Consider the following 72,089-nt stretch of genomic DNA (forward strand, 5'->3'; position numbering starts at 1 on the left):
GCAACTTTGAAAAAATATTTCATGAACTATTTGTTGGGCCATTTGCCCATTTGGAGATGAGCAGAAGAGGGAGAAACTTTAAAGGGTGGGAGTCAGGGGAGCATGAAAAGCTCCTAAAACTCAAGAAACTTAAACTGATTTTAAGTAGTTATTTCTTTTTCAAAAATTTTTGTACTCTCTTGACTCTTTGCAGCTGTAGTCTCTTCCTCTCCCTACTTGTCCCCTCCATCTCTCACGATTAGGCTTCATTGTTGCCAAACATGGCCTGAATCTTATTTGTAAGGGATTTGCTAGAGTCCATCGGAAAAGGAATTTCGCAGAACATCTGTTGCATGAGAGATTCCCCTTAAGGTGACACGAGTCCCACAATCCAAACGAGAATCGAGTTGACAAAACATACGACCAGATCATGCTCGACCTCAACCGATTGAATCTACTAATACCAGACGCTTCAACCACCTCTTGAATAATCAAAATCTGATGGAAAGTGAGCCTATGTGGCTGCTCTCTCATGCAGCAGGCGTTCCGCGAAATGTCTTTTACGATGGACCCTAGCAAATCCCTATTTGCAAATAATAAATAATTTTGATAGCATCTAAAGAGTCCCGAAATCATTGTCAAGTGGCCATTAGAGTTTTTACGGTCTATACTTCATATAATTGGACAACGTGGGATGTCTTGGAATTTATTTAAAACTCAAAGTTCCATAACTATTAAATATTTTATAAATGTAAATTTCTTTACACATACATGTAATGAGAAAACTTTGGGTTATTTGAATCCTTATAAATGTAAAGATTCTTTTTATCCATTATTTACATAACAAAAATTAAACTTCTTCGTAGCTATTAAATCTCGCAGATGTGAATTTGCCTGTTGCTGTATATTAATTTTTAATATTTGGCTTTATTTTTACCTCTCAAAATTTTATCATAAAAGCACATGCTGCAGGCATGAATAACCTCGTTCACAAGTCCTGAGTTCACTTGAAACCATATAAGTCTAAATTACTCCTTGGTTATTAAATATCTTAAATTTTCTCAATAGCTATTAAATACCTTCTGTTGAGAAAATCCGATCGTGCACAAATTAAATGGAAAGTAAAATAAACAAACAAGCCACAAGAAGAACACCAAAATTTTACGTGGTTTGGCAAAGCCTCCTCCACGGGCGAGAAACACGATCTTCCACTATGAGAAAAACAATATACAAGGATTACAATGGATTTAACCCAAAACCCGCAACCCTTTCCTTGCTTCTCAACCCATGACCGTACACAAGAGAAACCCGAGAAAAACCCGAAAGAAGAACCCAAGAGAAACCGCAAGAGGAACCCAAGAGAAAACCCAAGAGGAAAACCCAAGGAAGAAACCCACGTCTCTCTCAACCCCAAGAGGAACCCAAGAGAAAACCCAAGAGGAAAACCCAAGGAAAAAACCCTCTCTCTCTCTCTCTCTCTCTCTCTCTCTCTCGCCACACTAGAGACACTCACATCTTCACTTTTATACTTAGGTTTTCTAAGAAACCTAAAAGTAACACTTACTATTTTGGCATACCAACCAAAAATGAACAAAACAAGGGAAATAAGATACTTTCCCTTTTTGCCTTCTTGCATTCCCACCCAAGCAAATCATGGGGGTGGGAAATGAGGCAACTTTCCCAACAATCTCCACCTTGGCTTATTTCCCAGCCACCTGAAGATTTTCCGTTGATGTCGCCACCGGTTCGCTATCGCCGCAAACCACCATTGGCCTTCTGAGGTACCAGCTACACACCCTCGAATCACCTTGGTTCTAAATCCCCCCGATTCGATCAACACGGCCAATGCACATGTGTAGCTACCAACCTGTTGTCTCACCCAATCAACCTTGGAGAGGGATCTCGATCCTTCCTCCCCAATGCAGGTATTGTCACCTTCTCACCATCATCTGCAACTTGGAAACCTGTCTCTGCACCAACTGTGAAAGAGACCCTACGTGTGCGCACACCATTACCCTGTTTCCAATTAACCATCGAGATCTTAGGAACACTAGTGTCACGCCCCCAAGCCACACACACACATTCATATTCACAACACAAGGCTTAAGAGTGCGACAACGCCGTACACTTGCAAAGCAAGCTTCACAAGCATACAAGGCTAGCACAGCAATAATCAAAACCATCTACAATAATCTAATAACTGAACTTAAAAGTCTTACACCAATCCATTGTTAAAATCTCAACTTCTCTCATCTAACCCATAATCCCATAATAATCAAGGTGCGGAATCAAATGACACAGTCTCAATAATGCTAACAATACTCACTGTCTAAATAATGTACAAGTACTAAAGATAACGAAAATCATAAATCAGAGATCACTTCTGCGCCTCCTTGCCAACTCCACAAGGATCAAACTTTGAAAATATTAATATAACCACAGTTAGCTGAAAAGCTCAGTACATAATAACGCACCACAAAAGTGGGATCATTGCATGCTACAAAAGGAAAGGTTCAAAATTTATAGGAAAGATACAAGCCACAAGTAAAACAGTTAACACAGTTTAATAAGAATGGGACAAAGTTTCATAAGGGCACGAGTCAATATCACATCGGAAGTCTCAATACTCAAAGGATCAAAAGCCAACGATGAATAAAGTAGGTACAAGCTACACAAGGCATGGCCAATCACAAGAGCAATAGCCTAGAACCAAAGTTCATAAAAGATGTCTTATAATGTCACAACGAAGGGAGTCACAGGTTTTAAGGGTCACAGAAGGGAAACTCATATAGGTACAATAACACCCCGAGATCATCGGCTTAGTCCAAAAGCAAGTTATTTTCACCCAGACTGCCAACGGGTCCACAAAGCAAGTTATTTTTACCCCAACTGCCCACGGATCCACAAAGCGAGTTATTGCTTACACCGACTGCCCACGGTGTCGGAACTAGTTCCTGGGTTCACATACCTATCGACAGGGCCAATGTTTATCCCCCATTGGCGGGATCACAGTTCTTATGTTCACATATAGGCCAAAGCTTGTGCCCCACTGGCGGGGGTCTTTTTCTAAGTTCACATAACCTAAGCCTCTCCATAGGTGTTCAAGGTTCACACGGTTCGAAAGAAGGGCAAAGTTCAAAGTGGGTGTTTTACATTGGTTCCAAAGTGGATTCATATAGTAGAGTATGTCTGATAGTTCAAAGATTCATATAGTTAGAAAAGCTGAAAGGGGTTTCACAAATCCAAATTATTCCTTCTCAAATATGTACTAGGTACTAGGGTTCAATAGAGTTCATACGACATTCAAAGATAGTAATTCACATGGATTTTTCATAAGGTTTTCAATGTAGATGGTCACACAGTAGTCAAAGTTCATAAGTGCGAAAGAATCACAAATGGGTTCACAAAGGTTTCATATATTGGGAAAGCATTCAATAAGAGTCTCTTTGCCATAAGATTCAATAGATTTCAAACAATAACGGAATTAGCATGCAAGACCCAACTTAAGTCTAATGTTTATCACTAGCTCATAAGATTCAGAGAGTTTGGGATTCACAATCAACAATAGCGTAGTGTTCGAAATGTAAATAGCAACACTAAAGTAGTACGAAATTACGTACCTCCATTGACAGATATATTATATTTTTAGAATGACCTTGATCACCTACAATCAATAGTATAAACATTTTCATGAGTTTCATCATTAGTTTCAGTTCTATGAGGCACTTATGTGCTTCCACTAACACAAGACACCTTTTGGTGTCCAAGTGGAAAAGGTACGGTAACCTGTCTTATGGTTCTTTTTAGTATTTTAGAATCATCATGATCATGGAGTCTTCAAACATTTCTTAATTTATTTTTATCATAAAGTACGTCTTTTTCCGAGTTCATAAAGTACAAAAGCGTCGAAAACGGATAAGAGATGAAGAAGTTATGATTTTTCAAAGTTTCACAACATTTCAGGGTAATTCTGCTGGCACCCCTTCGGAAGTCTGAAGGTTTCTTCGGAAGTCCGAAGGTCTCGAATCTGTTCTACTGGTACCCCTTCGGATGTCCGAAGGTCCCAAACTGCGTTTTTTACGAAAATTCCATATTCGTCCCAGAAACTTCAAGAGGGCATAACTTTCTCGTTTTAACTCCGATTCGCGTGTGGTTGGATCCGTTGGACTCGTATCGACGAGATGAATCCATTAAACCTAATTTCACGCTCCAAATCAATACACATAATTATCAAAAAAGTATCTAAACTTGTACTTTAAACCCTCGAAGGCCAAAACTTCTAAAAAGCCAAGACGATCCGATCCTAGATTCGTTAGGGATTCTGGAACAAAGCGAAACCTAAGGAATCGAAGGTCAATCCTCGAACATATCTTAAACAAAAAAATCAAAACCTTCACTTTTATCTTTTCAAGATCACCTAATCCTTGTTTTAGAGTTTCTAAAAAAACATAACCCAAAGATGAACATAGTTCTTACCTTGTTCTTCGCTTTCTTTCTCACAGATCTTCTTTTAGGGCTGGAAAGATGATTTAGGGTTTCTTAATCTCTCTTAAAGTTATATTTATAGGCTTTTCTACCGAAGCTCTAATTCTAATATAACTTCTAATGATAAAATTACCCTTGATTCACAAGGGGGACAAATTTTAAAGGGAGGGCAAATTCGGGTATTTACATTCTACCCTCACAAAAATTTCGTCCTCGAAATTTACTCACTAAATTAGCTTCTTATTCTAAATAATTCTTAAGCTGAGTTGTAACACACAAGGCGGTATAATTCAATACTTATTTTTCATATTCGCTTCACACACTGGATAATTTCTAAGAAGGGGCCTCTATCATCAGGCCGACACAAGGTTTCCTAGGGAGGATATGTAATTCTAGGCTAGGATTCACACGATACTTACTGAGTTTGCTCAACACACTAATTTAGCTAATTCTGACTCTCAAACGTACAATTTAACCACACACTTATAGGTTTCAAACAAAAATTTTATTTTCCTTTCTATATTCATTACATTACTGAAGGTAGAATTCAAAATGTGAATGGTTCAATGGTACATAACAATGACAAAGATCTCTTACGGTTTATCAAATAAAATTTTAAGCTTGATTTAATACATACGAGATAGATCTTTCTCTAAACATATAACTAGGGATAAAACTTAAATGGTCGCAATACAATAGAATTCAGAGGGTTCTAGCCGAAGCAATAGATCAAATATCAAAGTCCCAATATTCAAAATCTAATAAGATATATGGGATTCGAACATGCATCATAAGTCGGTTATGAGAGTTCACTTAATCACATTATGTTTGGATTCAAAAGGATTTAGGTTATGAACACACACCACTTAGTCAAATTGTAACATATTCATTACATTTAGAGGGATCAAATTTCACTGCTAAGTTCAAATATATTAGACGGTTTCTTTTGATTACAAATATACAAATTGTTCTCTTCTCTTTATATATATATATATATATATATATATATATATATATATATATATATATATATATATATATATATATGAGAAAACGGTTCCTACACATATGTGTAGATAAGTTATCTACACACTAGCTTAAATTACAGTTGGGGCTACATCATTCATTTTTAAGGCCCTCACATAGATAGGGTGTCCACAAAAAATCAGATCCATCAGATCATCCTAACAATTCGAACTGTGGAGGCAAAAAATGGACTAATTTGTGAAGGTTTAAAGACATCCATTTTACCTCCACAAATCGTAGGGATGGGATGATCGTATGGATCTGATTTTTTGTAGACACCCTATCTATGTGAGGGTCTTTAAAATGGATGGCTTGGATCACCCAAACAATGTGGGCCCCCACTGTATTTTAAGCTAGTGTGTAGAGAACTCTGTACACATATGTGTAGGAACCGTTTTCTCTACACACTAGCTTAAAATACAGTGGAGGCCCACATTGTTTGGGTGATCCAAGCCATCCATTTTAAAGGCCCTCACATAGATAGGGTGTCTACAAAAAATCAGATCCATAGGATCATCCTAACCCTACGATTTGTGGAGGTAAAATGGATGTCTTTAAACCTTCACAAATTAGTCAATTTTTTGCCTCCACAGTTCGAATGGTTAGGATGATCCTATGGATCTGATTTTTTGTGGACACCCTATCTATGTGAGGGCCTTAAAAATGAATGGTTTGGATCACCCAAATAATGTGGCCCCCACTGTAGAGAACTCTCTACACAAAGGTTTGGATCACCCAAATAATGTGGCCCCCACTGTAGAGAACTCTCTACACATATGTGTAGGAACCGTTTTTAAAATCTTGGGTCAAAAGACTTTGCTAAACGGGTTCAATACTAAATTCTTTTATATTAAAGTTTTTCCTATCTCAAAATCTTCTACTTACAAACTAAGACGAGACAGTTATCTAAGGGCGACACAAAGGTCTTATTACAATAACTTATACTTTGAAAACACATACAAAAGTACAAATTCTTAGCTCTTCTAATAGTAGATAAAGGTTAAGGTGAAACATAGAGTCAAATTCAAATCACAACAACACACACAATCTATAAAGTTGCTCAATTTTATTTTATTTTCAAAATTTTCGTTTGACAAACAAAGACGAGATAGTCACCTAAGAGGTATAATGATGGGCACACTACGATAACTTACACTAGAGTTCAAATCCAAAACATCTTTTTAGATTTACCAGAGTACTAATTTATCTCCTCAATTACCAATTTGAGGTCAAAACAAAATTTAGGGTAAAATTCAGATTACAATAACACACATAATATCAGATAACATTAATACTAACTGAATTCGGTTTCCCTAATTTCAAGGACAAATTTTCCACAGAATTTATTGGGCTGCGACACTAATAATCTTTGATCTTATTCGATTAAAGAGGTTTCTCGGAAAGGAATCGAAACTTTACCACGTATGGTAGGAAAACGTAAGAAAAGATATATAATTCTTATCGGATCCGTGATGAACAATCAACCATATCTTAGCGAGGATGCACTCAAGATAGGGCATATCGATCAGATTCCCAATCAAAGAGGATTACAAGATGAATGTGATTTGAAGTAATCACAGAGCAAAATCAGACGGTGCATGTCTTAGAACACTTGAACCAATCATATCTTCTCACACTAATACGCTGAATCACAATTCAACTAAGGGCTTCTAGTGCATACAACTCACCACACCGTCTCATACCAGCGTAGTTAACTTATATGCTAAACCAAAATGCCCCTAGTTCAAATGAGTTGACTATATTGTCCTATCCCATAACTAACAAATTCTCATGTCAAACTAAGCACTCCAGATTCATACAAACTCACCATGGCAAAATATTACGTCGCACAAAACCTTTCTCTAAAAGTTCTTCTAACTGTTCTTTCAACTCCATCATTTCCACAGGAGCCACCGGGTACGGGCCTTAGAAATAGGTGCCGTACCTGGTGCCAAATCCACAGTAAACTCCACCTCTCTGTCTAGGGGTAGACCCGGAAGGTCTTCAGGAAAAACATCTACAAATTCATTGACCACAGGGATGTCTTCAACTCTTACATCACTACTCTCAACTCTCACTACTGATGCTAGAAAGGCTTCACAGCCTTGTCTAAGCAAACGACATGCATGGCAGATAGAATCACAGAGGTAGAGCGAGTTCCACTACCTTCAAAACAGAATCTTTCCTCTCCAGAAATTTCAAGGTTCACTATTTTCTTATTGCAGTCCACAAGGGCATGATGGGCTGACAGCCAATCCATGCTCGGAATCACATCAAAATCATAAAGGTCTAAAAGTATTAAGTCTGCCACTAACTCCCTATCACAAATCCTGATAGGACACATCTTGCTGACACTATTAGCTATAAGGTCACATCCTACAGCTCCTCGTCTAGTCATTCTACAATTCCATAAAACACTCAATTAGTCATTTGTCACATGTTTCACAATTCATAAATATCCATACTATATATCAAAATACCCCATGGAGCTATTATCTATCACTTGAGTTTCTTACAATTCTTACCCAATTACAAACTAGCATGCTTCCCAAGCATCCTCAGGTGCATTTGAATTTACAATTGGGGCCTGGTCGCGCGACCGACTTATGTGTTGTCAGGCGTCCCTGGAACACACAAATCTAGCAAGCGCTTCCTAAATTGCTCCTTACCTAATTCCCAAATCTGACAATCAAAATCATTTGTTCAAATATTCTACCTAAAACCTAAAGCCTAGGCTTTGATACCACTTTTTTGTCATGCCCCCAAGCCACACACAGACATTCATATTCACAACACAAGGCTTAAGGGTGTGACAGCGTCGTACACCTACAAAGCAAGCTTCACAAGCATACAAGGCTAGCACAACAATAATCAAAACCATCTGCAATAATCTAATAACTGAACTTAAAAGTCTTACACCAATCCATTGTTAAAATCTCAACTTCTCTCATCTAACCCATAATCCCATAATAATCAAGGTACGGAATCAAATGACACAGTCTCAATAATCCTAACAATACTCACTGTCTAAAGAATGTCAAAGTACTCAAGATAACGAAAATCATAAATCAGAGATCACTTCTGCGCCTCCTCGCCAACTCCACAAGGATCAAACTCTGAAAATATTAATATAACCACAGTCAGCTGAAAAGCTCAGTACATAATAACACACTACAAAAGTGGGATCATTGCATGCTACAAAAGGAAAGGTTCACAATTTATAGGAAAGATACAAGCCACAAGTAAAACGGTTAACACAGTTTAATAAGAATGGGACAAAGTTTCATAAGGGCACGAGTCAATATCACATCGGAAGTCTCAATATTCAAAGGATCAAAAGCCAACGATGAATAAAGTAGGTACGAGCTACACAAGGCATGGCCAATCACAAGAACAATAGCCTAGAACCAAAGTTCATAAAAGATGTCTTATAATGTCACAACGAAGAGAGTTAGAGGTTTTGAGGGTTACAGAAGGGAAATTAATATAGGTACGATAACACCCCGAGATCATCGGCTTAGTCCAAAAAGCAAGTTATTTTCACCCCGACTACCAACGGGTCCACAAAGCAAGTTATTTTTACCCCGACTGCCCACGGGTCCACAAAGCGAGTTATTACTTACACCGACCGCCCACGGTGTCAGAACTAGTTCATGGGTTCATATACCTGTCGATAGGGCCAACGTTTATCCCCCATTGGCGGGATCACAGTTCTTATGTTCATATATAGGCCAAAGCCTGTGCTCCACTGGCGGGGGTCTTTTTCTGAGTTCACATAACCTAAGCCTCTCCATAGGTGTTCAAAGTTCAAAGTGGGTGTTTCAGATTGATTCCAAAGTGGATTCATATAGTAGAGTATGTCTGATAGTTCAAAGATTCATATGGTTAGAAAAGCTGAAAGGGGTTTCACAAATCCAAATTATTCCATCTGAAATATGTACTAGGTAACAGGGTTCAATAGAGTTCATACGACATTCAAAGATAGTAATTCACATGGATTTTTCATAAGGTTTTCAATGTAGATGGTCACACAGTGATCAAAGTTCATAAGTGCGAAGGAATCACAAATGGGTTCACAAAGGTTTCATATATTGGGAAATCATTCAATAAGAGTCTCTTTGCCATAAGATTCAATAGATTTCAAACAATAACGGAATTAGCGTGCAAGACCCAAGTTAAGTCTAATGTTTATCGCTGGCTCAAAAGATTCAGAGAGTTTGGGATTCACAATCAACAATGGCATAGTGTTCGAAAGGTAAATAGCAACACTAAAGTAGTACGAAATTACGTACCTCCAATGACAGATATATTCCCTTTTTAGAATCACCTACAATCAATAGTATAAACATTTTTCATGAGTTTCATCATTAGTTTCAGTCCTATTAGGCACTTATGTCATTCCACTAACACAATACACCTTTTGGTGTCCAAGTGGAAAAGGTACGGTAACCTGTCTTATGGTTCTTTTTAGTATTTTAGAATCATCATGATCATGGAGTCTTCAAACATTTCTGAATTTATTTTTATCATAAAGTACGTCTTTTTCCAAGTCCATGGAGTACAAAAGCGTCGAAAACGGATAAGAGATGAAAAAGTTATGATTTTTCAAAGTTTTACAACATTTCAGGGTAATTCTGCTGTCACCCCTTCGGAAGTCCGAAGATCTCGAATCTGTTCTACTGGTAACCCTTCGGAAGTCCGAAGGTCCCAAATTTCAAATTTGAAATCTCCAGGTTATCATACTAATCAGGAAGAGAAGTAAGAAGCAAAAGGGTCTTGTCTTCTTCCTTCTACTTTTCGTCAACCTTGTGGACTTGATCCACAAGCCCGTTGAACACCGTGATGTGTTCCAGAAGATCTCCACCTTCTTGCATCTTCAACCCGTACAATTACCGCTTCAGATACAATAGCTTGGCCAAGCCTTTTGAAATATAAAGCTTTTTCAATTTCTCCCATAATTTAGGCGCATCTTCTTCTTCCATAACGTTAAACATAACGCTATCTGCCAGACATAGTCGAATCGTGCTGACCGCCTTCGACTCTGTCTTCCCACTCGGCATCCGCTATCTTCTCTGACTTCCCATCCTTTCCGTTCAACACCTTAGCGAAGCCCTGTTGAACTAGGATGTCCTTCACCCTCATCTGCCATAGGGTGAAACTGTCATTTCCGTCAAATCTGTCGATGTTGAACTGAGTAGAACTTGATTTTACCGTCATCTCAGATTACTTCGCACTTCTCGGTGTAGCGCTCCACATCAAACAAGAATCTTCTTAGACAATCTTTCCACTCCCAAAGATCGCTCTAACCGCGATCCAACCACAACACCCATGATCACTCACCCGGCCTTGACGATCACTCCAACCACAGCTTTGATACCACTTGTTGAGAAAATCCGACAGGCAAAACCAATCCGATTGTGCACAAATTAAATGAAAAGTAAAATAAACAACAAGCCACAAGATGAACACCAAGATTTTACGTGGTTTGGCAAAGCCTACTCAACGGGCGAGAAACACGATCTTCTACAATGAGAAAAACAATATACAAAGATTACAATGGATTTAACCCAAAACCCGCAACCCTTTCCTGCTTCTCAACCTAAGACGTTACACAAGAGAAACCCGAGAAAAACCCGAAAGAAGAACCCAAGAGAAACCCTAAGAGGAAAACCCAAGGAAGAAACCCACATCTCTCTCTCTCTCTCTCTCTCTCTCTCTCTCTAGCCACACTAGAGACACTCACATCTTCACTTTTATGCTTAGGTTTTCTAAGAAACCTAAAATCAACACTTGATATTTTGGCATATCAACCAAAAAGGAACAAAACAAGGGAAATAAGATACTTTCCTTTTTTGCCTTGTTGCCTCCCCAGCCAAGCAAATCATGTGGGTGGGAAATAAGGCAACTTTCCCAACACCTTCTAAATGTGGGTTCTAAATCCCTATGCATGTTATTTTTCTTAATAAAATTGACGGTCGTTTCAAAATGTTTGTCATTGCGTTTTTTGTAATTAATCATGAATGAAAATGAGGGAAGTAAAAATCTAGAAAATCAGCATACTCTAAACATAATATTATATTAAAATCAATTCCTAGCACATTGTATGATTATGTCCCTAAGTCTTGCTTATAGTAGTCAAATTGATTAAAAAATAATAATCACGAAAAAAATTTGAAAGTACAGAAAGGTGATGCGTCGAATGTGCAAACAGTCTCTAAGTTGTTCAACAAGCTACTTGGTTCAAACCCTGACATGAGCTTCTAGATAACCACTCTCATGATCAGCCTGCATCATGAGTACATCGAACATCAGGCCTTGGAGCCCAATGCAAAGTCCACCGGGTACGAGGCATGATGATGCCACGCACCAATCCGCCAAGCACTGGGGCTTAGTCATCCAAGAGGCAAGATGCCCCATTGACTGATCTGCAAGGTGTACACCTCGCGAGGGCAACCGAAGTCGCCCCGGCACGAACTCATGGAAGACCTAGAGATTGGCCTGCCCACAAGACGTACCACGGTGCAGAAGGCAAACAGTATAGTTAGCCCCTTGCACCGGTCCATACGCGCAATGCATGTGGGAACCCAACCCAACATGCACAGTTTTTGGCCCCCATCATCGACCAAAGAAACTGGAGAATCCCTATGGATAGCTCACAGTCCACACCCAAAGCTCCCTTAGGAAACGCCCATTAGTTATAGTATAATTTTCTGCTGTGTGCGTCACATGCACAAGCAAGTTCTCTTGCAACCCATATGCAAACCGCCAAGGTTCCGACCCACACCTGCTGAGCCTAACGGGGGAGGAGTCAGCAAGTCACGGGGTCAACTCCTCCTATAGAGTTTGGCCAACCAACCCTCTCAACCAGGAGTGGCAACCAGGTGCTATACATGACGACTTCTCAAGACGCAACGAGACGAGGTACGTTTGGATTTTAATACCGGTTGTGTCCTGAACTGTTTCCCCATGACACTCCCCCACCTAATAATGTCGAGGCCCTCGTCAACACTGAACGCTCTGTGAAGCTCAGTTCCACAATAGCAATGACTTCTCAATCTTGAAAAAAGATGCCACTGGTACTTCGACAATCAGTCCATTCTGACTTCTGCTACATACCATACTGCATCAAGTTCTGCCAACCAGTGCTTTATAGCTCTGAGTTATCTTCAACAACGATGGTTTTCTCAGACTCCATCAAACTAGGCGAAGGTTTTTTTACTGTGCCTACAAACGCTGCGAAGGTTTTGCGTCGATACCTACAAACATTGAGAGAGTGCCATCATTGCTGGCACGACGCTTGCCACTGGTTGGCCAAGCACGAACGAGCTCCAGAAAGTAGCTTATGTTCCTGGGTGAGGGACCGTCATAGGCCCCGCCTCCTGGTGAGGCAAAACATCCCCTGGTAGGATCGATCAGCACAATGCACCCGCTACTTCTCTAGGTGCAAGATCATACAGGGAACCAACTACATCCCCAACTGCGACGCTTTGTCTTGCTTACTTTAGTCCAACGCCATAGCACTTGATTTGAGCAATCAACCCTTATGCCACCAATGGTCTCCTTGTGTACCCGTGGCTAGCACTCACACTGCTAACCACCCAAATCTTCAATCATTCAGATTGAGCTGTCCTTTTAGTTTCAACAAACACATAAATTTCAAAACAGCAAGAAACACATAAACATACCATGTCGTCCCATACCAACACAGTCTACTCATATGCCATCTAAGCTCACAACACTGTCTCATATCAGCACAGCAAACCCATTGTCGATCTAAGCAGCCTTGGTGTCCGTTCCAAGGTCTTTCGGAGAGGAGCATCTCGCATGCTCCATAATGATTGTGAACTGCCATCCAAGTACTTCAGTCATTGACCAGCTCTTCACCCTGAGCATGTCTGCTAGTTCGTCAAGGTCATGAACACACCTTCACCCTGCTGGCCCCAATATGGACACCCTTCTCATGGGTGCTACCTTGACCTTGGTTCGTCGGTGCTTCCTCTTCACCCTGAGAGCATACTGTTAGTTCGTCAACCTGGTTATGCCATCACACTGAGCAAGCAAATTCACTTCGGTAAGCGCTTTGGTGCCGACACGTTCAGCACCTCATCTGATAGGGGAAGGCTTATGCCAGCGAGCCAACCCCTTGTCATAGAGAGCCCTTAAGGCCAAATGCAAACACATCGATGTTTAGCCAACACTGCAACGGAGCATTCACAACTCTCCAACTGGCACTTTCGATCTCACACATCGGTGGGTCACTGAAAGATGCCAACCCATTTACTGACGGTTGCTGCTCTCAAACTGTATCAAGCTTCGAGCAAATCCATTTAGCAATGCTTGAACAAACACTGATGGTACGAATCTTTCCAGGCCATCGCGCCTCTGTTGCGCGACTCAAGTAGAATAGGGGAGAGTTCAAACTTCCAAGCTGCCATACTTTGCCACTTTGTTCACTAAGTTTACAAAGTAACCCATGCCACCAACACGGCTCAATGACGTCCCACACGGAACACTGAGAAAGCTTTGCATCACTTTTCAGAAAGGAGCATACCCATGAAATTTCAGCTCTTCTTCAGCTGATTGATGGACTTTCAAAGTGTTAGATTCAAAGACATCCACGACTTAGCATACCAAGATGCAACCACTTAGTTAACATTCAAGCTCTTTCCAACTCTGCCACAACTGAAAGTGTTTCCCGTTCTTTTGTGCATAGCAACATGCACCAAAGATGCACTAACCATAGCCACAAACACTGCAACTTGCTGCAATTATGCCAGCACAGACACCAACTGTATCATAGCTCTTTGACAAGCTCTTGCACTCACAACATGCTCTGATCTGTCACTTGATACCATCTGATACCAGCTCTCAAAGCACACTCTGAATTCATAGCTTGAACATTTTGCTCTGATACCAACTGCCACGGGCCTAATATTTGAGCAGCGGAATAACCCGTGCGGCGCCCCAACATGAATGAATGCTAGGGCAAGCCTTCAATCGTGCAAGGCTCTGAAGGCCCTACACGCCAACACCCATTGATGCTTAGAATGTGCACACAGTCTCTAAGTTGTTCAACAAGCTATTTGGCTCAGATCTTGACATGTGCTTCTAGATAACCACTCTCATGATCAGCCTGCATCATGAGTAGATCGAACATCAGGCCTTGGAGCCCAATGTAAAGTCCACCGGGTACAAGGCATGACGACGCCACCCACCAATCCGCCAAGCGCTAGGGCTTGGTCATCCAAGACTCAAGATGCCCCATGGACTGATCCGCAAGGTGTACACCTCGCGAGGGCAACCGAAGTCGCCCCGGCACAAACTCATGGAAGACCTAGCGATTAGCCTGCCCACAAGACGTCCCGCGGTGCAGGAGGCAAACAGTATAGTTAGCCCCTTGCACCGGTCCGTACGTGCAATGCATGTGGGAACCCAACCCAACATACACTGTCTTTGGCCCCCATCCTCGACCAAAGAAACAGGAGAATCCCCGTGGATAGTTCACAGTCCGCACCCAAAGCTCCCTTAGGGCACGCCCATGAGTTGTAGTATGATTTCCTGCTGTGTGCGTCAAATGCACAAGTAAGTCCTCTTGCAACCCATATGCAAACCGCCAAGGTTCCGGCCCACACCTGCTAGTCCTAACGGGGGAGGAGTCAGCAAGTCACGGGGTCAACTCCTCTTATAGAGTTTGGCCAACCAACTCTCTCAACCAGGAGTGGCAACCAAAGGTGCTATAAATGACGACTTCTCAAGATGCAACGAGATGAGGTACGTTTGGATTTTAATACCGGTTGTACCCTGAACTGTTTCCCCGTGACACTAGCCTTGAATCTTTAACCGACCCATCAGCCCTTTGCTCGATTATGAACACCTACTTGCATCACTAGCACTTTTATCATAGGTAAGTCAACCATCTCCCCAAAAGTTAGTTTTAAACAATGCCTTCATCTCTACCAGCATTGCATTCTTCCATTTGGGTTGAGATACGATACGGCCTTTGCAACAGTACAAGGAACAGATAGCAGAACGAAAAGTGCAACATGGAGATAACGAATGATAGAAAATGAATTTGGCAATAGAATGGGAGGTTGAGGATGCTTTCCTTTGTGAAAGAAAATAGGAAGATAAAAGACCAATTAACTATTCAATACGAGCAAAGAATGAAATAGGATCCATAGCGATCATCAGCAGAAACAAAAGGAGAATCAAGGGAAACAATTGGTATACATGAATATGATTTCAGAGGTTCTGACAGATGTATCAACTACGACCACTCCCTCCTTATGTCTCCTCGAGTACAGCCATAATTCCTTAGGCCCGGCATATACAATAGCATCAACTACAATTGGAACTAGAACTAGAATACGAATAGGAATTGGAACTTGAACATAAGAATGAGATTGAAAGGAGAGCCTCTCTTTCCCATTGATATTCTCCCTTGAAGATAGGTGTGTGAGTACTAGATATAGAGAGACCCAAAAAAATTGACACACATAGACACAAAAAACATCCTCAATACCAGATCAAGACACTTGACCCTTTTGGGAGGAAGAATATCTCGGAAAGGCGCCTTTAACAAATTTTCAATCCAATTTATCACTGTTACTTAAGAAACAAAATATGGGTAAAGCACAAACTCTCACAGACACTAGGTCGGAGGAGGGGTCACAAAAAGGGGATGAACTGGACCAAAAACTGATTGGATGATTTAAATATTCTCCGGATGGCATGGGTCACAAAAAGGGGTGATCTGGACAAAAGAAAAACGGATAGGAAGATTTAAACATTCTCTGGTTGGCAAACGATAGACGTGATATGCGGTTGTCTAGACCGCATCTCCCCAATACTTATTCGAGACATGCATTATCAGCATGAGGCCATGAGCAAAATCCAGTAGGTAATGATTCTTCCTCTCACAGACACCACTATGCTGGGAATATACGGACACATACTCTAAGGTAATCTCATTATTTTAAGGTACCGACAAAGGTATTTGTCAAAGTATTCTAGAACATTATCAAATATAAAAATCTTTATGCTCCACTCACACTGATTTGAAACCATCTTTTTGGAACATTTAAACAACATGTGGAACTTCATATCTTGTACCATGTATGTGTGGGTATTCATCGACAAAGGAAATGAAATATCGATATCCACCCATTATCATAATTAGGGATGGCATCCACACAACAGTATGAAACAATATTAAAAGGAAATATACTCATTCTATTACTTGGATAAAAATAAGTTTTGTAGTGTTTTGAAAGTTGGCACACTTCACATTTCAAACTCAAAGGATAAATAGACTCAAAAAACTCTAGAAACAATATTTTCAAAGGCATAAATGAAAGATGACCAAGTCGGACATGCTATAATTATTAAGATACCATGCATCATATGTCATTGATAGGACAATCACTTATGGGTGGCATTTTTATAATTATGCACATGTGTATTTTATAGACAATTGGGTTTTCACTTCGAAATCTCATGAACACCTTTTGTCTTCTCCCTTCTCCTTCCTCTCTTCTCTCCACACTTCTTACTTTGTTTTATAAGATTGAATCACAATTTGGTATCAAAGCAACAAGATCAAGAGGACTTACAATTGTTTTTTTTTAAAGTGTGAGCGATGAGGTAGTCATACGGTCGTACGGCTGATGTTGGTAGTTGTACAACCACACCTTTGGGCTGATAAAACCTACACTCTGTATCACATATATTTAATTTGATTTGAGAATTTTTTGGTGATTGGTTCGAGTTATATTGCCGAGAACATATCGAAGTTTCTCCAAAATTTTGAGAAAAATCATTTTCAAGCCAAGGGTTTAGCAAGTTTCTTCAAGAAGATAATCGGGGAAGAGAATTAAAGTTTTCAGCAAAGAATCCTCCTCTGATATTGTCGCTTTCATCTCATGTGATTATGAGATATATTGAGGTAAATTCATAGATTTCTCTCAAAAATTGCCACCTCATTTTCTTCGGGAAAAAAAAAAGGATTTTGTTATGTTTTTGCCCAGGGACGAAGTGATGGTCTAGAAATAATATTTCACTATAGGGGTCATTAGAAAGTAATCTGGGTCTTAAAGATAGAAGATTTCAACTATTGATGATTCTGAAGCCACTTTCAAGGTGTCTGAGACTAGTTAATGTTCCCATGTGGGGAAAGTATGGTGGTCCTATTCATGTTCAGATTACTATGGTGAAGCTTGATGTTTGAAACTGACTTGAATGGCCCTAATCTACTAAGATGTAGATTGGTGGCGAAGCCCATGTACTTGATTGGTCAGGTGTAACAATTGAAGGAAGATGATGGATGACCCACTTTATGAAAATTGGGAATGTTAGAACTTGATGGTGATGTCGTGACTAACTAGTTCTATGCAGGCCATATATCAGTATAAGACATGTTCTTAGAGAGTACAAAGAAAATTGCCTGCATAGCTGTCTTTCGACATTTCTCACTCATGACCATGGTATAATTATACACATCAAGATACGGAAGTGTCCCTCCCCAAAATCTTCATCTAGGTAATCTCATAATTGGTATACAGCCATGCCAAAAAATCAATTCTCTTCCACCTGTTTCTAATAATTCTCTACATATTTCTTCGTATCCCATTCCAACATCTGATAGTGATCTAACTCCACTCATAGATTCTCAAGCACGGAATGATACGTGGATAGACTTTTGTCCCCCTGTCGAAGAATGTCAACCTTCTATCTCAACTAAAACATGGGGAATAGTCTTCCTCTGGTAGTAAGATCGTGTTGCTTGCAGATTTTTAGTCTGTGTTGGGAGGGGGGTTATATTTTAGCCCTACCATTATATGGATTTTTGGTGAGATTAATTTTAGCCCCTCAATATATTGACTTTTAGCATATGTGGGGCAAAATTTTACCAACATAGAGATTTTTAATGTATCTAGAGCTAAATTTTAGACCCACCAACGTATGGGTTTGCGTGTCTGTTGGGTTAAATTTTAGCCCCAAAGGCATATGAATGATGAATCTTGGTATCTATGGGGCTAAATTTTAACCCCCACTAAAATATGATTTCGAGGTGTCTGTCGGACTAAATTTACCATCATCAAATTTTAAATGTGTCAACCCATTCCTATCATCTGCTTCGATGAGAAATTTAAGGCAGATAAGCCAAAATCTTTCAGAGATGACAATAGTTCTTTAAGGGCTTGGCACTATATGCCTACTATGTAGCTTCTCCTCAATTCTTTAAATAATAAACACATTCAATTGAAAAAGGTAAACAAGCCTCTCAAGTAATGTGTGACACAAATCAATGTATGGTGGAATTTACAAAATATTGATTCAAGTGTTGTAATTGACATAATAAAGATTTGAATAGCAATAGAGATATATATATATATATATATATATAGAGAGAGAGAGAGAGAGAGAGAGATGACATTCAAAAAATGGAGACCTCCAGCTTACTGAAAAATATTGATCTTAGCGGCAGTTATCTTGGCATCCAGATATTTGTCTTAGTCTTCTACGAATCTCACGCCCATAACGTTCATATTCCTGCCCATAAATGCAACCTCGAAATATCATTGAAAGCAAATTCAACATAACAAAAGAAAGATAACATGGATCCTGGAGTAAGCCAAGACTATACAATAAATTACGTATGAGATATCCATTCAAGGAAGTTAAGACAGCACTTATGTCAAGGCAAAGAATAAAGAATAAAAAATATCCAAATCAAGTATGTACACTGACTATCAATTAGAAGGGAAATATAAAAGCATATAGTTCTGTAGGTATTTCTATAACAATAAAATATACTGCCAAATGTTAAAAAATAACAATGAAATTAGAAACTACTAATAATCCAGCAAATGCGGAATGGTGGAACTCTAATATAATATAACATGCCAAAATTACCTCATTGGAAGAGAACTCATGGTTTATTTCAGCTAATTGCTTGTATTTCCCGAGTATCTCTGTCTCAACTTTTAGTGCAGATTCTTCAGCTTTAACATTGAAGCCATTTGAATTGAACCCATGGTTGATTTCGGGTAATTGCTTGTATTTCTCGAGTATCAAACTCTCAACTCTAAGTGTAGATTCTTCAGCTTTAACATTGAAACCATTTGAAGAGAACCCATGATTAATTTCAGGTAATTGCCCAAGTCTCTCTCTCTCTCTCTGTCTCAACTCTTAATGCAGATTCTTCAGCTGTTGATTAAACTAAACAGGGTGCATGGGATCCTGACTCTTTGGTTTGGCCTTCCTCATCCCTCCCTTTGCTTAGAATTTTTACATTAGTGTCGTCCTTGCATTGGATAGCTTCTATAATTTTAGTAAAACTGACTTCTGCAGCTTCTGTGATTGCCTTTCTTTCAGCTTCAAATGCTTCGGCACTACATTGATTCCAACGAAATGTCAACAAAAGTGTTTCCAAATATAGAATAATTAAACCTAATCAAAGCAAACAAAGCTCGCAGGATGGTACGCAAAGAAACATTATGTCCTATACTAATAAACTACTCAAAACTAAAACCAGACAAATTAAATAGAAAGATGGGTCCCTTATCAACCTGGAACACAAGATGACATTACTTTTTCTTTTTTTTAAATGGAAGATTACTTATTAGAGACTAGAAAATAACAATTGATTCACATGGAATATATTACATTTATAAAACCTAAAAATTGAGAATAAACAACAACAGAATGCCTCTAAATAATGAACTGTAGAGCTAATATACATATTTGAAATAACTTATCTTCCTTCTTAGTAAACCAGAACCAAATAATGGATCCAAGCACCATGTCCAAAACTAAGATTGTGAGTACTTTCCTTCAAGCATGTGACTATCCTATTCCTTATTCTCTCTTTTCGTGATTAGGGTCTATTTACTGATGCCCATGTGAATTATTTATTGCTTAATCTCATAGTTTCTACCGAGATATGTCCTTTGTTTTGGGATTATTTCATGCTTTATTAGTCTTGAGGTTAGAATTTTAAATTGTTTGGATTTCTTCTTGTTAAATGTATTGACGTCCTAGTAAGGGTATCTTTGTCTTTTCTATATATATATATATATATGAGGAAATGGTTTTTGTGTAGCTGCACATATAAGCTATCTGTGTATGGCTGCACAAACCATGTGTGTGTGTGGGTGGGTGGGGGGGGGGGGGGGGGCACATTTTTGGGGGGAAAGTGAATGCGTTAAAACATCTCTCCCCAATATGCATAATATATATAGAGAGAGAGGAAATGGTTTGTGTGCAGTTGCACAGATAAGCTATCTGTGTGATCCAAAGCATTCATTTGGAAGGCCATTCCATGGATAGGGTGTGTACCAAAAATCAGCCCTTTAGGATCATCCTAACCCTGCCATTTGTTGAGGGGAAAAATGGGCAGATACAGTGTCTGTCCATTTTCCCCTCCAACTTTGATTGGGTTAGGATAATCCTATAGGGCTGATTTTTTGTACACACCCTATCCATGGAAGGGCCTTCCAAATGAATGCTTTGGGTCCCCCCCAATAATGTGAGCTTCACTATGGTTTGTGCAGCCATGCACAGATAGCTTATCTGTGCAGCTGCGCACAAACCATTTCCTCTCTCTCTCTCTCTCTCTCTCTCTCTCTCTCTCTCTATATATATATATATATATATATATATATATATATATATAGCAGAAGAGAAAATGAGAGAATTTTTTAAATTTTTTGAAAAATCTGTGAGAATTACACATCACCTTTTTTTGCTTTTGTTAACAAAGGCACCCATTAAAGGTCCATAATTTCAATCCTACCGCCATCACAATACCTATCTTATCCTTCTTTATGTTTTTTTTATTATACATTTAGTCAACATATGTGACGTTTTTACTATGCAAAATTACGGATTGGGTGCATATGTTACATAATACTACGGATTCAGGACACCTTTCAAAATATTGACGAACCCAATTATTTTTTAATACAGAACGTGTGCATTTAGTACATAATACTACGGATTTCGGCCACCTTTCAAAATATTCCGGGTCCCATTCGCATGCATGGGTTTGGCTATAGATGGTGCATGAGACCCACCTGTCAAAGCATGAGTGTGAAATACTCCACCTTTCAAAATATTACGAATTCCGGACACCTTTCAAAAATATTGACGAACAACAATTATGGACACCTCTATAGATTGGAGGGCTAGGATCAGCCTATGGAAATGATTTTACAGGCACAACTTGTTTATGTTGTGTTCCATCACAGGGACGGTTTGGATATATATATATATATATGGACAACGGTTGTTTGGATGATCCAAAGCATTCATTTGATGGGCCCTTGCATAGATAGGGTGTGCCCAAAAAATCAGCTCCATAGGATCATCCTAGCCCTTCAACTTGTGGAGGTTAAAAATGGACAGTGGAGGCTAAAAACACAGTGAGCCCATGTTGTTTTGATGATCCAAAGCATTCATTTGATCGACCCTGACATAGATAGGATGTGCCTAAAAAATCATCTCCATAGGATCATCCTAACCCTTTGATTTATGGAGGTTAAAATGGACGCGTATAAACTCCACAAATCTGTCCATTTTTAACCTCCACAAATCAAAGGGTTAGGATGATCCTACGCAGCTGATTTTTTGGGCACACCCTATCAATGCCAGGGCCTATCGAATGAATGTTTTGGATTATCCAAATAATGTGGGCCCACTGTGTTTTTTGGTCGGCGGACTAGAGAAGGTTCTCTAGCCGACCGCCTAGAAATACTTCCTCATACATATGAGGAAATGGTTTGTGTGGAGCTGCACAGATAAGCTATATGTGCATGGCTGCACAAACCATAGTGGGGGCGGCCACATTTTTTGGGGGATCCAAAGCATTCATTTGGAAGGCCCTTCCATGGATTGGGTGTGTACCAAAAATTAGCCCTATAGGATCATCCTAACCCAATCAAAGTTGGAGGGGAAAATGGACAGACACTGTTTCTGCCCATTTTTTCCCTCCACAAATGGCAAGGTTAGGATGATCCTAAAGGGCTGATTTTTGGTACACACCCTATCCATGGAAGGGCCTTCCAAATGAATGCTTTGGATCCCCCCAAAAATGTGGCCCCCCAATGGTTTGTGCAGCCATGCACAGATGGCTTATCTGTGCAAGTGCAAACAAACCATCTCGTCTCTCTCTCTCTCTCTCTCTCTCTCTCTCTCTCTCTCTCTCTCTCTCTCTCTCTCTCTCTCTCTCTCTCTCTATATATATATATATATATATATATATATATATATATATATATATATATATATATATATATATATATATATTATGCATATTGGGGAGAGATGTTTTAACGCATTCACTCTCCCCACAGACGCAACTCTCTCTCTCCCTCTCCCTCTCTCTCTCTCATACTTCTTCTCCCTTCTATCTATTAACCATCATGTAGATCTAACATGGTATCAGAGCGAAAGGTGTGAGAGATACACATCAACAATAAAGATTCGTTATTCTCCTTCGTGCCTTCTTTTTTTTCAACTTTTTATTGGGTTTTTTATTTCAGCCCTAACCGTTTGGGGTTTCCAACCCAAACTTTAACAAAATCTTCCATACCCCATCCTCTCCATTTTCGCCCAATCATTTCCCAAAAATTTTTATTTTTTAGTCTTATTCACAAAACCCTAGTTTTTGCCCTATTAAAAAAAAATCGACATCTCCGGCCTCCCTTCTCCAAGCCCTAAATCCTTTTTGTTCTTGTGTTGTCCCCTCGTTTGTGATTCCAATCCTTATGTCTCTTTTACCCATGATCTAAATCATATCTTATCTCTTATTATGAAACTTGTGGTTCGTCGTATTCGTGGTTCAGTCTGTTATTTATGATCTAAATCAGCATCCATAGCACCCTACTGTTATTGTTGGTGATTTGATGACGTTGGATGGTACATCTATTGCATGTGTTGGTGATGGTTGTGTTGGCGCAGATGTGGTGATTTATTTGTAGATGGTTTGCTATGTGTGTTATTGCCTCTTGTTTTGGTTGTTTCTTCTTGGGAGTGCTGTGGTGGTTATTGTTGGTGATTGTCTTCTTGTGGTTGTTGGATGAGGTGTTGTGGACTTGTGGTGTTTGTTGTTAGTGTTACTGTGACATTGCAGTAGGTTGTTGAGTGCCTCATGGAGTTTCTTTATTATTTTTCAGTGGTGATTGGGATATTCGTGTTGGTTGTTCTGTTTGTCGGCTATTGTTATGGAACCTGTGGAGCCCTCCACTCAGCAAGTTACTACTCTCAAGGTTGATGAAAGCCATTCTTCATCGTATACTGCTCAGTCTAGCTATTCCCATGTTGAGCCTCCTCTTCAGATGACTTCAATAAGACTGGATGGTACAAATTACCCCCCGTGGAACATGGCAGTCTACACTTATCTTTTTGGCCGTAGAAAAATCTTGAGCGCTCTCCTCCGATTCGCACTGACTCGACATATGATCAGTGGCGTGAAGATGATGTTGTGGTTTGCTCATTTCTTTGGGGCTGTATGGCACCTCATATCGCTACGTCCATGATGTATCTGCAGTCCTCGAAGGAAATATGGGAGCATGTGGCTATAATGTATTCAGGAGTGGATAATCTGACTTATATCTGTGATCGTTTTTCAGATTGGTTTAGTCTTGAGCAAGGAGATAAACCTATAGGATCCCACTACATTGATTACCTTGCACTCATTCAGGAACTTGACTTATTGTTGCCCTTTATTGTTGATCCTGACGTTCTCAAAAAGCGTCAGAAAGAAATGCGGGTGGTTCGGTTTCCTGATTCTTTGGGCCCTAACTATCTCCAGATCTGTCAGCAGCTAGTAAGTTCTGGTTCGCTTCCCACGCTCGCAGAAGGCCCACCCTTGCAGAGGCCTTCTCCGGTGTCCAGCGTATGCCGGTACCTCAGTCTGGTGAACCTCTAGTAGATGGATCTGCTCATGTTTCATATGGTGGGGGTGATCGTGGCCGTGGTGGTGGTAGCTTTGTGCGTGGCCATGGTGGTGGTTGGCGTAATCGTGGTCGTGGCCATGGTGGTGGTCGTGAGTCGGGGGGGGGGGGAGGCAGAGATGGTGGCGGTCGTGGTCGTGGGGGCCATCATTGCATACACTGTCGATTGGATGGCCATACTGTTGATTATTGCTACGATTTACATCATGAGCTTCGTCCACACAGGCCTGCGAATGCCTCTGCTGCTGCTTCTGATGGTATTTCTTCTTCTGTGGCTCCATCTACATCTGAGTCCCTTGTTATCCCTCGTGCAGAATATGAGGAGCTTCTCCGTCTTCGGGACAAGGGAAAAGAGCCAGCTGCCACGTTTGCCCATAAAGGTAGTCCCTCGTGTTTTCTCTCTGGTACTTCTTCTGAGACATGGCTCATTGATTCAGAAGCATCCCATCATATGACTGGTAATCCTACAATTCTTTCTTCTCTCCAACCTCTCCCTTCTATGGGACCTCATACTGTTACATTGGCAGATGGGACTACATCCCCTGTTTCTAGGATGGGTGCAGTCTCCATCTCGACAGGACTTCAATCGTCTTCCGTTCTTTATGTTCCATCATTTCCTGTTAATTTGTTATCTGTTCGTCAATTAACGAAATCACTGAATTGTACTGTTTCCTTTTTTTCTTCTTATTGTGTTATTCAGGACATGAAGACTGGGACGAGGATTGGGGTGGGCCATGAGATTGGCGGTCTTTACTACCTTGACCAGGCCGGTGCTGGTGTATCTCTTCGTTCCTCTGTGGATGCCTATCAATGACATTGTCGTTTGGGACATCCACCTGCGGATACGCTTAAGAAGTCTTCTTTCGTTTCGGAGTCTGTTCCATCTTTTCATTGCGAGTCATGTGAGTTAGGGAAACACCATCGTGTGTCCTTCCCTTCTCTTCTTAGTAGTAGAGTGTCTCGTCCATTTGAACTTATTCATTCTGATGTTGGGGGTCCAGCTAGAACTACGTCATTAAATGGGCATAAATATTTCATTATCTTTGTTGAGATTATTCGAGAGCCACGTGGTTGTTTTGACTTAAAGATAGATCTCAAGTGTTTAATGCATTTCGTCACTTTTATTTTGAAGTAGTCAACCAGTTTAAATGTTCTATTAATTGTTTACGTACTGATAATGCTAAGGAATATTTCTTTGTATCTAATGGCTTTCATGATTTTCTTTCCTCCCGTGGTATTATTCATCAGTCATCCTGAGCTCACACATCACAACAAAATGGTGTGGCTGAAAGAAAACTTTGTTATTTACTAGATATGACTCGTACACTTGTATTTCAGATGAAGGTTCCTAAAATTCATTGGGGTGATGTAGTCCTCATGGCATGCTTCCTAGGTAACCGTCTTTCTTCTTCAACTTTATCAGGGAAAACGCCTTTTTCAGTCTTGTATCCTCTCGGTGACCCATTTCCATTAGTGCCCCGTGTCTTTGGATGTGCATGTTTTGTTCATAATCTGTCTCCAGGACATGAAAAGTTGGAACCAAGGGCAGAAAAGTGCCTCTTCTTAGGTTACTCTCATACCCAAAAAGGCTATAAATGTTATAGTCCGCGTCTTAGGAAGACATATGTCTCTGCGGATGTCACATTCTTTGAGGACCAGCCTTATATGCCTTCCACAGGCTCTCCATTACCTGCTGACATCACTAGCCTGCTTGTTCCTATTCTGATGCATCCTCTGCCAGCCCCTGTGGCTGTTCCTGATATTCCAACAGGTTCTCCTGTGGCTTCTAAGGGTTCTGAACTGCAAACTTATACTCGGGGACCTCGCCAGGTTGTTCATTCTACGATTGAAGAAGTGCCATCTCCGCCCACTGATCCTCGTCCGCAGTCGGATTGTTAGCCTTCAGGTACTTGTTCTCCTATTCATGATTCACCAATTGCTTCCCGTACTCGATCTCGTAGTGTTGCTCATCCTATATCTAATTTTGTTTCTTATTCCTATCTCTCACATCCTTTCAGTCCTTTGTTTCTAGCATGTCTTCGATTAGTTTGCCTAAGTCTGTTACAGATGCCTTAAATCATCCGGGATGGAGGGCTGCTATGGATGCTGAGATGGGTGCCCTTCACTCAAATAAAACATGGTGGCTGGTTCCCCTTCCCTCTGGTGCACAGACTGTTGGGTGTCGTTGGGTATTTGCCATTAAGTACCTTCCAGATTGGTCTATTGAGCGTCTCAAAGCCCGCCTTGTCGCTAAAGGGTACACTCAAACATTCGGTATCGATTATCAGGAGACGTTTTCGCCAGTTGCTAAGATTCCATCGGTTCGTGTATTGATCTCTCTGGTAGTAAATCGTGATTGGCCTCTGTATCAGTTTGATGTCAAAAATGCCTTTCTTCACAGTGATCTATCTGAAGTTTATATGGAGCAACCTCCTGGGTGTGTTGCTCAGGGAGAGATGTTCTCATCAGTATGCCGTCTTCAGAAGGCGATTTATGGACTCAAGCAATCACCCAAGGCTTGATTTGGACAATTTAGTGTTGTGGTGTTGCGTTTTGGGTTGAAGCAGTGTGTTGTTGATCATTCTGTGTTCAGTCACAAATCTAGTTCTGGATATATTCTCCTAATAGTGTATGTTGATAACATTGTAATTACAGGAGATGACAAGTTTGGCATACCAATCTGAAGTCCTTCCTCCAAGGTGAATTTTCTACTAAAGATCTGGGTCAGCTCAGATACTTTCTTGGTATTGAGGTTGCTCGCTCTCATCATGGCCTCTCATTGTCACAAAGGAAATATGTATTGGACATTTTAGAGGAAACAGACTCAATAGGGGTGAAACCTGGGGCTATCCCTATGAATCCAAATGTTAAACTTCTTCCTGATCAAGGAGCGTTGTTGAATGATCCCGGTCGATATAAAAGATTGGTTGGGAAACTAATCTATTTGACTGTCACCCATCCAGACATATCATTTGCAGTTGGTATGGTTAGTCGCTTTATGAGTGCTCCACGTACCTCCCACTGGGCCGCTGTCATCCAGATCATCAAATATTTAAAGGGTACGCCGGGCAAAGGTCTGTGCTTCAAAAAATAACGACATGAAAAGGTAGAAGGATTCAGTGATGCAGATTGGGCAGAATCTCTTGCTAACAGGAGATAAACGACTGCTGACAGGAGATAAACGACAGGATATTGCACATTTGTCGGAGGTAATCTGGTGTCGTGGAGAAGTAAAAAGCAGGATGTTGTGTCCAAGTCAAGTGCAGAAGCCGAGTATAGAGCTATGTCATATACAACTATACAAGTGGGGAGCTAATATGGCTTCGCTCATTCTAATCAGAGATTGGGTTCGCATCGACATCTCCAGCGCAGTTGTATTGTGACAATAGAGCAGCAATTCATATTGCAATAAATCCAGTGTTTCATGAACGAACCAAGCATATTGAACTTGATTGTCACTTCATTCGTAATCGAATTCAGAGTGGTGAGATTTGCACGGTGTTTACCCAATCCGCAGATCAACTTGTAGATATGTTTACCAAACCATTAGGGTGTGCCAAATTGAAAGACTTTTGTAACAAGCTAGGAATGTATGATATATACATTCCAGCTTGAGGGGGAGTGTTAAATGTACTGACGCCCTAGTAAGGGTATCTTTGTCTTTTCCACACACACACACACACACACACACACACACACATATATATATATATACATTATGCGCATTGGGGAGAGATGTTTTAACGCATTCACTCTCCCCACAGACGCAACTCTCTCTCCCTCCATCGTCTCTCTCTCTCTCTCTCTCTCTCTCTCTCTCTCTCTCTCTCTCTCTCTCTCTCTCTCATACTTCTTCTCCCTTCTATCTATCAACCATCATGTAGATCTAACACTTCTGTTCTCAATTTGGACTGATTTAAGTGCATATAACCTTTCCCGAGACTCATCAATGGGTATTAGAGCCTAGGTTAGCATGAGATTTAGTTACAATTAATCTCATATGGCTGCAAGAAGAGCAAAAGTTAGAGGCGAGAGACTTTTACAAGGCAAATTCAGAACCTAATGCAGTTATTGGGTCGCAAAGAAGCCCGAGAGCATGATAATAGCAGTCACCATAGTTATGAATACCATTTCATTCAGCCTTTCCATTTCGCCAGTGGGATGGAACATTATGGTTTGTAAGGCCTTACAGCGAGGGGGTTCAAGGCCATGAATTGTAGGATTTTTTTACTTTTTTGTGTTTATGAACAAGAGAGAAATTTCTCTTCTTTGCATCTTCCAATTTGGAGATTCATATTGGCTTTGGAACTCAAGTATTTTCCTTTAAGCGACTCTTTGCTTGGTTAGGGTTTATTTATTGTTGTTCAAGTGAATTATTTCTTGCTTAATATCATAGTTTATGCACTAGATATGTCTTTTCAGTTGTTTCGAGATTGTTTCATACAATACAAGTACTGACATTAGATTTTCTAAACATGCGATTGTTTGGATTTGTTTTGACAGTTGACTTATATTGATTTTAATATGTAAAACCTTCCCATGAGTCATGCTAGCATCAAGAATCTAAGTTGAAGCAAACTGAATAGAGAAATGAAGGCAATTCAACATAACAAGCCGCACACTAAACCAAAATCGAAGCAATAGATGAGAAGGAATCAAGCAAATTGGTCAATTCATTTTTTCAGTTGCCATAGAATATTTCCTCAATTCCTACTCAAGTTTAGTTCAATGTTAGTTATTCAAGGAAAGCTTATTAAGGACAAATATAATTTAAGAAGGGTTGAAAAAACTAGATTTTTAACAAACGAAATGCTTAAAAAAAGTCAGTTCACAGAGTGAAATCACCCAAGCAATTGGGAAAAAATTTTTCATACAAGAACCATTTATGGAAAAATTGTGAAATCTCTCATAGGGTGAGAAAAAAACAGATTGTAAAGGAGTCCAAAATTAATGTATGGCCCTCATCATTCTTGTATAAGTAAACTAAAATAATGTATGCCAAATACAGCACCCTTTTAGGTATGAGATGAAGATAATAGAGGCCTCTTACAACTCCAAAAGTAGGTTTTGATACTATGCTTTGTCGTACGGTGAAATAGTGGAATATTTCGAAGGGATGCTACTATCACGAAAGTAGATAGTGTTTAAAACTTTTATCTCATATTTAGATATAACAACTGAATAGAAACCTTAGTGAGCATACACCAGAGGAAATCTCATAAAAACAATTTCATTAGTTTCTCAAAAGACTTGTTTGGCCCTATTTGACGTAGTACTGTCTGGGTGGTTTTGGGACCTCAAAAGCATGTAATCCATAAGCAATCAATTTACTTATTTGCTGAAGATCTTTTCAAATAATGAAAATTTCATCACTATGTACTCTCTTTACACCACACATTAAGCGGAAGTAACAACCGATTTCTTTATAACTTTTTTTTTTTTTGATAAAAATCTAAGTAGAAGCAATCCAAGTCCAATAATTTTGGTAGAAATTTTAATTTTCATTCTAAACTAAAATATTTTAGAAGCTAGAAGGATCATTGTGCCAATATTTCAGTTTAAATTTACAAATCTTGAGGGCATACAACTCATGTATTGATACAATAATCATGGAAAAATCGACAAAAAAAAAAGGATTCTCACAACTAGAATTTTCAGACCAACATCCTTGCATCCAAGAAAGAATATAATTGCAAAAAGAGCAAAGAAGGAGACCCCACATTGTGTGTTGGTACTCTTCATCTATCCTTCTATACATCTCGCTCTTTGTATCTATATACTTCTCAACCCGTATAAGTGATAAAGCTGTACGCTCATTTTCTTTCGCCAGATCTGCCTTAAATGCGAAAGGTTTATTCCCAATGTGCTCCTATTGATCAAAGAAAATAGTTATAAGATGAAAAGTACATTGAAGTGCCTTCTATTCATGCAAGCAAAACTAATCCTTTAGCCTCAACCAAAAAACAAATCTGCATTATCTTGCATATCAATACAGAACAGGACATAAAATATACACAAGACCATCAAAACTCAATTACAGCTTAAACAATAACTGCTTAACAGAAGAAACACGAAGGCAACTGGAAAATAAAGTTCAAAAGCGGAAAGATAGTTTAAGCTTAAAGAGGCGGTAAGGAAGAAAGAATAATCATCATCAGATTGAGTCTTTATGTGCAAACAATGGCTAATTCATCAAGCTATGATACTAAAGATGATATAGCATTCTTAGTTATTATGTATAATTTGCAAAACAATCCAATGATAAATATTGAAAATTTTCCCTGACTTGAAACTTACATGCGTCAACTCTGTTTTGGCACGGGTCTAGTACCACAAGTTTTTCACTAACTCAACCAATTCATACTTTGTGTGGAAAAACGATTTTCAAGTGCGAGTTACTGGACAATGGGATAAATATAGTCATAAATGCAGAATGTTGTTCGCAACTCTTGAAAAAATAAAAGACGACGTCAAGAAGCATGTACTAGAAAGGAAGGACATGAGATAAAACCAAAAAGTGGCAGGAGGCATTTTGTAACTTATGCCTGACCTCATTTTCTACTGTAGTAAATAGAATACCTTAATGATTAATTTAAGCATGATGGGGACCACATGCATGAAGATACAATGACTCGAGACGCCTGACCTCATTTTCTACTGTAGTAAATAGAATACCTTAATGATTAATTTAAGCATGATGGGGACCACATGCATGAAGATACAATGACTCGAGACTTTGTTTGTCAACAGATGCTCAAGTGGGGCCCACGCAGACCATCCAACAATTATTGAAGGCCTGAAACGAAGACGCAAGACAGGGGAGGGGTAAATTTGTCATTTATGCCAACTTTGACTTGGGATTTTCAAGGGAGACAAAATACCCTTTCTTTGGATTTTCATAACCTCTAGAGAGCACTTATGCGCGATTGAGTGTTTTGGTTTCATTCCTATTCTTGTTAAGTGTTATTAGACTTATTTTAGGAAAAGCTGGTGTTAGTGCGATAGAGTGTTTTGGTTTTATTTCTATTCTAGATAATAGTTTCTAGAGGAATGATAGATGCAAGGGCCCTCTTTACGCAAGGGCCGGAGAAGGGCCCTTGAATAGATCCACGTCATTTTTAAAATCGGTTGAGAAACTGAATTCGGTTGCCTTTAATGACGTGGATCTATTCAATGGCCCTTCTTTAGCCCTTGCGTAAAGAGGGCCCTTGCATCTATCATTCCTCTAGTTTCTATATTAATTTTTGGAAAATTTATGGTTAGAGTTTGTATGGTAAAGGATAACATGGAAAGAAGGAATGAAAGAGTGGTTTGGAAGCCTCAATTTAGGAGGAATTTCTTTGACCGGCAGCTTGCATACATTGCTAGGCTTTTGGAGATGGTTGAAGGTGGCTATATAAAGCAGGATGGGGAAAATAAAAGGGTTTAGATTAGGGATTTATCAAGTAACTTCTCTACCAAGTCCTTCTATCATCACCTAGTGGCTTGCCCTGTGTCTTCCAAGGTTGCTAGTGTTGAAATTCCATGCTCCGCTAAGAGTGTGCACCTTTGGTTGGGCGGCTTTACTCAAAAGGATTTAGGAGGATTTTCTACGGAAGAGAGAGATACTCATCATTGATCACTTCGTTTTATGTATAGAGGTGGGGGAATCAGTGGATCATTTACTCATGCATTGCAAACTTGCTAGAGAGATTTGGAGTAAACTTTTGAGTAGATTTGGCATTGAGTGGATTTTCCCCGCAAAACTTATTGATCTCTAGGGATGGGTGGCGGTCCCATGGAAGAATAAAAGGAAATTCCTATGGAATATGTCTTTTGTGGCTACCATTTGGATGCTTTGGAAAGAAAGAAATGCAAGAGTTTTCAAAGGGATCTCAAAAAGCTCAGCTTACCTTTTCATCAAAGTGGTCGCTTTGACGAGATCTCATGGTCAAATCTGTATCGACGAGATCTCATGGGCTAGGTCTCTCCCTAGCTTCAAATCTGTATCCGCCTACGACTTATGGGAAGGGTGGAGAGACGTGTGTTGTAGTATGGAGATTAAACAAAAAGTAGTGCAAGGGTCAAAGTGGGTGCCCCTGCGCCAGGTTTCATGAAACTCAATTTTGACGGTTCTAGCTTGGAGAATCCCAACCCCGCCGGGGTTGGAGGGGTCCTAAGAAATGAGCTTGGAGAGGTGATTTGGGCCTTTACGGGTCTCATTGAGGTGGCGGATGCCATGGAAGTAGAGGTGCGTGCAACGTACCAAGGGATAAAGTTGTTGGTTAGAGATTGCCTAGATAACATGGTGATTGAAGGGAACTCCCTGAATGTCATCCGTTGGCTCAATGGCTCGCAATAACCACCTTGGAGTTTTGTTAGCCTCTTTGATGAGATATTCGACAAGATTGGCTCTTGTTCTATGGTGGCTCAGCATGTGCGTAGCTCTGCCAATAAGGTGGATAATCTAGCTAGAGGAGTCTCAAATGAAGCTTTGGCGTTGTGTGACTCTCTTCCGCCTTGAGAGATTGCTGATTTGTTGTTGTTATTAGCCTTGCTTTCTTTCTTTTTTCGCTTTTTCCGTGTGTTGACCATCTTGGTCTTTTCTTTTGCAATAAAATTTGTCAACCATTCAAAGAAAAAAGATTTATGGTTAGAGTTAGAGTTAGTTTCTTTTTTGGGTTGTTTCTTATTTTGGATGATTGAAATTAACCTGATAGTTAACTATTTTATTTTGTCACTTTTTTTAATGGCTATTTAATATTGTCACTTATTGGAAAGTCTTTGGTAACTCAATATTGCGGGGGAATTTCAAGGTTCCAACTTAATCTGGAAATTACTTACGCAAGTCGAGATGTTGAGTCTATATATTATAGGCTTTTAGCCAAGTCGAAATGAAGTATTGAATAAAAACGGTATGCTTGCCTTTGCAACCAATGGATGTGATATCCTCTCATCTTTGTGAGATGCCTTGACATCTGATGCCCTAGGGAGACCATTGAAGTGATACCTTTATCCCTCTTCTACTCCTAGCAAGAGCGATTTGATAATCTCCCTAAGTTTCAGTTCACCATGTTTCAGTTTTTATTCGGAAGTGATTATGGACTGTTTCCAAAGGTATTTCCCAACCCATGAATTGTCTAAGCCAGATTTCAACCCCACCCTCAGATCTAGCATTGGATTTTCTATTTCCTAAGCCTATTACTCCTAACGTGAATTAGAAACTGTTTCAGGGATGTCTTAACAGATCTAGGCCTTATATCATTGATAAATCCAAGGTGCATCCAATCTTCCCAAAAGGTTACTAATCAACCTATATCAGTCCAGATTAAAACTGATTTCAACTCCTCTACGAACTGAATTAGGATTCCGTCTAGTTCACTATCTATGAATAGTTTTTTTGTTTTTTCAAGATCAGTTTCTGCAATTTTCTGAAATCCCTCCCATGGATCATCCTACATCATTTTTGGTATCAGGACTGCAGATGGAACACCTTTGTATGGAAGGGGCTAACAAAAGTTCAATGAGAAACACCTTTGATGAAGATGGCCAAGCAACTGGATAATTTGGAGGAACAAATTGGTTAGCTAAAAGAGGAACGCACTGATCATGATCGCAAGCATGGGTATTTGAATAGACAGATTTACTCTATGAGGGCTGGAATAGATCAAGATCTTATTGTAAGTGGTGGACTGTGCCTTGTCTATCGGTCCAACAAATGGTCAACACCATTTAGAGGGGCTATTTCAACATAGGGCAAGAAACTTACAGATTATTCAAGGCATTCATATCCAATCGTGCATGCTCCAAGGTATGCAAAGGCTTTAGAATATTATCTAAGTGTACTCATTCAGATGGCAAGGGACAAATGTGGTCGAGATTGTTCTAATCATTCGCCCCTTCTGAGAATAACATAGGAATGTCCTTCCTTGGCGGTAATGATCCTTTTTCTAAATGATTCCTAGGCGGGAATGATCAAGACACGAGGGCATATTCTCTTCTGGTGATCAAGATCAACAAACACTATATTGTACTGAAACCAATCTTTGGGCAACTCAAACTCTTAATCACTCACCCCAGGTGTTACCCATTCCACATCAGCAAATCAAACAAAAGTACTATTTAAAGAACCAAAGTCGCGATGAAGAAGGCTTCTGACATGGGGAACCCATTTGCAGATCGTCTCACATGCAAGAAAGAGATAGAGAAGCCTTCAGATCTGTCTTTGATCTCATCAAAGAAATTGGTGAATCTCCAAAGGGGAACTAGAGAACCTTTGAGCCATCTAATAACATTCAACGAGTCTCCCTCCACTATTATTTGAGCCAAACTATGCCTTTCCAAATACATTATAGTTAGTTTCCCATTTTAGTTGTTTCTTATTTTGGTTGATTGAAATTAATTGTATTGTCACCTAACGGAAAGTTGTTTCCTATTAAGTATTGTAACTAATTGGAAAGTCAAGGAGTTAGGAGGGGACTTTAGTAACACTAGAATGCTAGGGAATTTTTGATTTTCCAATTGATGTGGAGACTACCTACGAAGTTGAGAATTTGAGTCTATATATTGTAGGCCTTTTGGCCAAGTTGACATGATGTCTTGTATAAAAATTTTAGGCTTTCCTTTGCAACCACTGGATGCGGTTTCCTCTCATCTTGGTGTGAAGCCTTGACATCCCTACGGCTTAGTTGCCGATTCCGTTTCATTCAACATTTTGTTTTGGTAAGTGAGGCAGAATGTTTCGGTGTTTGAGACGTTTTGGTGTTTCATTTAGGAAAAGATGCTACGATCGGAGACATTTTTTTTAATAGTTAAAAATTGAAAAAAATGTAAAAATAAAAAATTGCAAGAAAAATATAAGAAACCATTATATGAACCAAATTTTACAAAAAAAAAACACATTTAATTACTTAAACATTAAATTTATTACAGTACATCATTAAAAGAAAGAAATATAGCCGTAACTTGGTAGAAGTTGGGAAAAAAAAAGGCTTATATAGGTTCATATAGGGCTTCTCCATTTTGGGGAGGAAAAAGGACAAAAAATACCCTTCAAAGGCTATAAAATGATCAAAATGACTAAAAGTAAGGGTAAAACAGTAAAAAAATCAACAAAAAGAGCTGGTAAGGGGTAAAACTATAATTTCTTCAAAAAAATCGGTGTTTCGACTGAAAAGGGATGAAACAAAACGAAATTCTGGCCAAAACAGGACGTAAGGTGTTTCTATTCCTTTTTTCGGACCGAAACGGGGCAAAATTGACACCTTAGCACTACCATATGCTTCCCAAGGAAGACCATCGGTTGAGATACCCTTGGTGATCTAGCGCCCTTCTACTCCTATCTACGGGTATTTGATAATTTCTCTAAATTTTTCTTGATCTCAATCTTTAACTTCAATTGAAATTCAATTTTTATTCATAAATGATCGTGGATTGTTTTCAAAGGTTTTTCCCAACCCACAAATTGTCTAAAGCCTGATTTCAACCCCACAATCAGATCTAGTTTTGAGTTTTCTGTGATTGCTACTCCATACTTGAATTAGAAATATTGTTTATTTTAAAAGATTTAGACAATATATCTTGTTGATAATTCCCGGGTGCTTCCAATCTTCCAAAAAGGTTATTAATCACCCTATATTAGTCCAGACCAAACCTGATTTCAAATTTTCCACAAAATGAATTTGGATTCCCTCAAATTCACTACCAAAATAGGAATTTTCTTTTCAAGATCAGCTTTTATGGTTATCTGAAATCTCTCCCATAAATCATCCTACATCAATGCAAGTAGGGCAGGTTAGTCATTCTCAATTTTAATGAGCCATCGGTGTAATTTGTTGAGCATATATACCTAACAGAGATTGCTCTACAATATGTATTCAGAAATTGTATACCAGTGCTCTTGAAACTCTACAGACTTGACAGGCCATGGGATCAGCCCAAAACCCACAAGAAAGGTGGTTTGCTTTTAAGGCGAAAATAGATAGTACAATTAGTTCAAACTTGGATACCATCTAGTCATTCATTAAGATGACAAAGAACATCATTTTGTGAGCAGGGAAGACTAAGTCTCCTTAATTCACTATTTAAAAACTATCCTAGTCAATCATGTGTCCAAACCTAAGTTAAAAATTCCATTTCGTTCGCCGTTTCGTTTTGGCTACCGGAACGGAACGTTTCGGTGATTCGTCCGTTTCGTTCGGCGTTTCGTTCGAAACTTTTCGTTCTGCTACAACAAGGGAATTTTTTTTAATAGTTATAAATATGAAAAAAAATCCAAAAAAATAAGAAATTATGAGAAAAATAGAAGAAACAATTAATTGAACAAAATATGTAGAAGATCCAACATTTACTTAAAGGAAAATCACTATCAGCTAAAATGCCTGTGTTGACCAGCATGTTGACCAGTGTGTTGACCAGTGCGTTGACCAGTGCCTGACAAGATGAAAATTTATTAGAGACCAAATTATGAGACATTTTTTACCGGACTTTTGGGATTTAATAATCTTTGGACATGATAGATTTTATGAATTTTTAAAATTAGAAAAATACCCCATCGTTTGGAAGTTAGGATTTTGACTCGACCCATTTTTTCACATTTTGTACTAGAACTGGAAAGTTGACTTTTTATCCTTTTAGATTTGGGTTTTGAAATTATTTTTAATAGATCCAAATGGGGGGTATTCCCTTATTTACATGTAAATCTTACGTAAATGTCTCTACTATTTTATTGTCCATTCTTTACTATTTTATTGACTTTTTTTTTTTTTTTTTGAATGGTAACTGAATATATTAAAAGGGAAAGACCGAAAAAGGCCCCCCTCACCCCCCACTAGGCCAGAATTACACACAGAAAGAAAGGAAAAAATACAATAAGAAATTAAGGGGGAAGAAAGTCGTAAAGCTCCAGCGACTGCTTAACAACACCCGCTTTAGCCAAACTATCGGCGATTTCATTAGCTGATCGCCTAACATGAAGGAATTCTACCGAGCAACCGACCGATATATCCTTAATTCAACGAATAAACGAAGAAATCTCCAAGGAGGATTCACCGAACCCTTAAGCCACCTAATGACATTTACAGAGTCTCCCTCCACGATAGTGTTCGCTACCCTCTCGCTTCCTAACATCAGGAATCCTTGATAAGCGGCTCTGACTTCAGCTTCAGTAGAATCTGCGACACCTATAGGCCCGGAAAAAGCCTGCACAACATCCCCCTCTGAATTTCTTAAGACACCCCCGATCCCAGCTGGACCAGGGTTGCCTAAGCTTGATCCGTCAATATTCAGCTTATAAAAACCAACTGGAGGATTGACCCATTGCTGAGAGATTCTAGGAGTGGGTACTTGACTGTTGCATACCACTCGCCATCCCGCCCACAGTTCGAAAGCCGAAACAAATTTGAACATGGGCAGTGCCCTTGCCCATGAAATCGATAAGGCTACTACCTTGATATACATGTAATAGGGAGAGTTTGAACGCCCAGCAAAAATCCTATTGTTTCTCTCCGACCACAAAACCCACAGCGTAGCCATTAATGTAATCGACCATAAAACTTTACCTTTTGGCCTCCATGGATTAAACGCCCACCCCTCAAATAGATCCTTAACTTGGGAAGGGAATACCCACTCGATGCCGAATCTCACCAGAACCCTTCCCCATACCTCTCGCGCGACTTTGCAGTGGATGAATAAATGCTCTACTGATTCTCCAGCTTCGATACACAGCACAGTGATTGACTATGATCATATGCCTTGCCCTCAAAAAATCTACCGTTTGAATACGGCCTTGAATCACCGTCCATCCGAAGAAACAAATTCTAGGAGGAATCTTCATCTTCCACACTTTTGCCACAGACCTATTTGCCGCGCACGAATACAGACCTTTGTAGAAAGATTTTACCGAAAAATAACCCGATGAGTCCCACACCCAGAGCCTTTTATCTGTCCCTGATGAACTGATGTAGTTGTCGTCCAAGAGCTGAAGAAAAGAAACCATCGAGAGCAATTCCCTGTCGAAGAAATTTATGCGGAACTTCGGCTTCCATATCACCTTATTGGCCCGAAACTCAAAGCAATCTTTGACTAACGCCTGTTTGTCCCTGGCCACTACATATAAATCGGGGAACAAATCTTTTAAAGGGATGTCGGAACACCATACCATATTCCAAAAAGAAATTCTATCCCCCGAGTATACTCTATATCTTATGCCGTTGTCAAAACGTGGACTCAATCGCATAATATCCCTCCACAGAGCCACGCCTGGTTTGTTGAATCGGTTTAGGGATCTCTAATTTCCTACGTCTGCGCCATATTTACCACCAATAACTTTCGCCCTTTATTGACTATTTTATTGTCCATTCTTTACTATTTTATTGTCCATTTACTTAAATGACTTTAAATGTAAATAGAACCAGAAACCAGGAAGAAGAGACAGGAAGAAGACGAAACAGGAAGAGATGAAAATAAAACAGGATTTAGGAAATTCCGGACGAAATAGCACATTCCGCCTGTTTCAGGTGGAATTCCGGCCGGAACGCCATATTTGGTCGTTCTGTTCCGGATTCTGGTCCATTCCGGCCGGAACTGAACGGAATTTATAACTATGGTCCAAACTTATTCGGTTTTGGCCCGAATGAGATGACAATAAACTCTTTTTATGACTAAGTCGAAATACACCAGACGCATCAAATACCAAGTCGACCAAGTTGACTAGGTTTTTCCTTGGGAGAGTTATCAGAGTGAGGTTTTAAACATTTACTTTGCATTTGGAGCAAGCAAATGCATTTGGTGAATTTGAAGTTGTTATTCATGTCTTGGGATATCGTTCCTATCTTGAGCAAGTAAAGCCTGTAAACTAAATTCACAGTCACGAACCTTGTATATAAAAGCCCAAGAAAATGCAAACACCCAACTAGAACTTGACAATAAAATTCCAAGACTTTGAATCTTTAGTTGGCACATATTAATTCCAGAAAAACAGTAAATTCAACATCTCCCAAATATTTAGAATAAAGAGTGCACATCTATGAAATTTTAGAAAATCTCAGAATTCTGAGAACTTCAGAAACATCAACCCTGTACAACCCATGATCGCCATTCAAAAAAAAAAACTATGAAAGACATGTTGCTTAATGAAACAAAAATTGGTTTAGCTCATTAAATGCAATTGAGTCCTAAAACCATTCAACAGGAGACTATCAAATTAAACTGATAATAGAACACACACCTCAACCCTTAGCTGATATTCATGTCCCAATTCAAACAAAATGCCTTCCACTAGCATTGTATTGTCCATTAAATGGGTTTCAATTGTTTCATCTAGCTCATCTTCAAAATCTTCTTTATCACTGAAAAAGAACAATAATAACAACTAAGTACACAAATACAATATCTCAAATCAACAGAGATGAAACTATAATAAAAAACTCATCGTATTAGAGTACCAATCAAAGGAGAAAAAAGTTTTTATGGGAAAACCGCCACAGTAGTCAGCAAGGAATATATTAAAACTGCTTTGCAAGAGGAGAGAGCAACTAACGGGAGAGAATATACACATCAAAGAGCCAGCGTTTATTGAAGAAGCAATAGAGTTGATTACAAAAAGTACTAGTTTGAAATGCTCGTTGGAATTGATCGGCTACGGGATTTACATTATACGCTACAGAAGCACCTGAAGTACTAAACAAAATAGGTATTAGTTTTGTAATGGTTGGAGCAGCAAAGTCGAATACGGCAAAAATCTCATTTTTTGGCAGTATGAAGGGGGAATTGGCCCAAAAATGGGATCAGGTCAAGACAGCCAAGCGCCGGCGGCTGACTCAAGTGCCCCCCAAAGCGAGCAGTCCCCCCAAAACGCATCTATTAGTTAAGGGGGTTGGCCATGGCCTAACCAGTTTTACAGAAATACATAAGCCTGCCCATTAGATGATTCAGATTGCCGAGTGGGCATCTATTAAGCGCTTTGACATGTAACATAAATTACATGGTACATGAATTAAAGAAAAACTTAAATGTAATGAAGATAAATGTAAAAATGGATGCATACACTCACTCCATATTTACATTTTGCATTGCACTATGTCCCATTTTAACCCCGGGAATACCGCGTAAGATGGTCTGATGGACACAACACCGCGCAAGGTACCGAGGTTATAGTTTATATAATTAAAACCTCTAGCATGAACCATTTCTGAAATCAAAGAGATTTCAATTCTGAAATCAAATAGTACCCCAGGGTTTGATATGCTTACCAAGCGCGAAATCAGATAGATTCAAATGCAAATTTCAAGAGGAAATCACTGCCAACCATGAAGTATAATACGAATAGTCTAGGCATAGAATCATGCTTGTTGGTTGTCTGAAATGAAGGCTTTGACATGAATAGCCATTTGTGAGTGTACAGTTGATTAAAGCTTAGTTTGTATAGGAAGGCAGTCGAGTGCATCTCATCTAGGGTTTGTTTTGTTTTTAGGGTATTTTAGTAGGCATATATATAGAATATATGTGTATATATATAGAGAGAGAGGGAGAGAATGTATATATATCCAAAAAAGTGTTCCCGGGCTCGAGCGCTCGAGTGCAAAAAAATCGTGTGGCTCACATTTTTAGGGTGATCCAAAGCATTCATTTGAAAGGCCCTTCCATAGATGGGGTGTGTACCAAAAATCAGATCCATAGGATCATCCTAACCCATCCAAAAGTGGCATTTTTCCCCTCCACTTTTGGATGGGTTAGGATGATCCTATGGATCTGATTTTTTGTGGACACCCTATCTAGGTGAGGTCCTTCCAAAGGAATGCTTTGGATCACCATAAAATGTGGGCCCATCCTTTTTTTGCACTCGAGCGCAGATAAGCTTATCTACGCTTGAGCGCAGGAACTGTGTGTGTGTGTATATATATATATATATATATATATATATATATATATATATATATATATAGAGAGAGAGAGAGAGAGAGAGTTTTCTACACACTAGTGTAGATAAGTTATCTACACACTAGCTTAAAATACAGTGGGGGGGCCACATTGTTTGGGTGATCCAAAGCATTCATTTGATGGGCCCTCACATAGATAGGGTGTGCCCAAAAAATCAACTCCATAGGATCATCCCAACGCTACGATCTGTAGAGGTAAAATGGATGTGTATAAACCTTCACAAATTTGTCTTTTTTTTGTCTCCACAGTTTGAATGGTTAGAATGATCCTATGGAGCTGATTTTTTGGGCACACGCTATCTATGTGAGGGCCCATCAAATGAATGCTTTGGATCACCCAAACAATGTGGCCCCCACTATATTTTAAGCTAGTGTGTAGATAACTTATCTACACTAGTGTGTAGATAACTTTCAGTGCAGATTCTTCAATTTGTAGAATTTTTCTTGTTGATCTTTAATGGAAATGGATTCAATTCAGCAAGGGGATGCCGAATCTTCAAAGAGCTTGATAGAAACCTTGATTTAAAAGGCTAAGATAGTAGGAATTAGAAGAAAAGCTGAGATAATCAGCTTGCAAGCTTCTTTTTCCATGAAAGATACACAAGAAAATCCTCTTTGCAAGAGGTTTTCCCCCCAAAACCCACTAGATCCAAGATCTAGTTATTTCAAAATCAAATCAAGGTCTCCTTACAAATGGAGGGAAAATGGCCTATTTATAGGCTTCTCTACAATGGAAATGACACATATGCCCCTACTACGTGTAAATGACTAAAAACTAAGAGTAAATGGTCAAAATAACGAAACTACTTCTAATAACCCAAAATGCCTAAAAAGGATATACAACATGGAAAAATAACTACACTACCATGCTGGTGCAAGTGAGCTAGGAACAAAAGTGGCCCTACACTAATGGAGCAACATCGGATGCCGATGGGATAAGGGATGTGTGTGTGTGTGTGCACGCGCAAAAGCACACGAGTGTTAACATAAGATCAACCAAGCATTGGTGTATATGTGAAATCCACTCAAGACCCTCAAACAAAACACAAAAACATCATCAAGTCGTAAGCATCACGGATTGATACTACTAGTAGCAAAAACACAAAGTTGTTACTGAGATATTCACCGTTTAAGACTTGTAAGTCTGACATTCATAATATGAACATATCAGAAGGGACTGGATCGCATATGCACAAGTGAAAAAGGCAACAATATGAAGTAAAAAGTTGGGGAGGAAAAGGAAAGGAGGATCAAAAACTGAGAAAGAATTTAGGGTTAGGGCAAATAATACCAGTTGAATGGATTCCAGACATCGCCGCAACAGGTGAATGGCTCGGTAGCCCCACTGCGGACGAGCAATTGGGCCATTGTACCCGTAGCAAGGTAGGGAGGGGGCGATAGCGACACAAACTCCGTTATTCTGAATCGGCTAGGCACCACTCTCTCCTTATATGGGGCAGGCGAACTCACTTTGCCGTTCTTGGGCCCCTCCAGAATGTGTCCGAAACTCCCAATATTGAATTCGATCTACATGATGGAAGGACATTCAAGTCATTTTAATGACGCCTAACTTGATCAGGGGAGTTTTCGTTTTATTTTTTCTATTTTAGGATTTTTATAATTTTCTTTTTTTTCTCATCCGTCCATTAGATAAGGGTATTTTAGGCTTTTCCATGGGATAAGGGCTTTTTGGTCTTTTCCTAGGGGTATTTCCTTTTTTATTTTTCTAATTTTCATTTTTTCCATCGCTCCGTTTGGTTGCCGGAATTTTTTTAGTTCCTGGGACTTTTGTGGAATTTCCGCAGGAAACCCACGTTTGGTTGGTGGGCCCAAAATATTCCCAGGTACGAAAATAACCCCGCACAAAACCCTACGGTAGGAAAACAAATACTGCAACCCCGCATGAAACCCTACGCCGGGAAAAAAATAATTCTGCAACAGTCGTCTCTATCCTAACCCTCGAATAACTTGTCCCTTCCTATCTTGAAGAGAAAACCCTACCCTGCAAAAAAAGAATACTGCAAAGAAAGAAGGGAACTTTGCAGAGAACAAAATCCTGCTGAAAATCTTGCAAGAGAGAGGTCATAAATGTCTTTGATGGTAGTAGGTGTAGGTAGGGTTCTATAAGAAGGAAGAAAAGTTCAAAGGAGGGTGGTGTATGGAAGGGAAAGGGAAGAGATCTGTTCTTGCATCTGAGGAGGAGAGCACGGCTTCTAGCCCATTCGTATCGAGGCAACCGACCCACCTAAGGGGAAAGCGAGCTCGACCAAATCTTTAACAGGTAGAACCCTTGCAAATCGATTTGCGCTTTGGTTTTATAAAATTAGGGGTTTGAATAAGCCTGTTTTTTTCTTCAAAAGAAACTGAATTTTGAAGTGGGTTTGTTATGTTCTACAAATGTCTGGTAACATATATTGCATATTGTTCCATGATGTTTCAAATCCTTCAAAAATCACGAGTAACAGATCTACAATTTAATGAGTATGATGAGTTTGGAGGATAATGAAATTGGTAAGGAGCTCATATTTGCTAATATCATCAGCCATATGTTTAAGGATGAGATAGTGCTCTAGGTAGTAGTGTAAAAATAGTGCTCTAGGTAGTTTTATAAAAATGAAATAGTGCAGTTGTCTACTTACTTCAACAAAATGGCCCTTGAATTTCGTCTCCAAGAACTCTTCCACCTGACCATAACTTCGAAGTCTTCTCTTCTTTTCGGTTTTTATTCAAATTTTTTTAACAAATGAATCCATTAATAAAGAGAAAATATGATAGAAAAAGTGCTTCCAAGGCAGATCCCACAAAAGATCAACATGGCAAAATTTCATGCCAGTACGCAATCTTCAATCTTTTCTCAAACAAGCATATATTTTTTTCCTACATCGACAGATTTCTTTACTCCCCTACTCTGTAGAAGCTTTCCAATTCAAGCAATAACCCTCCTTTCTTGCTCTACAGAATACTTCTTTTTCCAAAACCTTAATCCTTCCCTGGACATAGATTTGTGCCTAAGTCACGTAATCAACACTCGTTAAGACTAATTAAGTGAAACATAAGCACTGATTTTCAAAACTAGCACAACTGCAGTTTTTTTTTCCATATTTAACATATTTCCCTTTTAGGTCCTACTCTCGATTTCCCTAGCATTACTCTTCACAGTAATATGTAATGTACATTATTAATCAAAAGCCAGGCTCAACCCTCCAGCAATTTACCATCTCAAATCTGAGATAGATAGTTTAATAAACTACAAATCATCATTAGTTTCAATCGTTGAGTCGAGCAAGATAGCATTCACACTTATCCTTTATCAAGTTCATATATGTGGAAGAAATGGTTACAGAATCTGTTCGTGTGAGGATTTCGAGATTGATTAGCATATCTACTAATCCCAACGCTTGTACCAGTTAAATCTCCTATAGCATACATTTTCAATAAACATAGCAGCTCATTTGATTTACACCTGCTAATGGTTAAAAATAATTTGGCATGGATTTACAGCAATTCATGAAAAAACCCCACACCAAGTCCAGGTCAATCACCTGAACCAATGAAATATTGGAGCTTGAAGACATGAGATTGAACACCGTCAAAAGTTCAAATTTAAAATGCATTCACAGTTTTACCTTGGAATATAAGATAAGACACCCATTTGCAGAACATTGCGCTCATTCCTCTCAATTTGGTGACAAGCTTCATCAACAAACTGCAACACGGGGATGGGTGGCTGATAGAACTTTTTTTATTTTTATGGGTGGCTGATAGAACTTTTTAATTTTTATGAGTAAGATAAGTGACTAATATCCAATTGTGATTGAATTGTTCCTGCAATTTTCATTCTTATGCAGTTGTGTTCACACGTACCTCTGTAATATTACTTGCTTAGAATGTGAACTCAATGTACTAATCCTTGACATATGAATCTTCCAGTCATGATACTTACCCATAGTTGCATCCCTATTTCATGAATAGATACATTAATTTCCCATTTCTTCATTATACTTATTCATTTGCAATGAGCATACCACCAACCGAAGACGATGGTAATGGAGAAGATGATGGAATGAATATGTTTAGACAAGGGTACGCTTTGGTTGCAGCCGGTTCCGCTTTAGCCTTGGCGGCAGTGATGGAAGAAGAACAAGCATTCTTCCAATGTTCTCCTTATGAGAACACCTATCTCACCCCGCGCACATTTCTCCTCTATGTTGTGCGAAGTGACGAGCGCTGTCATGATATCCTTTGAATGAATGTGGATTGTTTCACAAGGTTTGTCCATATATTAAAGGGTACCGGGTGGCTAAATGATACGATCCGTTGCTCAGTGGAAGAGCAGTTGGCGATTTTCTTACACATCATCTCACATGACCAGAGGAACCGCTGTATGAAGGCATATTTTAGAAGATCAGGGGAAACTGTTAGTCAATATTTCAGTAAGGTTCTTAACGCAATTATGAGTATGACAGACTTACTCATAAAACCTCCATCATCGGATACACCGCCGCAGATTAGAGCGAATGAAAGATGGTACCCTTACTTCAAGGTATTGACTTTGTAGCCTTGTAATTATTCCTTTCTTATAAACTACGTCAGCAACATTTTTCCTTCCTATGATAGGATTGCATTGGGGCGGTCGGTGGGACACATATTCAGGCTAAGGTGCCATTTCCTATGAAAGGCCAATTTATATGTCGTAAGGGGTCGACTAGCCAGAATGTACTAGCTGCATGTGATTTTGACTTAAAATTCACATTCGTCCAAGCTGGTTGGGAAGGATCTGCGTTTGACTCAAGAATATTGGGGGAACTGCTTGCTGATGAGAGGGGAATTATCTGCCACCCTGGGAAGTATTATCTTGTGGATGGTGGATTTCCCTTGCTGAGTCATTTCATCACCTCGTTCCGTAAGATGAGGTATCATCTGAATGAATTTCAAACTAACAGGCCACGGACTGATGAGGAACTATTCAATCATAGGCATTCTTCAGCTCAAAATGTAATTGAATGTGCATTTGGTGTGCTTAAGAAGCGTTTCCCCGTCCTCAATGGCGAACCAATGCACCCCTTCCCCAAACAGGTTGATTTAGTCATAGCCTGTTGTTGTATTCACAACTTCATTAGAGGCGTAATGCCTCAGGACCGGGTTGTTGCTGCTGTCGATCGTGAATTAGCCTCCACAAGTACTGGAGGTGGAGACGATGATCAGGAGGAGGAAGTTGATGATGAAGAAATGCAGAGGGAGCCATGGCTAAGTAGAGCTCAGGATGGGATAGAAGGAAATAGAATTAGGACTGAAATATGTTCAGCTATGTGGAGAGATTATAGACTATCTGCTTGATATGGATCTTGTTATTAATTTGTATGCTTCATGTATGGTGCTTTAGTATTTTAAATTATGGCACATCTTTTCGTATGCCACTTATAAGGTATACTAATTTTGGAGTGTATGTCACTGGTGCTTTATATTAAGACCCTTCTATGTAACTTCTTTGAATTATATATCACTTCTATGTAATTCTTTTATTGTAGAATTAGAGGGCTCCTTGATGATTGTCATGTAATTTTCAAAAGTGAAATTCGTATACTGTTGGGTTATGGTAGAAATCATTGCTTTCATTATCTAGTATCATTCCTCTTGACCCCAATCTCTGATAGAATTGTTGTACCACACTTTCTTCTTGCTTTGGTATCCTCCACCCAACCTTCTCTGCAAAACTCAACATTTTCTCCTTTAGCTCTTGAGTGAACTTAGTCCTAAACCTCTTAATTTCTTATATAGGACAGAGGAGAACCAGCTGGGTCACATATTGACGATAAGATTTTTCCTTACTATGTGTATTCAAAGGAAATTATATTCATATATCAATTCAGAGTGTTCTGCTGATAAAATTGCCACGAGTCCTTCATTGGGGTGAAAAATATCTATTTGTTCATCGGATGACATAAAAAACTGCTCCAATACTTACTAATAGGCAATATAGAAGTTGACAAAGACATCTATGATCTACATCATAACACTTAAAATTGTTAATGCTTTTTCTTTTTCAGTGCCACCTTGATCCCTCCTTGTATCATTTTTTCCCATTTTAATAGAGTTGCCTTTCAGAAAAAAAGAATAATACATTTTTTGGTAGAACAAAATCATAATATCTGCAAGAAGGATAGCTGTCTTTGGGTTTTCCCTTTCTGCTACAGTTAACCAATTTGTGATCTGTGTAAATGATGCCGTGTTCATTGTAATTGAGGTGAAATACACTACACAACTTTCATTCATCTGCAGTTCCTTCAGTGTCAAAAATAATTTGTACAGCCACCAAGACCTTGATCACTCATTTCCATGGGTGAATACCAATTGGGATAATGTTTGCTCAGCGTAGTGACTATTACTTATCTGAAGAATCTCAATGCGGCAGATATAAATGTTCTAACCACATATGTGTAGGCATCATTGATGCACTGCCGAAAAATAGACTATCTGAATTGAGTATGAGAAAGTTTAATTGGCCATGGAAGCTAGACATTAGTGAATACTCTCTGACCAGGTTTCAACCTTTCAGAAAACACAGAACCTCTGCATCACTGTCATCTCCCAACATCTCTGCTGCTGTGTCACTGTCATCTCTAGTGTTTTATTTTTTCATCTCTACTGCGGTATATTCTCCATTTTTTGTTATCCTATTGTCATCTTAACGGGGTCTTTCATTCTACACCTAGCTATATTTGTTGTTTCAGAACTTTCGTATAATTAACTAAAGTGCTTCATGATTATTCCTCTGCCATATGAATACAGTTCAATTTGACCATTCAAACTAATAATATTATGATATTAAGCAATTAAGGTTTCAAAGATAATCTGAGCTTATGGTAGTGGTAAGTGTTTATAAACCCATGGATATTTGTTCTTGCATTTTTTCCCAACTGAAATCTTTTCAAGTGATGGATGACGAAGCTGACACCAGGAAAGCTAAGAATGTGAAATGGTCTATGGACATGGATAGGGTATTAGTTGGAGCATTGCGCCATCAATGTGCGAAGGGGCAGACATGCCTCAACGGATTCAAAGAGACTGCTTATGTGTACTGTACGACGCTCGTGAATGATACTTTTAACCTGCAACTGAAACGCACACAAATCGAGAATCGTTTGAAGGGGACGAAGAAGGTATATAAGATCCTGCATGGGTTAGTTAACATAAGTGGGTTCGGCTGGAACTGCGAGTTGAAGAGGCTAACGGTTACAAATGACGTTGGTGAAAATTTTGTTCGGGTAAGAAGTGGCTACCTACACTACTTAAAGAATTATTGTCCGATGTCAATATATTTTTTCAGTGATATAGTCTTCTTTATTGTGTAGGATAACCCCGATACAGCTAAATTCTTTAAGAAACGTTATGATTTCTATGATGACTGGGTTGAAATATTTGGGAAGGACATCGCAGATGGGGGATTTCGGAGAAGTAACAGGGATCCGCCATGGCCAGTTGTAGAGGAAATCTACACTCCCCAAATGCCATCTACCGAAGACGATTGCTTCAGAGAGTTCCTCTCCTATGATGACTATATGGGTCAGGATTCTCCCAATTTCAGTGCTCCCCAGATGCTGACCCCGATGACACACACTTCATCGACTATGCCAGATATTGGTAGGTCGATCCCGCTTCAGTCACCAAGTCCAATGGAAACAAGTATGAGCGGTGAGGGAAGTAGGTCAGGTGGACACAAGAGGCGAGGTTCTAGTGATTTGAAGTCATCTTTAAATACTTTCGCTGCCAGTGTCTCACAGATTGCGTTTGCTATTAAAGAGAATACGGCTGTTGTTAAAGAGAATAATCAGAAGGAGATTACTCTGTGTGACCAGATCATGGCGGCACTAGAATAAATTGATGGTCTTGATCGTGCAGCGCTCGCTGACATATATGAGTATCTAAGCACACACCTGACAAAAGGGCGATCGTTTATTCGCCGTGCGAAGGACCTCCGAGAAATGTATGTCGCTCGATTCATTCAGAGCCGGTCAGTTGGAGGGAGTGATAGACGGACTTGCCTACTTCTAATGTCAGTGGTGTTTTGGTTGATTTGTTGTTGTGGTTGCTTCTATCTTGTTGTTGTATGCTTCTATCTTGTTGTTGTACGCTTCTCTGTGTTTGACTTCTATCTTGCTTCTATCTTGTTGTTGTACCACTGTTGTTGTACTCTTCTTTATGGTATGAGGTACCACCCCTTCCCCCTTGTTACTGATATTAATATAATGCTTGGATGTTTTTTTTTTTTAAATGGTATAATGCCTGAATGATCTTCTTTGTCATAGCAATAATTGCTATAGGTCCACTATTTATTAGCTTGATTAGTCTTGAATCGGAAAAGAGAATATATTGTGACAATTGGGTTTTTTGTTGGCTGAACTTCACTTTCAATAGCTCTTGTCTAGAAAATTTCTTTTTCCAATTCGGTTTTCTGTTTCTCTTTTTAGGGTCTTCTCTATATTGCATTTGCTTCCTTTTTATCCATATACCTATCGTTTGGATTTGCGTTCGTGCAAGTGAATGGCAAAACAAAAGTTCTATGTGGTTTTTAAGGGAAGGCAGGTTGGCATATTTGACAATTGGCAGGACTGCCATCTTCAGGTGAACAAGTTTAGTGGAGCTTGTTACCAATCATATGGGACCAGGCAGGAGGCAGATGTTGCCCTTCATGCCTATTTACATGGCAGTAGTGGGTGCATACAAAATGAGAAAGAGGAGAGCAGCGTTCAAGGGTATTCACTAGCGTCAACAAGTTCTACCGGGTCAACTTCCTCTTCTACTTAGATATGGTTCTTATGTTTGGTGGTGTTCTTTTCATTTTACTGGACATCTGTAGTGGCTGTAAATATGCTTGGGATTGTAAATATGCTGGGGATTGTAAATATGGATCAAAACCATTTTTTTTCCGCTTCACTCTATTTATATATAAACAACGTTCTTATGGCGTGATAAAATATTTACCCTTTACATGTTGCAAATAATGCGTAGGCAAGGCTTTTTATTAGGAAATGAGAATGTTTTGTTCGAAGCAATCACTATCGGAATGTGAACCATATTTGGTATGAGGTTTAGATCGAAGTCACCACAAATAATGCATGGCCTACCAATTTAATTTTTCGTTCTTGCAATTGATCTCATGCTTCCAAAATGGACTATTCAGCCCGCACCATAGGATGATCCACAACCGTCCATTGATGGGCCACAATGTAAAGAGGTTGTGCCCAAACTATAATTTACGTGGGTTGATCCTTGTGGACCCCGATCCGAGAGAGGCAGGGGACGGGCCTCCACGCTAAGTCTCAGGATCATCCACATGAATGGAGAGCTCTACCAAGGAACTCTCAAAAGAAGTGCCCCTCACAGCATGAGTGGCGATACAAAGGGTGAGATACCTCTCGATTCGGGGACTAACCCAGATTCGAGGCGTACCTTAAACAAAGAAGAGTCGCCATCCAGGGAAGTAGGCCCTGGATCCCATACTATGCTCTGTTGCAACGGATAACCAGAGATACAAAAGAAGGTTCGTGCCTGGTTACGAATTTGGAAGGTCCGAAGAGCACCTCGTCCGCCCAAGTGCAAGCACCTGGTCTCTTATGCCATTTATTAGTGATTTTGAAGAGTTTTGAGCGAAAGTCATATGGAATGGGAACGAATATCTCCGAGAAGACGTCTATCTAATCATGCATGTCTCGGAGATGATTAATAAGCATACACAGAATAAATGAAAGTAGTGTCGCCAAAGAATTGTTAGGTTATGAGTGTCATACCTAATTGGTGTCTAGGTTCTGGTGTGCAAACACATGCATGCTACAGCTAAAGGTATATGATCTGTACATGAAAGTAAGAAAACACAGCAAAACATACAACACAAAACAACTCTATATATAACTGGACAAGATGAATCCTAAAACTCTAATGCGACTTGACTCGGACCAAGATGGCCATCCATCCCAGCTGCTCTACGTATCCCGGCCTCGGGAAGAATCGGAGTCAACGTAGTTCGATGACCTATTCTAAACTACGATGCCTAATCATCTAGAGCCGTTATCCTAGACTCGATCCACTAGACTCGACTGATTTTAAAAGCTTTTTGCACGATTGCTTAAGTTCAAGTGAATTGTAATTTTCAAGACTCTCTATATGCCCTAACTAATGCAAGTTGATTAGCCTTAAGCTAATGTAGGTGGGTCCTACATCCTATGTGTAACTAAGCTGTGCATCCTAAGGAAAACCATGGGCTAACTATATGCTTCCTAGTCTAGCTATCGGTTCAACTAAATGTCTAACCGATCAACTTGAGGCCTCCTAACTCTAGGGACACTCACGCTACAGGACACACCATATCAAACAAATCAGGACAGCCTCTTAACTCTAAAACACCCCAAATATCTAGGACAGACTCCTAACTCTAGGGGAAGATCTTTTTGAAAAGGTTTTGAATAATTTTTGTATTTTTTTTGAAGGTTTGAAATGTTTATTTTTAAAGGTTTGGCTGGACTTGGGATATGAATCCCAAGCTACACTACGTACCTCGTGGATGAGGATCAAGCCAACGTAGTTCGAAACAGAATTTCCTAACTACTCTCCTATGACTCAAAAACTTTTGAGATTTTTTATTTTTAGATTTTTTCAAGTTTTTTGGAATTTTTGACACAAGATGACAGAATCCTATCATCATAAGGGGAAGACAGACTCCAGATATCCCGCAAAGGTTGGACAGCATCCTATGCTTTGCGGGGGGAAAAGATAGAATCACGACTCTGCAAGGGTTGGACAGCATCCTATACCTTGCAAGAGTGGATAAAAAAAACACATGATTTGATGAGAGGTTGGAAAGAATCCTAACCCCTATGATGATAAGACTGACTCCGGAAACTGAAGGACTGACTCTCTAGCTAAGGATAGACTCCAATGCTAATGGAAAGACTTTTTAAACTAGTAATTATATGAGAGGAGGGGCTGATAATATGAATCTTCATCATTATCATATTTACAGAGAGGAGGCATATGGCCGTTCTTGCGAGACGTATAGCAATTAACATTTGCAGTTTTCTGCCAAATAAAAGTTTCATCTTGTTGAGCCAACAGACTCCAACAGATTTTCTGTGCAAAATCCTCAATTAGAGTGAACATGTTTTGGTTCTTTACACTCAGCGACGAGCTTTGTGGTTTGCTTGCGGGTGATGTCAAAACAAAGTAGCCTCCCGGTTTGAGCACCCGGTCCACTTCAATAAGGGATGCGCACCATCTTTATTGTCCCAGATGATTCCACACTGAGCACAATGAACCATGTCAAATGACCGAGATGGATAAGGAAGTTGCCTTGAAATAAAGCTGCCAATCATTGCTGGAAGACCCCTCTCAGGGGACAGCTGGACTTGGCTCCCAAATATCTCATAAGCCGCAATACACACAGTCATTAGGTTTAGTGAGAACAAGTGAGCTTCGAAACTGCCGAATCCACACCCAATATCCAATACCGTACGGACACCTGCTTGAAGAAATTCAGAATCACTTCCCAACCCTATCATCTCTGCAATTTGGCGGGAATAATCTTTGACACCATCAATGTTCATTCCATCCTCAGATTGAAAAGCGATTTGATTCTCCTCTAGTAACACTAACCTTTTTGTCATGCTTCCGAAAGAGAGGAACTGATCTTTGGTGATCTTTACATTCTCACTCCATATGACATCTCTACCAGCCGGCCACCTCAGAGGAATCTTGTATTCCTTGGGGGGTCGAACCAAGCAAGGTGGTCCCACCCCCGATAATTCACAATGCCGATCAAATTCCTCTCCATCATGAAAGCCAACTAACAAGTTCGCAGAGACATTGTAGCAAGGAACATGGTTTTCTCTCTCCTTGACACAAAGATGAAGCTCCCTTGGATGAGTCACTCCAAGTGAGAGCGACTTTATCTCCAAAAATCAGTCGTTGCTCGCTCTCCTAGCCTTCTGTAAGTATTATAAATCAGGGGTGCAGAAGAGGAATCAACAAAATCCAATCTGCTCAAAGAAGATGAGCCAAAAACTGCAATCAATGCAACAACACTAATGAAGCACAAGAGCATCCACTTCAATGGCGGGCTTCGGCCAAAATTAAGAAAGGGCTGCTGGGCCCAGTGGCTTCTCATGTCCAAACCAACTGGAAAGCAACTTCCTTTAGTAATTGGCCCAAGGATTGAGACGAAGAACCTCTCTTTCTAATCTAAACCTAAGATATTTGAGAATGGAAAAGGAGGACAATGACATAAGATCCGAGCTATTTCCATCCACATGGTGCCTAATTTGTACAATTCCTAAAAGACTCAAAACACACCCCTAAGATCTTCTCCCAACTGAATTTAAATCAACACAATCACATTGTCAGTCAATAATAAGATGACCTTAGAGGATAAACAATATCTAGAATCCCAACTACTGGAAAATACACAGACACAAGCTTCAACACTACCATCTAGGATTGAAATTCCAAGGGTGGTCCCGAGTACGGCAACTTATGAGGAGTGAGAAAATTAGGTTTCTAACAAGTTTTAATTCTTTTGAAAACTCAAACCCAATTTTGGAAATTAAGAGATCAACAATAAAGTTCAAGCACCCAAGTTAAATCTAAAGTGCAAATGCAAAATAAAGAGCAAGAACAAGAGAGATTGCACCCGAGATTTAAAGTGGTTCGGTCCTCCAAACGCGAGGCCTACTCCACTCCACCAACCAAACACGTTGATGGCTTCACTATGTGATCTTCTTAACTTCGGCGAAGATCGGTGCCGATTACAAATTCCGATTACCTTTAACCTTGGTGGCAATCTTCACCACGGAGAGTGGGCTACGCTTCTCTGAACACTCGCCCGATACAAAGTTCTTGACTAAGAAAGAAAGAACAAAAAAATCCCTCACAAGGGTTTACAAGAATTGTAGAAGATGTATAAATTTCGCCTATGATCCAAATCCTAAGCTTTAGAGGATGAGAGGCATAATCAAGTTTGATTCACTCTTTGGATGTTCAAATGGAGTTTAAGAGTGTTAGGATCGATCATTTGGAAGTTTAGAATGCCCATATATATAGGAAAAACCAAATAGGACTGTTCAATGGCATTGTGGTAATTCCAGCAAAATTCCCAACGGCTATTTTTTCGACCGTTGTAGTGTTCTCGGAGTTCCGAGAAAAAATCTTGGAGTTCCGGGAATTCAAACATAAGATGAAAAAAGTCTACTGGACCGAATCTCGGAGTTCCGAGAATAATTCTCGGAGTTCCGAGAAAAACTCTCGGAGTTCTGAGAAGCCTATGTTGAGCAGATTTTCATTTTTGTTTTTGAGCTTCCAATTCTCAACCAAGATGGGATTGCTATGAGGGTTCCAAGGTGTTGGAACTCCACAAATACAATCACTTATTTATTTAGGGTGTGTGAGATTAACTTAATTATGCCTTTCAAAATCCTAAACTAGGATTGGATCTTAATACAATCTAATATAACTTGATCTTCAATGGATTCTTCAAGTCTTCATTTGTCTTGGACTTCGTTGTCTTTGGCCTTCATGATGTGGTCCAATGAGTGCTTCTTGGCCTCAATCCAAGCAATGTTGTCTTAGCACCAATGTGATCTACGACTTAGACAATCAAACACATTAGTGATCATAAATCACTTGTGTATTGGAATCATCAAAATAAGATGGGAATGCCAAGGTGGAAACCATTGGGCTTACAAGGATCCTGAATGATGAGATGTTATCTCTGAAGCAGTCTAAGTCTCCTATCTAATAAAAAGACAACCAAATCAAGCAAATTGACCTTCGAATGGAAACTCAAAGATTGAATTTTCAGATCAGCACATTACAGCATTCTAAGAATCAATAACCTACAGAAGATTTACACCAAAATTACACCAAAATCTCTTCCAGATCAGATATTCTAAAAAAAAATGTATCCATCTCTTCAAAGAATGAAAAATATCCTACCAACAAGATCAACATACTAGAATACCAGAAACCTAATCCGATCACATTCTTGTTGGAGAATCTCTCCAATAACAAACCTCAGTGCGTAGGGAGATCAAAAGAAAGGACAATGGAATCGAGCTCCCGGAACATCGAATTCTACGAATTTCAGCGATTCGAAATGAAAAAACACTGCGAAATCTACAATTAGACAAAGCAATAAACTAGATCAAATCCGATCTGATCCCTAATCAAATGAATTCCAAGGAAAAACACAAACAAGAGGGACGTGGGGTATCTAATGCTAACAAGAGTAAGAAGAGTAAGCAAACATGATAAATTCAAGCTTGAAATATACTCTGTATATAGACACACTTTTGATTTTAACAAAAATTCATTGAATAATAAACTGATAAAAAAAAAATGTACCTGAGAATGACAAGCCTCAAACCTTCTCTTATTTGATCCTCTTTTCCTCTTGCTTTGAGATCTCAGAGTAGAAAATCTGATCTTCTCCTTCTTCTTTCAGATTACAGTAACAATTTGATGGAGAAAATGAGTTCCGAAACCTTCTCTACGATTCCTCTGGAATTCGGATCTCGTTTTATGTCCGAGAAGCTCTTCTCTATTCTCTTTTAACCAACAAAGAAATTGCAGAGACAAATCAACATTTGCTGAGACCAGATCTTGACCGAAGCTTGGAATTTGACTGTGGATTGGCCAGAGAACAGCCGGAATTTAACCGGAGATGATCGGAGAGGATGACACAGAGGGTTAGGGTTTGGATCGGAAATTTGGAGAGAAACTCTCTCTCTCTCTAAAAATTAGGGAAAACTTTGGATTAATGAAAAATGAGGGGTTAAGCTTAAGAAGAAACAAGAATAGCTGAAATTCCGTAGGAATTCTACCGGAATTTGACCAGAGAAGAAGAAAAAAAGGGTTGATCGAAAAAAATGAAGAAGAATTGACAAGATCTTGCCTGAGCTCCGGTGGATCTGGCCGGTCGAAGCTTGGAGAGATTGAAGGAGATATTCAGCCGGAACGTGGCCGGAATCTAGCTTGGGATGATCGGAGAAGAAGACCGGTTTCCCTCTCTAAAATCCTCTCTCTCTCTCGCTCTTTCTCACTCTAGCGAATTTTTCTTTTTTAAAAAAAAATGAGATCTGATTTTGTATTTATAGAAAAAAATTAATGTTGATAATGGCACTCGAAAATGATGGGCGCGCGGAAAGTTGATATGGTGCGCCCGCCATTCTTGTCCCATTCGGTCCAGGTTCGGCACCATCCAGGATAATCCACCCCCCTTTTGAACTTGCACTACGAAACTATCTCACCCCGTTCGCTAGGCAAACACACTCCGATTTCGACGAAATTTTGTGGGGAGCTAGATGGGACCCTAACCTAGCTTAGGGTGAAATTTGGGACCTTAAGTGATTAATTTGGTTGGGTTTTTGCTCAAACACGGGAGGTTCAGGGTACGGTCAAAATGGGGTGTCTACAATCCTAACCCTCCAATCTATTTTTTTTTTGTTATGGAGTTCATTTAGGGTGGAGGGCTAGGATCAATCTATGGAATTGTCTTTTGGCACACAACCTATTTAAATTGTGGCCCTTCAAATGGACGTTTTAGATCATCCTATGGTGTGGGGTGGACAGTCCATTTGGAAAGAAGGGGGTGGCTGTTGTCATAAATGGTGTTGAATTTATCAACAAGTTTGAAGAAGAATTTTTTTCTTCCCAACAAGCAACCAAACAAAGCATGGGATTTTTATTTTACTGGGATTTCTTTTTTCCCACCATAGTCCGCTCAACCAAACATGGGATTTTTATTTTACAAGGTTACTTCCAGGGAGTTTTTTTCCCACCAATCTCCCAAGAATTTTTTTGTTCCACAAAAGTCCCAAGAACCAAAAAAATTCCAGCAACCAAACGGAGCAGGGAATTGTGGTTATTTTCTATGAGATAATGTCATTTCCTTTTAGAATTGATTTTTTAAAGATAATTACTAAATAGTGAATCCGCTATTGTTTAGGGCCCTTTGCCTGGGGTGTCAATGGATCCATTTCGGATCAGACCCATCTATGTCTCGGTCAGAATCCATTCAAATCCCTTATCGGCTGCATCGGATTCAAAGTGTTCTTTGGATCCTACCTATCGTGTCTCAGTCACAAATCATAGTGTCCTCGTAGGTCCTAATTACATTTTACACAATTAACTTTCTTAAAAGAAGGCTAGGGCAGGGATAACTGCGGCTGTAGCGCCAACTGCCAATGGGTTAGGGACTAGGGGTCAATGGTTATAAAAAGAAGAGAAGATGGTGACTCGTGACTTGAGAGAAATAATTGACAAAATATTGAAAATAGTAGTCTGAAGAAAAAATGCATGACTAATTATTATTAAATTGCTCGTCGAATTATACCTAAAGGTCCAAAAAAAAGTGGAAGGGTATTTTCATAAAATAGTATAATAAATTTTGATTTAAGACCATCCCATGGGCTTTTACTAGTTGCATGGATATGACTGAAACAATTTTGAATACTATGGTAAGCATCCTAAATGTATCCATGGATCCTGATAATGTCTCTAGATCCTGTCTGTTTAAGTTCGGATCCGGATGGTCCATCTCTCTCTCTCTCTCTACAATTAGAAATCCAAGTTTCCCCTTTAAGGCATTAATTAATTAATCTGATTAATTAAATAATCCTACCTACACCACGACTAAGGTATATGCACATAGGCATATACCCCAAGGCAATTGAGTGTATCGTCCCTTTAAACATAAATATTAAATATACACCATGTCCTTGCAATCTATAAATCTGAAACCGAATTCCCAAAGAAGTCTAACTGGTCAAATAAATTACGAGTGGTATTGTCGTAGGGATCCGATAGCCCATCCTGCAAGACCCTAAAGGCCCACTGCAACCTTGCTCTGTAGTCCAACTACAATCGCACCTAGGCAAGCGACCCCCACCCGGGGGTTGCCCCAAAGGCGAGCGGTCAAATTACTAAATTGCCCCTAATCGCATCTCGATGTATATCTGAAGACACCCCATTTTTCCAAGATCAGAATGACGATAATTTGGCGTGATGATGATTCCAATGATGAATCCATGTTTGGGGGGAATGCTCATTCCTATGATATTGTATCTCTAGCATGAGAACCAGGGAGTTTTGGCATTCCCATGTTTGGAGGGAATGCTCATTCCTATGATATTGTATCTCTAGCATGAGAACCAGGGAGTTTTGGCATTCCCTGGATGGTAGAATTATTATCTATTGTAAGCCAAAACGTGGAAGAATTCCCAATTCAAACCCTTTGCTTGATCCCAAATATCATCCAAACTCCTCACAAACTTGACCTAAACTAGTTTGCAATTATAGCCCTAAGCTTGCATACCTTAGATCTACGAAAACTAGCAAAACAGCAGAATCTAGCCAGTTGCTATGCCTAGACAGTATTTGTTAGAGTTTTCGTACATTTAATTATGTACGAAAATAATTTCGTGGATTTCTTAAATGTACGAAATTCTAGAAGTTTGATAAAATTTGTTCTGTTCGAAATTTGTATTCGTACACCCCCAATGTGTACGAAATATCTGTACGAAATTCCAATCGTACGAAAACATGATCTGTAACCACTTTTTAAAATTTGTGCGGGAATTTTTTCCCCTCATTTATGCCTAAAAATAGACCCTAGTTCTATTCATGCAAGGACTTTTGGATTCTTTTTTATTTTCCATTTAATTTTCTTCTAAATTTTGGAAATTCACTACTTTCTGAGAAAAGAGAAAGGAAGACCTTGCCAGAGCTCATCGGAATCTGACCGGAAAATTCGTCGGAGAGATTTCAGAGAGATATCATGGTTTTAAAGGCCTTGTTCGATCCCCTCATTCTAATTTTCCGTCGAATTAGCCGGAAAGATTGATTGAGGAATCAGAGCGCCACAAAAGTTCCCCGAAAATCTAGTTGGAGCGCCGCCTTTTTATTCATCACTTCTCACTACAAAAGTCATCACAAACAAGTCTTCATAGAATAAGTGCAGGCTAGTTGAAGTGGAAGCTTTCCTCAGGAGATCTGTGAGACCGTAAAATCCCTACCAAGTTGAAGGGAAAGTTTTATAAGACAGCTGTGAGGCCAGCCATGCTATACGGCTCAGAATGTTGGGCCACCAAGAAGCAGCATGTGCATAAGATGAGTGTAGCGAAGTTGCAAATGCTTAGATGGATGTGTGGCCACACAAGGTTAGATAGAATTAAAAATGAAGACATTTGTAAAAAGGTGGGCGTGGTACCAATTGAGGAGAAGATAAGAGAGCACAACTTAAGATGGTTTGGACATAGGCCTTTGGATGCTCCGGTGATGAGAGGCGACTCGTGCCAAATTGATGGAGTAAAAAGAGGTAGGGGCAGACCGAAAACAACTTGGGTAGAAACAGTGAGGAAAGACTTGATAGCTAGGAACATAACAGAGAACATGACCTTGGATATGATAGAATGAAAGAAAATGATCCACGTAGAAGAACCTAACTAGAGCCAGGATTAGAGCTAGGTAGATTCCTTTCACCTTCTTCATGAAATTTTTCTAAATAATTCATTTAGCTAACCCCAACTAGTTTGGGACAAAGGCTTTGTTGGGTTGAGTTACCCGCTGCCAGTAATGGCCTTTTATAGAAAAAAAATTACGAAAAAACTGAAAAAGAAAAAACTACTTATTTGACTGTTATTTCCAACCTTCTTCAAGAATGTCATTACAAAATGGAACATATCTGAATATAACAAGCTATATAATTGAACCATTCAAAAAAAGAGAGCAATAGAATCGATGAAACCTATCATAGTTTGTAAGTAATTATCAATTCAATTACTTGTGTTTAGTTTTTAAAGCTTAATATTTTCCAACCTTCTTCAAGAATGTCATTACAAAATGGAACAATCCAAATAAGACTGGCAATAGATCCATAAATAGCCAAGGATGAGCTAACCTTCATTTACTTAGGAAATACATTAGAATGGAAGCACATGTGCCATGCAGATACATACATCACATGTGCCCATGATACAAGAATGAACAATAACCTGAAATCAGAATTCTTGGTCATTAAATTGTCAGTTCCGCATAAACAAATTACTCAAAAAGACTATTATTTCCAGAAGGCATGATCTATTGGACGTCAATAATACTATCATTATTATGATATTTTGAGGGGTTTTCAGGTAATATCTACAGGAATGGATTAGCCTTAATACCTTTATTTTACTCTAACTCTTAGGTGGCTATATATAAACATTATGTTGGTTAATGGACCCAAAGAGCAATCATTTGAGTTCAACATTCTTTTCCCCTTTTGCTCGTGAAATTTCAGACATGGGAAGAAACATGTGCTCACCATTGACAAATCAAAACTTCTATTGAGCGTATATGAACTAGTGAATAAAGTAAAGTAACAACATCATGTCTATATAACCATTCTCAACTCAACTAAGCCTTTGTCCCAAACCAATTGAGGTCGGCTAATGAATCCTTTAGAAAATTTTCATGATGAAGGTGAAAGAATCTACCTGGCCTCAAAACGACTAAGTCTAATCCTGACACTAGTTGGATTCATCTACATGCATCATTTTCTTCCATTCTCTCGTATACAAGGTCATGTTCTCTATTATGTTCCTAGTTATCAAGTATTTCCTCACTGTTTCTACCCAAGTTGTTTTCGGTTTGCCCCTACTTCTTTTTACTCCATCAACTTGGCACGAGTCGCCTCTTCTCACTGGAGCATCCAATGGCCTATGTTTGATATGTCCGAACCATCTTAAGCGGTGCTCTCTCATCTTCTTCTCAATTGGTGTCACTCCCACCTTTTTATGAATGTCTTCATTTTTAATTCTATCTAACCTTGTGTGGTCGCACATCCATCTAAGCATTCGCATCTTCGCTACACTCATCATATGCACATGCTGCTTCTTGGTGGCTCAACATTCTGAGCCGTACAGCATGGTTGGCCTCACAGCTGTCTTATGAAACTTTCCCTTCAACTTGCTAGGGATTTTACGGTGGCAAAGAACTCCTGAGGCAAGCTTCAACTTCAACCAACCTGCTCTTATTCTATGGCTAACATCCTCTTCAATATCTCCTTCCTCATGTAGAATTGAACCACGATAGCGAAAGATATCCCTCTTAGGTACCTCCTGTCTGGTCATATTTTCTACATCCTCGTCCCTCCTTCTTACATTACTAAAGTTGTATACTATATGCTCTGTCTTAGTCCTACTCTGTCTACAACCTTTGGATTCCAAAATAGTTCTCCATTACCCTAACTTAGCATTTACTCCTGCATTGATTTCGTTAATTAATACTATGTCATCTGCAAATAACATGCACCATGGCATCTCATCCTGGATGCCCTCCGTAAGTTCATCCATTACTAACATAAAAAGATTAGTTTATATAACCATTAAAAAACATCATGTTTATATATAAAGAGAACTCACAGGAAGTAATTTCCAACCCATTTATTAAGATTTTGTGTTCTTAACCATTTATCCACCAAATCCTTGGCAAGTCTTATGTTGGGTATGATCTATTCATTGGATTTGGACAAAACATAATAACCTGCACAAGAAAAGCATTAACATTACACTAGCAATTCTAGTATTTCTAAGTACAACAATGAAAGTGAATGCTCCGTGAGGTGTGAGACCTTTCCAAGACCACTTTTTTAAATTGGTTTATCTTGTCGCTCTGGTATAAATCAATTGGAAACTGCAAAATGGAAGTATCATATCATGATTCGTGATTAGAAGCATAACACAAAAAAGGTAAGAGCCAATAAACAAGTAATGACACAAAGATTTTAAATTACAGTATGGATGAAGACAAAATTCGAATAACAACCCACCAGTCATCATTTATTGACTTCATACAAAGAAAATGCAACAAATTACAGTATCTACCTTGGTCAGGATCTTCAATATAGCACGGATACATCAACCCTTTCTTAGTAATGCTACAAGGTTCGGTCATTTTGTAGAAAGGAATAGCTTGCATAAGTGACGTAGTGGTGTTTATGTAAAAGCTTGGTAGTTAAAAGATGTTCAATGGGCCCTACTTGAAGTCTTACTTGTAAGAGTAGTTTAGTCATTACTTGTAGTATGAGGGGTATTGTAGTCTTTGTACGAGGTTGCCCTACTTCGGGCCTATAAATACATCATTTACATGGGAGGACTTCGCAGTGGAGATTCTCCATCCTCTCCATTCCTCTTCTTAAACCCCCTTTTTTAGGGTTGCCATAAATCCCCACAAACCATCACTGTCGTAAACCCATCTCTCTCTCCACTCTCTTTTTGACGTAATCTCTCTCCCACCCCATATGGCTTAACCGTAAACCCTCGATCCCAACCCAAAACTCCCAATCCACATCCTTGTTGCCATATCTACCCTCTTTTTATCCCCCAAGTTTCCATCCAAATCCCCAATCTCCAAATATCAACCCTAAATACATTTTTCCCATCTCCAAATCCCATATCTCAACCCCAAATCCCTTATTCCTCCCTTTCTTTCTCTTTTGAATTCCATTTGAGGAAGAAAAAAATGTTCTTCCCAAATTCCTTTTGGCATTCCCAAACCCTAAATCTCTATCTATAACCCCAAATCCTGAATCCCAATCTCTAAATCCCTTAACCGAACCCATTCTTGTGAGTCCCCAAACCCAAACCTCTCTTGTAAATCCATCCACCCAAAACAAAGAAAAGAAAACCAAAAAAGATCCATTCTTTTCCTTTCTTTACTCCATCATAGCATCTTAGCTTGTTCTTTTTTGGTTCTAACTCCATAAATCTCTTTCCTTTTTCTATATATCTTGTTATTTTTTGTTCTTAGTCAATTGTTGAGTTCTTCTTAGTTTCATAAACCTCCATTATTTATGGTTTAAATCCCTTCTTTTTTTCCCATTTTGAGTCTCAACCCCTCATTCACTCCATCCTAATCTTTGTTCTCTAATCTATATTCATTCTATTCTCTGTCTTTTATCTTAATCTCAACGGTGCCTACCAACTTTTTGGTTAAATGTCCAAGAGGGATGCTGTCCCTTGAAGTTCTTCTTTTCATTGCAAGTTGAAGGCCTTCAGCCTCAACTAGAGGGGGAGTGTTGTAGGCCTCATGTACTTCCTAGGATGGAGTGGTGTGTTGTTGGTATTTGTATTGTCTTATTATTCTCTTCTTGTTGTTGATTGCTCTTCCTCATTTGTCTTGTTATCTTCTCTAGTTGATGTTGTTCACAATTCTTGTTGCTTGATTTCTTCTACTCATTATTCATCCTTTGCATTGTTAGTTTCTTCTCCTGATTGTTCGTTGTTCCTTCTTTGTGTTCTTGGTCGATTTCTTCTACACGGGTGTAGTTATCTTGTGTAGTTTTACGAATTCATCGTGGTTTGCGTTGCAATCAAATTGTCATTATCTCAGGCTATATGCCTGGTCGTTAGTGCTGTTTTCAACCTCATCTCTTCAGGCGACATGGTGTCCGCAGTCGTTGGTCCGTTGTCTCTTCGGACGATGTGGTATCCCCCATTGTTGGTCGGTTGTCTCTCCAGACGACGGTGTCCCCCGTCATTAGTTGATTGTCTCCCCAGGCGATGTGCTGTCCTCGATCGTTGGTCGATTGTCTCTCCAAACGATGGTGTCTCTCGTCGTTGGTTGGTTATCTCTTCGGGCGATATGATGTCTGTCGTCTTTGGTCGCTTGTCTCTCTAGACGACGGTGTCCCCCGTTGTTGGTTAATTATCTCTCCTGGCAACGTGCTGTCCCCCCGTTATTGGCCGGTTTTCTCTCCAGACGACGGTGCCCCCATCGTTGATTGGTCGTCTTTCTAGGACACATGGTGTCCCGTTGGTTGGTTCTGATCACCTTTCCGGTTTTCACACCCCAAGCCACACACATAAGACCTGGGAAAACAACAGTGCCGTATACCTGCAAGAAAACCTTACAAGCATATAAGGCTTACAAAGCGATAACAAAACCATTCATATCATAGCATCTATAAAGGTCCAAATTTGCATAAATATTCCAAATAATCTAATATTTAATCCTTTTCTCACTCTCCCCAATAATCAATAATGAAATAAAATAGCATAGTCTCAATAATGCCTAAACAATGCTCACTGTCTAATAACTATAAGAGTCAACTAAAGCTGAAAATCGAAAAGTCACGCCTGCGCTCCCTCGTCTGCTCCACGAGGGTCAATGTCTGAAAATGATAGACCACAATCCCGGCAAAGCTTGGCACATAATGATGCACTACAAAAGTGGGGTCAAAACATGCTACATAGAGAGGGTCAATAGGTAAACAAAGCTTGCAGGTGCAAATACAATAACTAAGAAATAAAGTCCACAAAGTCATATTTCAAGTATTATATCAAAGAGGGTCCCAATGGAGGGAAGCCACAAAGTCTCAAGAGATTACTGAAAGAACTCAAAGGTACAAATCCACCCAAAGGTCGCTTAGCCTAAAAAGCATGTTATTTTATTTAACTGCCCGGAGTTCAAAACTAGTTTCTAAGTTCATATACATATCGACAGGGTCAGCGAATACCACCTACTGACGGGACCCAAAAGCCAACGTATAACTCCCATTGGTGTGGGCCCTTATAGTTCACATATAAACCTAAGCCTCCACAAAAAGTGTCCACATATACACAAGGTCCAAAGGTACGTACAAAGTTTCAAAAATTGTGATTCAAATTGGTTCCACAAGATTTTCCAGAATAGTTGGGTATACAATGATCAAAAGGTTCTTATATTAAGAAGGGTCACATATTCAATACAAAATCATAGGTTATCAATGAGTACAAAATTTAATATATTATAATTAATGAGGGGTAAGCTTGCAAGATCCAAATCAAAGGCTAAAGCTATCAGAGGTTTCATATATTCGAAGAGAATTGAGAGTTACCAATCAAAAGGGCATGTCATTGAACAACGAATCATATCAGTAAAGTAGTATGAAAATATATTTTCCTCCAACAACTTCCAGGGCACAATACCCGATGGCACCCAAAATCCAATCGCACGAACTAGCCTGGTCGAGCCTGAGATCCTGCGTTCACAGAAAGAGCGTCAGTGGGCCCGGAGTTGTGGCTTCGGGCGGCCACTTCGACACTCAAGTCAGGGATGGGCAACATAGATAATGAATGATGAATGGGAGGAGGGCCAAGACAAGTTACCAAACCAGTGGTGAAGAATTGGTTTTTTCCATCCCCTGCTTGAGTGCGTAGATGCCCTTTTATAGGGGAGGAGACCCACGATGTCCATGGCGCCAATCATTTCATTGATTTTGTCCACGTGGGGCGTGATGGGCGGCAGTTATAATCGTGGGGGCGTGATTCCCTAGAATTCTGGGCGGAGATGGAGGGTTGTGGCCTTGGCGGGAACTTTCGAATTTGTGTGGAGCGTATTAGGCGTAACGGTTACCCAGATTAGTCATTTTGTGGTGGGATTTCCGCAATCATGTCTGATTCCTTTTGAGAGTCGGTACCGATTGTGCCCCTGTAAGAGCTCTCATTGAACCGGTTGTGTGCCATGGTTCGGTGTGAGGGTCGGTACCGGGTATACCGATTTTCCCCCTAACATTCTCCCCCCTACTTTCTTGTCTCGTTATACAAGTCAAGGAAGTAGGTAAGCTTTTGAGAGGTTGCCCGGTACTGACCCATTTGCCTTAATTTCTTGGCAGTAATCGAAGCATTCTGGGAGGGAAATGTTAGAGTAGGTGCTCTAAAACCCAGTATATTTCGCATGTTAATCAATAAAAATTTCTTTTCATGACAATTAATGTGTAACTGTAAGCCCAAGGGTTCCCCATGGGTTCATTCAATCATCTTGTTTTGATGATTAATAAACGCAAATTGATTAGTCGTTTATGGATTAATTGTTTGCCTTGAGTGTTGTGCTATACACAGGGAATTCATATGTCAATCCATGCTAGCACACACCATTGTTGGCCTATGCTTAAAGATGAACCAAACACAATGGCAAAGGAGCTTGGAACATACTTGGACCAATCACACCTTGGAGGACCAAGGAGAAGTTCCACACAACCATCTCAAAGCATTGAACAAGCAAAGGAAGATCAATGAAGGCCAAAGCTTGTGGATCAACAACTTGCAAATGAGCTTGAACCAAATGGTGGCATCATCCTTTGAAGGTGTCAAGCAAAGAAGCTCAACCTTGAAGATCCCAAAGCAAGCCATGCACTCAAAGAGAAGATCAAGCAATGGCTACCTCAAGAGTTCATTCAAGAGAGTGGTAAAAATGGTAGATTGTATCACCTATCTCTCTTGTGTTTTCTCTTATCAAGGCACATCTTAAAACCCCTAAAATATGTTTTTCAAAGAGACTAACACACCCTTTAAGGACTTAAATGGATAAGTGAATGGCCATGGTGGTGTACCAACATGTTGGGACCCATATGGCATTCAACCCAACATTGAACAAAATAAAGTTCCGAAGCAACAACCTGGACCAGCAACTAAATCCTATCAAAACTTATTTAAAATATTTTTAACAGATAGCTCTCATTTTTCTCATATCCGTAGAGTATAAGAACGTCAAAATCCGACGAGAAATGAGGGAGATATGAATTTTACAAGTTAGGAACATCCTGCTGGAAAACCAGTCTCGGAGCTCCGAGAATTTTCTCGGAACTCCGAGCTCGGAACTCCGAGAAATCTCTCGGAGCTCCGAGAAAACAGTCAGGGACAAAAAATTATAGCCGTTGCGGCTACAACGGCTAGTGGATTTTTTGACCCTAAAAGTACCACTTTGCCCCTCAAACGGTCATATTGAGTTGGGAACCTATATATACAAGTTGTATGGTTTCAAAACATTAAGATGAACATTGTCCAACTCTAAGAAACCCTAGAAACACACTTGCAATCATTTTTGGGTTAATTTCTCTCAACCAAACTCATTGTGCCTTGATTAGTGAAAATCATTTGAGATTGGTTTAGGCTTAAACTTGTTTATTTCTTAGAGAACATTGTGAGAGCTTCATTGTGCATTGTAGCCTACTTAGAGGCAAAGCTATCTATCTTCTTCGAAAAGCGCTTAGATCTCGGCGGTGTAGGAGAGACAAGAAAGGTGGAAGGGCATCCGGTGTTAATTCCCTTGGGTGGAGCGCTTAGAACTCGGCGAAGTAGGAGAGTCATTGTAAAGGTGGAAGGGCATCCTCATTTAATTCCCTTAGAGTGTAAAAGCCTCGGAGCCGGGCGTCGTGGAGGTTTCAATAGTGGAAATCCTCAAGTGCGACCTTGAGTAGAGTGGAGTAGGCCGTTTGCCGAACCACTATAAATCTTTGTGTCACTTGTGTGATTGGTATTTCTCTCACTCCCTCTCACTCTCTTATTTATTTGTGCTTGCATTTTTACATATTTAGAATTGAGTGAGTAGTTAGCATCTTGATTTTAATTAAATAATCTTAACCTTGCTAACTAGGCTATTAAATCACCTAATTAAGTTTGCTAATCAAAAAGGGTTTTGAACTTATATTAATTTGTATTATTGTTTTAAGTTCAACCATTTCAAACTTAATTAAACAAGGGATAAAACTAGGGTGAAATTAGTAAAAGTTTTTAAAAGGTAAAAGTTTTATAAACATCCTATTCACCCCCCCTCTAGGTTGCCAAACCGAGTCACCCCTCGGATTTCAGTCTAAAAGATTAAATATGTGTGAAATGCTACTTGTTATTGACACGTATTTGTCCTTAGGTAGCAAAGTACGAAACCCATGCTCATGGATTCACAGATTCTAGGGAGCAAGGAGATATGGGATTCTAGTTCTTTGTAGACCTTAATAGTCCATAGTTGAGGTTGGACACCTCCTCCTGTATACAGCTAGCATCTATCTTGCCAAGGGGGTCATATTGGTTTGTTGGCGAGTCTCTCATTCTTGGTCTATCTAACCGTGATTCTCTTGGAGTCACTAGAGGGTAGTACTGGAGTGTTGGACAAACCTTCGAGGTCAATAGTGATACCCGACATGAAATTCCAAGGGTAGGTCCCGAGTACTATTCTAATGGCAACTAATGAGGAGGGAAAATTAGGTTCCTAACAAGTTTTAAGCTTTTGAAAATATTAACCCAATTTTGAAGATTTAAGAGATCAAAAAGGCAATTAAGCACACAAGTTAAATCCTAAGTGCAATGCAAATATAAAGCAAGAGATAAGAGAGAGTGCACCCAAGATTTAAAGTGGTTCGGTCCTCAAAACGCGAGGACTGGCTATAATATCGTTCCCAAACTAGTGGTCTCGGAGTTCCGAAGATTTCTCTCGGAGTTCCGGGAAATGAAACAGAAGATAAGAAAATGTTACTGGACCAAATCTCGGAGCTCCGAGGAATTTCTCGGAGTTCCGAGCTCGGAGCTCAGAGGAATTTCTCGGAGTTCCGAGCTCGAAGCTCCGAGCATTTTCTCGGAGTTCCGAGAAGCCTATTTCCAGCAGATTTTCAATTCTTGTTTCATATTTGTTTTGGGCTTCCAAATTTTCACTAAGTGGGATTGTTATGAGGGTTCCAAATTGTTGGAACACCACAAGGACAACCACTTAAGCATTTAGGGTGTGTGGATACTTATTTATGCCTCTTAAAATCTAAACTAGGATTGGATCTTTATATTCTAAAACGACTTCGATCTTCAATTGCGATGCTTCAAGTCTTTATGCGTCTTGGATCTTCGTTGTCTTTGGCCTTCCTAATGCGGTCCAATGAGAGCTTCTTGGCCTTAATCCAAGCAATCTTGTCTTAATACAATCATGATCTACAACTTAGACATTCAAACACATTAGTGATATAAAATCACTTGTGTATTGGAATCATCAAAAGAAGATGCCAAGGTGGGAACCATTTGGCTTACAATCTCCCCATTTTTTATGATGACAAGCACAAGAGATTTTCCAATAAAAGCATACATATATTTCCTTACACTAGATTTTTGTCCCCCTTTGGCATTAATAAAAAAGATAGGGTAAAAGAAAATCAAAGGGATAAAATTTTCAATTTTAAGCTCCCCATTTTTCAAGGAAAAAGACAAACATAGAACTCCCTCTATTTAGAGTTTTTATTCAACACAAGAGGGGATATTTAAATAACCATAAAAATATATTCAATTTTAAGCTCCCCCTAATCTAAACACATATGAAGAGAATCATATGGGGGGCTTTAGGAACCCAAGCTTTCATGGTTCCACCACAATCCCTAATCTTAGATGCACATTGGAATTGGTAGTGACCATTGATTCCACAATAATGGCATCTAACATGAGGGTTAGATAGACTAGTCCTATCATAAAATACATGATTTGGTCTATGACTAGCCTTCTTCAAGATTATGTCAATAATTTTATCACCATTTAGGAATCCATGAAGACATAATCTTAACCTTTCATTTTCATTATGAAGATGTGTTATTTGATTTAAAAAATCATTAGAGTCATCTTTATACGATTTGGAAGAGCTTGCCACATTTTGGAGTTTAGCAATTTGGCAAGATTTCTCATCCAAACTACCCTTAAGGGTTTCAATCTCAAGTCTAAAATTTTCAATTTTTACTTTAGCTTGAGATTTGGAAGAAGAAGATTCATTTTTCAAAACATCAAGTTCATTTTCTAATTTTGAAATAGATTTTTTAAGAACTTTATTTTTTGAAATTTGAGAATGCAAGGTAATGCACAAATTCATCATAAGATATGTCTCCACTATCACTACTTGATGAATTACAAGAGGGGTTGGAATTTACCTCATCTTCATGGGTGAGTGCCATGAAGCAAAGATCATCCCTTTTAGTTTCCCCTTCACTTGAGCTTTTTCCCGAAGTGCTAGAAGCATCCCAAGCGGCTACAAGACCCTTGTTCTTCTTCCAATCCTTCTTCTTTCCCTTGTACTTCGAGGAAGATGAGTTGAGAAGATGGCACTCTGGTCTTTTGTGTTCCGTCTTCTTTCAATTATAGCATCTTATTCCTCCTTCTACTTCACTTTCTTCTTTCTTCTTCTTTTTGTCTTTTTTGTGCTTCTTTCTCCATAAGCTTTTAAATTTTTTTAAAGCCTCTTCTTTATCACTATCCGCCTCACTTGAGGAGGATGAGTCCGCTTTCACCTTGAGTGCTAAGGATCTACTCTCTTTTTCTTTCTCTTTTGGCTTCTTCTCCTCTTGTCGGCTAGTGAGGAGCATCTCATGAGTGATAAGAGATCCTACAAGCTCCTCCATAGTTAAAGTCTTGAGATCCTTTGATTCTTGTATGGCGGTGACCTTTGGATCCCAATGTGGAGGAAGTGACCTAAGCAACTTACCCACAAGCTCATCAGTAGGATAAGATTTACCAAGATTAGCTAATTCATTTGATATTTTAGAAAATCGGGTATACATTTCGGAAATACTTTCATTTTGACCCATTCTAAACATTTCATATTTGCTCTTTAACAAGTTTATTTTGGAATCCTTGACTTGTGATGTTCCCTCATGGGTAACGGCAAGAGTATCCCAAATAACCTTGGCGGAATCAAAGAGAGCTACTCTATTAAACTCCTCCGTAGATAAGGCGCAAAACAAAGAGTTTATAGCTTTGTAATTTAAATTTGCATGCCTTTTCTCTATAACATTCCATTCTTCAAATGGTTTGGAAGGCAAAGTGTATCAATTTCCAACAATATGCCAAAGCTCCACATCTATAGAGAGAAGATAGATGCGCATCCTTGTCTTCCAATATCCATAGTTGGACCCATCAAAGAAAGGAGGTCTAGTTGTGGAATGGCCTTCCGGAAGTCCGGTTCCATTTATGTTTGCCATTTCACAATTAGAAAGTTGCCAATGATCTTATGTTCTTTCCCTTGTTAAAATTTAAAAAATAATTTACCAAAGAATTTAAGAAAAGAAAATCTTTTAAGAGCCAAGGCTTTGATACCAAGTGAAATTCCAAGGGAAGGCTCGAGTACTATTCTAATGGCAACTAATGAGGAGGGAAAATTAAGTTCCTAACAAGTTTTAAGCTTTTGAAAACTCTAACCCAATTTTGAAGATTTAAGAGATCAAAAAGGCAATTAAGCACACAAGTTAAATTATAAGTGCAATGCAAATATAAAGCAAGAGATACGAGAAAGTGCACTCGAGATTTAAAGTGGTTCGGTCCTAAAAAAGCGAGGCCTACTCCACTCCACCAACCAAACTCGTTGATGGCTTCACTATGTTGATCTTCTTAACTTAGGCAAAGATCGGTGCCAATTACAATTTCAATTACCTTTAACCTTGGTGGCAATCCTCACCACGGAGAGTGGGCTCCGCTTCTCCGAACACTCGCCCAAATAGAATCGTTTGAACATGAAAGAAATAACAAAATATCCCTCACAAGGGTTTACAAGGTTTGTAGATGATGTACAAATTTGAAGCCTATGATCCAAATCTTAATTCTAGAGGATGAGAGGCATAAACAAGCTTAATACACTCTTAGGATATTCCAATAGATTTTTAGAGTGTTAGGATTGATGGTTGGGAAGTTTAGAATACCCATATATATAGAAAACCCAAAATATGACCATTTGGTGGCATAGTGGTAATTCTGGGAAAAACCCCAACGGCTATAATATTGTTCCCAAACTAGTGGTCTTGGAGTTCCGAGAGATTTTCTCGGAGTTCCCAGAAATTCTCGAAGTTCCGAGAATTTCTCTCGGAGTTCTGGGAAATGAAACAGAAGATAAGAAAATGTTACTGGACCAAATCTCGGAGCTCTGAGGAATT

General features: G+C 39.4%; 1 protein-coding gene and 1 pseudogene across 3 annotated transcripts; both read right to left on the reverse strand.

The window, feature by feature from the left end:
• Nucleotides 1-8,575: 8,575 nt before the first annotated feature.
• LOC143881201 (mRNA export factor GLE1-like) lies at nt 8,576-42,882 on the reverse strand. 3 transcript variants are annotated; one of them, XM_077384186.1, is made up of 6 exons: nt 42,654-42,882; nt 39,652-39,772; nt 30,167-30,315; nt 19,405-19,883; nt 18,952-19,041; nt 8,576-8,606 (listed from the first exon to the last, which is right to left on the reverse strand). In XM_077384186.1, the coding sequence occupies exons 1-4, from the start codon at nt 42,728-42,730 to the stop codon at nt 19,706-19,708; spliced, it is 525 nt and encodes a 174-aa protein (XP_077240301.1). In that variant the 5' UTR covers nt 42,731-42,882; the 3' UTR covers nt 8,576-8,606; nt 18,952-19,041; nt 19,405-19,705. The 3 variants fall into 3 exon arrangements, with proteins under 3 accessions (XP_077240301.1, XP_077240302.1, XP_077240300.1); XM_077384187.1 differs by lacking the exons at nt 8,576-8,606; nt 42,654-42,882 and adding an exon at nt 42,489-42,616 and having other exon boundaries at nt 18,714-19,041; XM_077384185.1 differs by lacking the exon at nt 8,576-8,606 and having other exon boundaries at nt 18,718-19,041.
• Nucleotides 42,883-52,318: 9,436 nt separating this feature from the next.
• On the reverse strand, nt 52,319-53,519 carry LOC143880728 (putative methyltransferase PMT5 pseudogene; annotated as a pseudogene).
• Nucleotides 53,520-72,089: the final 18,570 nt, after the last annotated feature.

The sequence above is a fragment of the Tasmannia lanceolata genome, unplaced genomic scaffold (assembly GCF_043159265.1).
Source record: "Tasmannia lanceolata isolate RefF3 unplaced genomic scaffold, GAP_Taslan_0.1 ptg000007l, whole genome shotgun sequence".
Taxonomy (NCBI): domain Eukaryota; kingdom Viridiplantae; phylum Streptophyta; class Magnoliopsida; order Canellales; family Winteraceae; genus Tasmannia; species Tasmannia lanceolata.

Excerpts from the sequence above, each read along its gene's own strand:
- LOC143881201 (XM_077384186.1), bottom strand. The coding sequence starts at position 42,730 with ATGGCCCAATTGCTCGTCCGCAGTGGGGCTACCGAGCCATTCACCTGT. Across the intron at positions 39,773-42,653 it reads GTCTGGAATCCATTCAACTG|TGATAAAGAAGATTTTGAAG; the intron begins GTATTATTTGCC and ends GTTCTTTTTCAG. Across the intron at positions 19,884-30,166 it reads GAAGAGTACCAACACACAAT|TGCCGAAGCATTTGAAGCTG; the intron begins GTGGGGTCTCCT and ends GAATCAATGTAG.